This window comes from Phascolarctos cinereus, unplaced genomic scaffold (genome assembly GCF_003287225.1).
Source record: "Phascolarctos cinereus isolate Bilbo 61053 unplaced genomic scaffold, phaCin_HiC Scaffold_9;HRSCAF=440, whole genome shotgun sequence".
In the NCBI taxonomy this organism is placed as follows: domain Eukaryota; kingdom Metazoa; phylum Chordata; class Mammalia; order Diprotodontia; family Phascolarctidae; genus Phascolarctos; species Phascolarctos cinereus.
Window position 1 is genome coordinate 63949824 of NW_027556402.1, and position 72089 is coordinate 64021912.

Below are 72089 nucleotides of genomic sequence, written 5' to 3' on the forward strand. Positions count from 1 at the left end.
GCCAGTAAACTGGGGTGAACAGAACTCCTGGGACCTGGACCATGTGGCCAAGGGAGAATGGGGCCTAGCTGGGATTAAGGGTGGGAAATGGGCAGGGGCCATAGGGAGGTAGGACTGTGGAGGGCTAGGGTATGTGAAGGGTAACAGAGAATTGACAGATTGGGTGTCGCCACAGTGAAAGGCCAGCTGATGGGATTGTAGCCTCAGGCAAATGCCAGAGATTTGGTCCTGCTAGAAAGTCCAGAGTTTTTCCTTTATGCAGTCTAGATCCCATCCTCATCATTCCCCCCTCAAACAAATTCTTTTGGGGTGGGGGCGAAGGTCTCGGCTTCTGAAACTGCTTCCTGCTGGCAAGGGTGTAGAGCTGTCCCTGCCTTGAGGGGGGACCAAAGAGGAAGTTGACTAGAACGGAGCACAGGTTGCAGCCAGGGAATGATGAGGGGGCACTGGCTGATGCCCGCTGTTTCTTACCAACTGTAGGGGAATGGCTGTCGTCCAGAAGACACAACTCTCACAGTAAAGACTGCAGGGCCCAAATGACAGGAGAAGACATCTTTAGACCTGTTTGGATTCTGAGAATTCAGTTTTCCAATCATGATGTATGGAATCCACCTCATAGCCAGACTCAGGAATAGCCAGGTGGGTAACCTTCCCTTTCAAAGGAACAGAATGGGGAAACTGAGCCAGGACAATCCCATCTTAGACTGAGGATAAAATGTCCCCTCAGCTTTTTCCCCCTGCTGACTTCCCACCAGTGTCATATTCTCTCAGAGTAGCTTGTGGCATTTCCCACATGGTGGATTATTGATTTATCCATGGATTATTATGAGCCATTGGACAACTCAAAATAAAATCCTATGAGATTTTTACCTCACACAGCAAGTTTCACTAATCACAGCTTAGGAAAAACCCTTTCCAGCCTTGACATCTCCAACTTCAATTTGTCCTGGTGTAAAAATCCAATCAGAGATTTCTCTACACTTGGAAACTCACAGCAAGCCGTAACTCAAACACCCTTTCTGTCTAGTTTACACATTAAAACAATAACCAGCAATTGTGAAATGATTTTAGTAGTAACCAAATTATGAAAATTACTTGACAGAACTTATACAAAAAGTTCACCAATTTGAAACTTGAAACAAACCCATTACCACTCAGGTGACTTGAATTTTGTTAAATGCATTTCCAAATTGCTTTGTGTGGAGAATCAATATCTCATCATTACCAGTTAAAACAACAACTTTCAAAGAGTAAGCTTACCCATGTTCAGAGGCCAGCTTCATGACCTTGAGGAGGATGTGCTGAACCTGGGTGATGCTTCCAGGTAAGGGTTCCCCTAGGGCCCCAGGCCATTGCCAGGAGGGCCTACTCTGTAGCTGCTGCCCTCCCTCCTCCTTCCTTTCCCAAGTGGGGGAGGACAAAAAACAAAGGTGAGAGGTAAAAGGTGAAACTCTCTCCTCCTATGAGAGGGGTTAACAGATACCCTCTTGACTCAAGGGAAGGAAGTGGGAGAAAGGAGTGACCAGGGTTGTAAGGAAAAGTTTCAACATCCTTAACGATTGATGACAAAACCTCCAGAATCTGCTAAGATGTTTTAGCTGTTCTAACTTCTCCCTGTAACTTCCATGAAGGAGGATTCAGGAGTGTAGAGGGGAGTAAGTAAGCCTCAGGGAAGCACAAAGCAAATGCAGTTTTCCCCAGTTTCCAAACACCAAGAGGACTGAGAAAAATGGGCATACGTTTGCAGGTAGGGAGTCCATCCTTGACCTCTATGCTGTGGAAGATGTATCCAGGTCCATGGCCTCAAACCAAACAAGTGGGCTGAGAGCCTGAGAGTGTCACGCCAAGTGTGGGACAGCCTCGTAACCGTCTGTCCGAGGAGCACCTCCAAGCCTTGCTGCTGGGAGAGTGACCCCAACTGCAGAGCTAGAAATGGGGGGAAGGACGAAGCTTTCATACCTACCAGTGTTGGCGGCAGAAGAACTTGGGCTTACGCAGTTTCCCTGTATAAGCCACCAAAATGTTGTGGTTGAGGGGTTCAGGGGTGCTGGCACCCAAAAATCACAACATGCAGGTCCTGCCCGAAAGCCTTCTTTCAGCCAAGACAAGGTTTCTTAGAACATCCATCCCGTATTGGGCAGACTCTTAAGGAGTCTCCACATTAGTGAAGTATTGGCTAGATTTTAAGAATCTGATCAATGGCTAGATTATAAGAACCTAAGCCTCCAGGAGATCTTTCCCAGTCACTCTAGCTCTTCTTGCCTTCCCCTTTCATATTCCCTGCATATGCTCTGCATACTCTTTTGTATCTACCAGGATATCCATAAGTTGTCTCCCTGATTAGAATGTAAATGTCTTAGGGCAGGGAATATTTTTGCCTTTCTTTCTGTTCCTGGTACTTGGCATAATGCCTGGAGTATAAGAAGCACTTAATGCATGCTTTGTTGACTAACTGACTTATTAAAGGAAATAAATTGATCACTTTTCTGGAGATGGGTTTACTTTATGGCAACAAGACACAGAGACATTAGAATGTCAATGGGGCAGAGGTTGGATAAGGAAAATATGTAGTGTCTTTTTTTTTTTTTAGCTATGACACCATATTTGAAAGCTCATTGAGGGAATGAGCTAAATAATCATCATGGCACCTTCAATTTATTGCTGTTTCTGACTTCTGCTCAGACAGTAAAGGTTAAGGCAGCCAAAAACATCCATTAGGTAGAGCAGTTAAATGGCTCTAGCAGAATGCTTTGTGCTATCCCCTGGTCGTGCGAGCACTTCTCTCAAGTAGAAAGACTTACACTTGATAAATCATAGATTAAATCTTAACCCACTAAAATGATTTTATATTATTTTGATATGAGCTTGACCAGAGTTTTAAAGAATGAGATTAAAAAATAAGAACTGCTCTACACAAAATTTCAACAAGGAAGTTTTCCACTTGGGCCAAATGTACTGTGGAAAGAGAGATAGGAGCTGGGTTTAGATCCTGCCCTTGACACTTATGAACTGTTTAATAAAGGAGAAATAAAGTATCTCTTTGCCTCAGTTTCCTCATGTGTAAAATGAGACTTTCAGAACCAATGGCCTCCATGATTCCCTTCACTTCTTTAATGCTCTGGATTCAAATTCCCTTTCTGATATATACTGACAGTGTGACCTGGGCAAATCACTTAGTCAACCTCTCAGTTCTCTAGGAAAGTCTCTTAGATTATAAATTACAGAGAAGGTGCCAACGTGCATTGGGAGAGGGAGTTTCCTCACCTGGGAATCCCCTATACCAATGTAATCAGAGGTCTAACTCTTATCACTATATATGAAACCAAAGGTTACCATTTTAGCAGTGGGACAACCCTAGAAGCTTTCCTAATAAATATTAGGATAGCCCCCTTTCTCATCTTTAAAACAAAAAAAATCTACACGTTAGCAATAACAAAGAGAGACAGAGACAGAGAGAGAAATGACGAGCACAAGAGAAAGAAGACAAAGTGTGTATACAACTATCTCAGTTTGATGATGACCAGATAGTTTACTAAGAAAATCATATGGGAACCTCAAACAAACTCATTAAGATGACAGTTGGAAAAAAACTGCCATCTCCAACCTCCCATCTGTCACTGTCACCTCTTGCAAATATTAATCAACAACATTTGTAATTGGTCACAGCAAAACACAGGAGGCATTAACAGAAAGGAAAGTTAAATTTAACATAACTACAAAGCATAAGAAATAATTGGAAAGTCAATACTCCTTAAAGAAATAAGGAACTTGTATAACTGGCGGTAGGGAGGGGTAGTCAGAGTTCATGGCCTGGCTATGCTTATATCATGAAAGTGACAATGTTACCAAATCAATTGACAGATGTAGTGCTATAAATAGAAAATTACGAAAGGAATTCATTACAGAGTTAGACAAAATAATTACACAATTCATTTGCCATAGCAAAAGATCTTAGCATATCAAGGGACATAATGAAAAAGCAGGAAAAATGATAAATAACACTTCCAGACCTCAAACTGCATTGTAAAACAGTAATCCTTAACACTGATCGGTATGTTTAAAAAAATGGAGATGAGTGCAGCAGACTAGATATGGAAAAATCAGAAATAATTGAACTAAATAGCCCAGCTTCAATAAAGCTGCAAACAGAAATTACCTAGGAAAGACTCCCTGTTTGATACGAATGGATGGGAAAATTAGAAGAGTCTGGCACAAATTAGGTTAGAATAATAACTTCATATAATATACTGTGATGACTTTAAAATGGATGGGAACCAGATATTAGAGAAAATATCTTAAAAGCTAGGAACGAAGAGAATCAAATAAGAGAATGTATCTAAAGCAAACCACAGCACCTGGTACAAAGCAGGCACTGAATGCATGCTTATTGCCTTCGCTCTTCTCTTTGCCCCCCCCCCCCCCCGCCTGTGCCTCTTCAAGTTATGGCTAGGGAGTGAATTATGAACCAATTGTTGGAAAGAGGCAATTATAAAAAGTATATGAAAAATGTTTTCTGAAAAGGAGAATTGCAAGCTCTTTACAACAAAAGAGTGATTCAAAGCACTAATAAGAAGAGAGAGGCAAATCAAGCCATGTCTGAAGTTTTACCTCCCATTCAGCAAATTCACAAAGATGGCAATAGTCAATGTTGAAAGGACTGGCAAAGACAGGTACACAAATACATTGCTGGGGGAAATGTGAATTGTTCAAATAATTTAGTACTATATGAAAAATGACTCAAGTGGCCATAGCTTTTGACTGAGGGTTGTAGAGCTAGACATAATTTCTGTTGTGCTGGAACCTCCTCAGACCCCTACAGAGGAGTTTCAGTGTGAGCTCAGAAAATCAGCACCTCAGAAATCAGTCAGTACTGCACATAAGGACTTCATTTATCATTTGATCTTTCTGGAATACACACATACATATACACACACACACACACAAATACACAAACACAGTGACTACTGCAAAGTCCATGGAAAGAACAATGGCTAGAAGTTGCAGATGAGTTGCCCACCTGCATGAGGGTGTTTTCAAGTGGGGAGTTTCTACAATGAAGAAATCACTGACTCAATACCATTAGCGATAAATACACACACACACACACACAATGTTTGTGTGTATATATACATATATATGTACATATACCCACCCACATACATACATATGTATACATATGTACAATACACGTATACACATATAATATGTATACATCTCCATGTGTTTATCTATGTATATGCATGTGTGTGTGTGTATGTGTGTGTCATATATATATATGCCTACACTCAGGAGATCTGAAACCATTACAGAGACTTATCTATGCAAAAACCTGAGTTCCCTCAGCAAGTCAAAAGAAGACTTCTTTGGTAAGGTGGAGGGGGAGGAAAACACAAGGTAATTAAGTGTTTTGCTCCAGGATCCAGGGAATATTCTATTTCTTTCTCGGGCAGGGGGAGGGTGTCATTGCCTGTCACCATTAGAAGTTCAGTTCACTAATCGATCTTGGTAATATATTTGTTCGGCTTCACTTTGATGGAAGACTTTCCAGTGCCTCCCCATCCAAAGACAAACTTTCCTCCCCTCAAGAGCCCAATCACTAGTAGGCTTTAGAACACAGCATGATGTACTATGAAAATACCCGATAAGAGAGTCAGATGACCCAGGCTGCATTGTCAGTTCTATAACATTTAGCTATTTGATACTGGACAAGTCACTTCTACACTCAGTTTCTTCATCTTTAAAATTAAAGTAATGCTTTCCCTGTCTCACAGGACAGGGTTGTTGTAAGGATCCAATGAGATAAGGTATATGGCAGTGTTGGTTTTCTTTTAAAGTACTGTGCAAATCCAAAACGTCATTAGAATACCCTATGTATCTCCTGTAGCTCTTTATCTTCTGACTCAGATACAATAACATAGAATAACTGATGTTTTGTCATTTAACCAGCTGACATCCTGGGGTACCCAATGCAATCAGTGACCTCAGAAACATTGAAGGATATCTCAAAATAGTACAGAGCAGCCTGTGTTCAAAGAGTCTTCAGAAAGCAATGCAACATTACTTGCAGCTTGGCTAAATCGGGCCAGTCCATAGCTTTTGGAACTGGCTCAAGGCCCCAAGGAAATGAAAACCTGTCCAGTCTCCTTGAAATTTGTCCTGAAGTGCCTTGAAGACCTTAAAGGAAGCAACAAACCACAGCCACCCAAGGGAGCTCCTTTCATTGAAAATAAGCTTAATCATTAGATTCATGAGATTATTTTTTGCATCCCCTAAATCTCTTGTTCCTCTTCTACCTAGTTCTGCATATGACTGAGTAGCTACTGATACTTTCCTAGTCTCCTCTGCAAGGGAGTGACAATATCTCCATATTCTTTTCTAAGGCAGGCATAGCTCATTTTTCATAATTATTTATATTTTAGGAATAAGAAAGTAATCATATGGGTTGGTAGCTACCAAAAGTCTTCTCTTTGGATTTTTAATGGAAAACAATGCGTTTCTTCATCTTTTCCATTCTTTTGCAATCTTTTCCAATTTGAGTTATTTTGAAAATAAATCTCAGAGTGCCTTTAAATTTGTGTTGTTCCTAACACTCTGGTCTCTCTCTCCCTCTGTATGTATGTATATGTGTGTGTGTGTGTGTGTGTGTGTGTGTATCTGTGTGTGTATTTTTGCTCAAGTCCAGCCTTTCCTTCTTTCTTTACTTGAATGCTACTTCGGCATCGTTTAAAAAAAAAGTGAGTTTAACAAGCTGTCAAAGGTGATTGCCATGTCTAAGCCTACTATGCTATTGTGCCATTTCTATATCCTCGTGCAGTACACGGGGGTGCTGACGCCTCACAATCTAAATGTATGGGATCCACTGTCACTGATAACAAATTGCTAGAGAGATGAAAGTCAGATCCTTTGAACATCTGCTGTCTTCCCAGCTTCCTCCATAAATCACACACTCGAGTGTCACACCAAGCTTTCTGCAGGCTGGTTTCCTCTTTCGCTGCTTTTTACACTCGCAGGAGGCAACATTGCTGGTAGTCTTCCCTCCTATTCCGCCACAATGTTTGACTGACTGAGTTTCTACTCCAAACTAGCGCTGTCTTGGGCTGTCATGTTTCTCTGGCTGGCAAGGAGACCAAGGATTATTTCATGAATGAGGCTCTCTCCTTGAGCTTCCTCGGCTTGGCGTCTGCTTTCCTTCCTTCAGTTTCGAAACAAGTGTCCCTGGGAGGAGGAACCAGCCCCAAGGTGACGCCCTAAAAAGCTGGAGGGCGACCCTTCCCTCCAGGGCAGTGCTGTCCCAGGCGCCGGGGCGGAGCCGCAGCCTCCAGGGCGGAGCCGCAGCCGCGAGGGAGGAGTCGCAGCGCCCGCTGCCTGTGCTCCGCGGGCGTCACGTTGCCGCGGCCTCGGCGCGCCTGGAGGCCTGGAAAGGCTTTCAGTGGGATAGAGAGAGGGGGCGGGCGGCGGGCTGGCTGCGCGTGGACCTGTGGCTTCTCTGGCTGCAGAGGCGCAGCCTCCTGGGCGTGTCCCAGCTCCGGCGCTCTGGCGCTCCCATTCTTGTTTCCTTCCTTCCGTCCGTCCCTCCCTTCCTTCTTCTCTTCCTCCCTTCCTCCCGCCCTTCTCTCTCCCCCTCCTCCCTTCGTCTCTCCCTCCTTCCCTCCTTCCCCGCGCCCTTGGTCGGGGTCGCGGCGGGACGAAGCCGCCTCCAGGATGAAGTTGAAGCCGAACCGGAGGAGGAGGACTGACGTTTGGCCGCGAGCGTGGCTAGAAGCGGGGCTGCCTGGGCTCACTTACTCCGTGGGCTGAGGGGTAGGGGGGAGGGAAGGAGAGGGGATCCGTATCCAGATCAGTGCGTTGTTCCCGGTGGAGGAATGGAGCCCGAGGTAGAGCAAGGCGGAGCTGCGGGAAGACAAGCGCAGGAAAAGGAAAATTAGGCAGACTCCTGGGGATCTGTGAACACAATCAAGACGGCAAGCATCGCACTTAGGGATCTATTGCAACCCTGGGAGGATTCTTTTTTCATAGCAAGGAAGGTTGAAGATGCCATTAAAGTTCTGGAGTGTCATCAACCTGCACAAACCGACTATTTGGAAAAATTCAAGTCGGGCTGCTCACCAACCAATGAAATTCCGTGGTTCCCACCCTTGCAGACAACAATTCTTGGTAAGTAACTTCTGCCCAGACTTAGGGGTTACCATCTTCTGTAAGATCAGTATCTAGGTGAGCATACGGAGGTTCACATGGAGAAGGCTCTTGAGTTTGATATTCACATGTATAAAGTGTCTGAATTATCCTACTATGTATGCAGAGAGTTTTCATATTTTCCACATGCTTTGACATATTTCCTTTTCTCTTTAACAGTGTACACACATTTCGGTAAACCAAAGCCATGTGGATTAAAAAAATTTTTTTTTAAATTTATTTAAGCAATTGGGGTTAAGTGACTTGCCTAGGGGATTTTTTTTTAAAGATGCCTTAACTCTGCCCTCTCCTTTTCCTCAAATACTTGGTTTTCTTTTTTAATTTTTCAGACTGTTCTGTATTCTAGTTTTCACACCAACTTACCTGAAGTGGTTGTCTGGAGTTTTTTTTTTTTTAAAGGAAGTCAGGGGGAGAGATGATTAGGGACTTTCCTAAAGTACTGAGGCATTGAAAGGAATCCTCCTCTAGTGGTTTTGAGTTTTAGAGCTCATTTGAAACGGGGAAGATGTTTATAGTGCCACTTTGTTTCAGATATGTTAGAGCCCTCACGACTTCTTGGAATTTCAGAGAGACTAGATGTGTATTAAACACCATTTCTCTACCCTGAGACGGTATTGTTTTGTATACATGTGGTATCTTTTCCCTCCTTTAGATTGAAAGACAGGAGATTTTCCCAGTGCCGAGTATGGTGACATTTCAGCATGAGATGCCACTATCATAATACCTAGACCCTGGAAATGGACAAAATAGGCTCATGAAAAATAGCATTAAGATTCATCTTCCACCTCCCTCTGATTTATCATCCTTTCATCCTTTTGTGCAGAATGCCCTAGGATAAGCACAAGTTGTTTTTCAGTGGAAAAAACCAAAGAAACCCTATTTTATACAATTAGTCATTTTGATCATAGACCACCTGTTTCAGTGGGTTTGTTTCATTCATCCACTACTACAGCTACCACACTCTCATCAAGCTGATACACATTCTCTTTCAGTGTCTGCCATTCCTTTTGCTCCCTGGGAGCTTCTTCCTTTTCTTTCCTGGCAAACAACAGCCAACAGAGGAGATGATGGGGAGCTTACCTTGTTGGAGAACCTTTTAAATATTCTACAAACAAACCCCTTAAATATCACTCCCAATGAAAACTTCGAAGTGGGACACTTGAATCTCTTCATTTGAGAAAGATTGGGATTGCAGTTTGTAAGTTCTTTTTCCTGTACAAAGTTCTACAACAGCTAAAACCTGACCCTCCCTAATTGGGTCAGAACTGAGGGTTAAGTGTAAAACTCTAGCATTTTGGAGAGATGTGCGGTTAGAAAGCATTCTTTTATCAACATTTGTAAATATTCCAAATGGTAACTAGTGAGTGGAAAGTGGAAAGTCCATGTCATTGAAACACTTTGTTATTCAGTACACAAATTGTTAACCTACGTTGAAAACTTGTTCTGTAAACTGCTGCTATCAATGAAAATTGAGTGCTGTTACACTTTGTAGGAATTTTGGGTGCCACAATTTGAAATGAGATCTTGTGTCCTTCAAACAGCCTGATCTGAAGAACAAATTGTAACTGGCTTGAAAATAGGTTCAGAAAAAAGTATTGCTGCTAACAAAAAAAGTGAAAAGTAGAAAATGGACATTTGGAGAATTTCTGTTCTAAATGATGTAATTTGATTGGGAAATGTCATTTCTCCTTGTACAGGAAGTTGAACATCTTTAAAAAAGGATTATTGGCAAACCCTTTCAATTGCACAAATTAACTTAGAAAAATCTCCTGGGCTACATGTTTCTCAGAGTAACTTAGTCATTGGAGAAGTTTCTTTGAATTACCAACAGCCAAAAGAAACTGGATTTGTGTTTTGTGGACTCAATGTTTGTACCTAAAACTACCCCCACTAACCATTCAAACAATGGGGCTTTTCAAAAAAAGCTTACACTTGATAAATAATGCATGATCTTCTTTTGTAACTCAAACTATGTAGTTGATAAAACTGTCAAATGTACAGTATTGATGTTAACCAGCTCAAGAGTTGTTCACCTATAAATATTTTGTTACATAATATTTCGGTCGGCACATTTGGGCTTCTTAGTGCCACATGAGAATTCCTTAATGCCGTTCAGTGTACAGATCTCCTTAGTGTCTATGCAAACTGGCAAAATCGCCTTAATGAATTTGGATTGCTAATGTTCCTCTATGTATAATTTAAGAGGACAGTTTACAGTTGTCCTATTTCAAAGTAAACAGTGTATCACCACAGGATTGACTCTTGCTTACTAGCTCAGAGCAGTCTAACAGAATCCCATTTTTAAAACCCTAAGGAATGATAGCTTTCTCTCTGTGGAGAGGAGACAAGACACCTTCAGCCCAAATAGATGAGCTACAGTGACTTGGCCAAGTGTTAGCTCATTTCTATGCCCTGAACTCAATCCTGTTTTTCAAACATTGTCATCAGACAGTAGGCTAGTTATTCATTGCCACATTACTTGTGATCCTCTTGCTTCAAGATTCACAATTGATTTCTTGTCTCCTAAGTTATCCTGGAGTGGGCAGGATGCCTACTTATGATCAGAAACAAAGGTACCTTATAGAACAAGACTGTTAGTAATTTTGACTTGTGGCCATTAGGAGAAAGCTGTTTTCTGCCCCTTTTGTAAACCCAAATGAAGTTTCTCAGCTGGTGAAGTGGCATACTTGTTAACATTTAAGAACTTGGAGTACTGGAGACCACTGAGGCAGTTATCTTGGGGTCATCGGTATGGACCAGGACCATTGTTAGCCTAATAATGGGGGATGTGGGAAAAATGCATTGTTGTTACTGGAGTTGTAAACTGACTTAACCATTGTGTAGAGCAATTTGGAGCTATGCCCAAAGGGCTCTCAAACCTTGCATCCCTTAGACCTAGCAATACCACTACTAGGAATGTATCCCCCAAGAGGTCAACAATGGAAAGGGAAAGGACCTCTATGTACAAACATATTTATAGCAGCTCTTTTTGGGGGGGTAAAAATTATAGGTTGAAGGGAAGCCCCTCAATTGGGGAATGACTGAACAAGTTGTGGTATGTGAGTCTGATGGAAGGCTATTGTAGTATAAGAAATGAAGAGCAGGATGCTGTCAGAAAAAACCTGGAAAGATTTGTGTGGGCTGATGCAAAGTCAAATGTAGTAGGTACAAAGTAACAGCAATATTGTAAGATGAGGAGTTGTGAAGAACTTAGCTATTCTGAGCAATACAAGGATCCAAGACAACTCTGAAGGACTTATGATGAAAATGCTGTCTGTCCCCAGAGAAAGAACTGATGGTATCTGAATAGAGATTGAAGCACACTTTCTTTTTTACTTTCCTTTTCTTCTATTCGATTTTGTACTTCCTTCCCCATTTGGCCACTTGTATATTTTAGGGACTTGGTTTCTTCAGCGTACTTTTTTCCTAGTTGGCCAATTGTATTTTTTAAGGACTGTTTTCTACAGTTCATTTTTGCCCCTCCTTTTTCAAGCTATTGACTCTCTTGCATACCTCTCATCTCTTTTCCCATTTTTTCTTCCACCTCTGTCATTTCACTTTGAAAATCCTCTTGAACTCTTCTAAGGTGGCTTTTTGGGCTTCAGACCAGTTCATATTGCCTTTTGATTTCCAAATGTGGGTGTGTTGACAATGCTGTCCTCTTCCAAATTTCTGCCTTGATCTTCACTGTTCCCATAATAAGAATGGATGGAACGTGTTCTTTTTACCCATGGTGTTTGCTTATTTCCTGGCCTTTCAAAAGATTGAGCTCTCCTGCTGGGGAGCAGAGGGCACTGACTCAAGCTTCTTGTGTTGGGAGCCTAGGGCCTGGTCATTGGCTTTGTGTGCTGGGGCCTCCGATGTTAGCAGGTGGAGGCCATTGGGTTCTGGCAGCTTACCGGCCGTTGGGCTGGAATCAGCCACACTGGAAGTCTAGGGGTAGGATTGGGTAGTGTGGCCCCTGGAGATTTCCTGCTGACCTGGGCCTTTCCTTCCTTTTTGGCTTTCTTCAGCTCCTTTCAGATGGATGTTGCAGGATGTTTATCTCCCTGGGGCCCCTTGCAGGGCTGCTTCCCTTAGTTTTGCTGAGGCACCAGAAGACCCGGTTGCTGTAGAATGCCCAGGCACCTGGTGGTTTTCTGAGCTGGTTTCCACAGGTTCCCCTACCCCCACTGAGGCCCTTGGGGCTCCTGGTGTTGGTGTCTGCCTGCTGTACCACCTGGGTTTCAGGATCTCCTCCTTGTCTGCTAAGCTGGGGCTTTCCACTGGCTTGCTGGGACTCCTCTCATTTTGTACTGCTCCCCAGGGCAAGAGGGCCCTTTCCTGTTAATCCCTCAAGTTACCTGGGCTACTGGACTGCTGTGCCCTGTTTTTCTTCTGGTTCAGCTGTTCCATGGTTTTTCCTGGGGTGATATTTTCTGGGCTTTTACTTCCTATTTTAAAGTTTTTGTCTCTGTTTTCTTTACAACCATGAATATCATGGTTATGCTTTGCCTGGTTGCACATGTATAACCTATATATAATGGCTTGCCTTCTCTAAGGGGATGAGGGGGGTGAGGGGGAGGAATGGAGAGAATTTGGAACTCAGAAATTTTAAAAAGAAATGTAAAAAATTGTTTTTACATGTAACTGGTAAAAGATGCAATGTGAATGAAAGCTAAAAAAAAAAAAGAACACTTGGGTACCCCAGAGGGTGAAGACTCCCTTCCAGGTTAACTTTGAACCATTACTGAAAGAGTAGGAATTTGAATTCAGTCATTCAACCAGTTTTGAATCCATTTGATTACGTTATCATCTTGTCCATATTTCTCTATCTTCTCTTCAAGAAGAGTATGGTATCCTTTATCAAAAGCTTTGCTAAGTCCAGGGCAACAGAAATCCTTTGATCTACTAGTTTAGTCCTTTGGTCAGAAAAGGAAATGAGGTTCATCTGGCATGATCTATACTTCAAGCCATATTGGCTCTCTGTAATAATCATGACTTCCTTTTCTCAGTATTTGTCAACCATTTCTTTAGTGAGCAATTAAAACTCTCTGGCGTGTAGTTTGTACATTTTGCTCTTTTTCTGTTTTGAAAATTATGAAATTCATCTTTTTCCAGTTTGGTGGTTCCTCTCTTTCCCTCCATATTTCTTCAGGTGCTACTGGCTCAGCAAATACAACTGTCTGATTTCTTTGTTTGCTTGTTTAGCTGTTGTTGTGTTGTGTTGTTTTGCTTTTTGTATGTGAGTATGTAGTTCATCTGGGCTAGATGTTTTGGATTTGTCAAAGTGAACTGGGTACTGTTGTACTCTATCTCTTTCCACACCTTGGGCATCAACTCCGTATCAGTCATTTTAGTTTTGCCATTTCCAGAGCAAAGGTCATTTTCATTGGCAAATAGGAGCCACATTAGATTTGAGTATCTCTGCCTTTTCTCTGTTGTCACTTCTCATTTCATCCACCCCAATCAAAGGTTCCATCTCTTATTTATCCTCTTTTTCTCCCCATTCCACCTACATTTGGCTGCCTTTACCTTCCTGTACCAGTCTCAGGTCATTATGAACTTGAGCTCTCCTGGCATTGCTTTTTTAGGACTATATGATGCTCTTCTATTCTCCCTCAGTTGCCTGGCCTTGTTACCATCTTCTGAAATTTCTTGAAAGCAAATCTCTATTGGTGGATGAGATTCCAGTGCATCCACATGGGTCTCTTCAAACTAATGCTTTCTTTCCTCACTGGAATAGTTTTCGTTTGTAAGTTCCCTTGTAAGAGTTCTTCCTGGGATGATTTCTGTAGTATGATTTTTAGTCTATAGTATCAGATCTTTTCCTTTCACCACTCCCAAAATCTATTATGTGTCAGGATATTCTAGGATTCTCTCTCCTCTGTCACAGATTCTAGGAGGGAATGGTTATTTCCTTCCAGGGTTTCCATCATGTTCACAGCAGCCACTGGTTCTCTTAGTGAGACAGACAGAGAATAGAATTCCCCCTTGGAGGGTTCCTCTCTCTTTTAAAGGATGAAATTTCTTCATGTACTCCATCTTGTGGCAGAAATTTGTTAACACTATATTCTAAGCCATGGTCCCGAAATACAGATCCTATTCTGAGACACCACCTACGAAGTCACCTGTTCACTACCCACATCACCTTGTGTTTTATTCATCTCTAGCCTCAAGTGGGCTCTATACAGCCAGAAAAAAAAATACATTCTGTGGCCACGTAATTTCCAATTTCTAGCCCAAGAATTCATAATGATTGGAAATTCTGTTTAGATTTCTTCCAGTTAATACCAATTGTGTCCACATGAATCACCAGAAATGAGTAGCTGTCATCTATTTTGATAAGCCTTTGGAAAGGTCTGTGCTATAGCTTAAAAGACAAAAGACCTCTCCATTACTGCTATTAGTTCAAAAATATGTGCCTCAGTACTCCTGTGCAGGAATCAACAACCCCTAGTACTCTTCTCTTCTTCCTTGGGATAAATCTAATAGTTCTACTGTATCAGTTTTTGAAGGAGAAACAGAACAGCTAGTGCTCTCATCTTTGGAAAGAGCCTCAAATCTGTTTGAAATCTCTAAGTATACAGCATTACCCAATATTAGCCAGTAATTAAAGATGTTCAAACTTAGAAAGTGCTCCCTCATGAGGTAGTAAATTTCCCTCAATTACAAGTCTTCAAGTAATGGTCCTATAAGTACTTGTCCAAAAAGTTAGAGAGAAGATTCTCATTCAAGTATGGCTCGGACAAGATGACCTCTGATGTCCCTTCCTATTGTGATATTCTTTGAATGAAAGTGAATGGAACAACGGGACCTAAATGCAAGCCTGGCAGAGCAGTGGTCCAAAGGAAAAAGCAGTTGGGAGGCTCTTTCGAGGTGTGTTAACTGCTGAATGATATCTTCCAAACTGGTCACTCTGTACAGTTCACATATCACTCTGAATTCTAAATCTTGTTTCATGAAGTTCTTCCTAAGTAGCTACTCTGTGCAGAGCACTGTTTTGAGTACTGGGGGGGGGAACAGAAGGCCTCATGGAATGTATAGTCTAGTCCAGAAGTAAGGCACTTAGGCAAGTATAATGCACAACATACCATGAAAAATTGTATTAGAGAGGTCCAAATGAAAGTCATATTAAAGGTGTGTGAGGTCCAATGGAAAGGTTACAACCTACAGGGGACAATGAAGAGGGAAAGCTTCAAGGAAGAGATGTTTGGTGACAGCTTGAAGAGGTCACTGTAGGCAAAGCGATGAGTATTACCAAGACACAGAGGCAATTGAAGGAGGGTTTTTTCAGGAGCATAGAGTAGTCCACTTGGGCTGTTATCGGAGCATGTGGACAAAGGAGCACAAGGTGGCCTCATTTTATGAAGGGTCTTGAATGCCAGGCAGAGGAGACTGAACTTGAACTAGTAGGAAACAGGTTAAGCACTGAACATATTTGAGCAGAAGAGTTATGAGCAGAGCAATAAAGAAGATTGGTTTGACAGAGGGCTTGCAGTGGGGAGTTAGGAGAGGTTGAAAAATCTGTTAGGAGGCTATTTATCATAGTCCACGATGGTGGTGATAAAGGTCTATTGTAGGATGCTGGCAGCGGGAAGAGAGAGAAGGAGACAGATGTGAGGTGTTTCAGAGGTGCAATCTGTAGCACTTAATGACTCGACATGAGAGGTGAAGGAGAGGGAAGAGTCCAGAAACAAAGTTTTGAGCACAGGACACTGGTCTGGATTGTTTAGGGCAAAAGATAATGTTTGGTTTTGTACATGTTGTATTTAATGGGTTCATCAGTAGACAAATGGAGATATCTGGCGGGCAGGTTGGGATGTGGGATCTGGAGGATTCAGAGTAAGGATAGTTCTGGGAAGAGAGAAGATGGGTGATAACACTGACAGGGTTGAGGGCTGAGGGAAGTGGAGCTGGCCTCCACCTCCTGAGCCAGCGCTGGGGAACTTTTCATGTTAAAAGGCCGCAATCAAATAAGGCCACATTCAAGAAACTTCAGATAGATACTTGAAAATGTGGATTAGTTTGTCAAAATGGAAGTCCTATGTACTTCATTTCAAAAAATGAAAAGTATTTGTTAATTTTAAAGCGAACTAACCTTTTAATGAGTTTTTGTTGGAAAGCATTTGCATATTTAGTTGCAGCATGGAGGTCCACAGTTTCAGGTGATGTTCCAAATGGGTATCGGTCATTTGTGACCTTCAGGGCATCTTGATTTGGGTGAGGTAGGAGAATGTACGTTCCCAGCAAGAAGTGGCTGAAAAGCAAGAAAGCATTTTTTGGGCGTGTTGCCAAAGGTGTGGGTATTCTGCTGCATTTTTGCCATATTTCAATTGGATCTTTTTTGCCTCAAAGGATGACTTTAAAATGACATCTACTGAGCGCTCAGTCAATTCCATCTGTAGTCTTTCAGTGCCTTGGTGAGATCAACTAGATGAGGCTGAAATGCTAATTTGAGTGTGATGTCATGATTCTCAAATTCAGTGAACCTTTCATCGTATTTTCCAATTTATAGGTCTGTAACAGCTGCATCTTCTTCAAATGATTTGCATATATCCATTCCCCGGGTTCTGTTGGCAAGAGTGCCCAAAGCAAGTAGCTCTTTGTAGCAGTGAAAATCTTCTGTTGGGAGCCAAATGAAGTATATATAACCTGCACTGAGTCACTAGTATCAGTTGATTGATCCAAAGGGATTGAATAATATACATTTTCTTTTTGAAGTATTGCATGAAGTCGTTCCGTTAAGTTGAAGGCTAATTCATGCTGCTAATCAGTTATGCTTGTCCTTGAAAGAGGCAGGAACGTTATCAGGGCTAAGCATCCTACAACTTCGACAATGTATTCTTTCACAATTTCTACCTTACTGAATGGCTGCCCTTTTTCCCCTGTGTATATAAGCTAACTAATAAGTCGCTTCAGTGGCATGATTTCCAGGTCTTCTTTCCACTTGCAAGAATTGTCTTTGCTTTTGCTTTACATCTTTTAATTTGTGGAAGACAAGCTTTGGTGCCTCTCCCTCTCATTGAAAAGATTTCTGGTTCTTCTGAGTATTATGCTGACGAGCATTGAATTTCTTGAATGTTAATATTGCAGTATCACAAAGTAAGCAAGTCTTATCTTTTAGCAGAAACAAGCTTATATTGCAATTCCCAAAACTCATTAAAAGATACCTTTTTTCTTTTTCCAGCATTCTCTTGGTGTTCTTTGACATGATGGGCTGTTAAGCAGATGGAATTAACAAATACTGTCCAGTTGTGCAACCATTCACACATTCTACTTCAATCAGAAACACAGTGCACCTTTGTCTAAAGCTGATAACAGACTGGCATACTCGACTCCCATAAACTCTCATCAACCAGCCTGATGTGGTAGTAGCGCCAGTTGCGGGGGTAGGGAGGCGGGGAGAGTTGGAACTCAGTAGTGAGTGTAGTAGCCTTCAGTTTAGCCCTTATGGCTTCCTAATGCTCTAATTGGGGCAGTCAACCTGGGAGGATCATTTCATTGAAACTTATTTTGTTCTTTGACATGTTAAATACATTCATTTAAAAAAGAAAAGAAAAATGTAAAAGGTGAATGAAAATGTATTCATAAAAATGCAAGGTTTTGCTCCGTAAAATTTGGATTCAGTCAAAAGGTTGCGCTTACGGACCTAGAGGGCCACCATTTCCCCACCCCATTCCTAAGTAGGAATTATCTAATCTGTGAGCATCAGAATGGGGTTATGGTGGAGCATTTGAGGGTTTGAGCAGTAACTATGGGGAATGAAATAGGGGGTTACTAAAGGAAGAGTTGAACAATCATTAAGCAGCAGTGAAAGCCAGAAGCTAAGTGCCATAAATTGTAAAAGGATAAAATGACCCTAGTGCAAAAATGATATTCTTTGGCTTTATTTACACCACAACTGTTGTGCTGATAAAAAAAAAAAAACCAAAAAACAGTCAATACACGTGAAGGGCATTCTATAAGCTGAAGCTAAAGCAAACAATTGTTCAAGTATTGCCTTTCATTCTCTGTCACAATCGATGTCCTAGAACAAGCAAAAGCAACCCGAAGTTGTCCATGAAAGCACTGGGTAAAATTGTAATGGAGTGGGCCACAACGAAGATGATTTCTTTTCACAGGCTGACTCAACAAATGTATATGGTTGGGATGTAAGCTCTTTGAGCATAACTCAAGGTATTTTAGTTCTGCCATTTTATCCCTAGAACTTAGCATTATTTCTTGGCACATAAGAAACGTTTTGGTTGATAATTTTGAACGACTCCCATCAAAGAAGTCTGTGTGAGGGGACCCAGCCTGAATAGGAAGAATTAAGCCCCAAGGGATTCTTGCTTTTCTAGTTTCTTGTCCCAATCACCACTGGCTTTAGGAAGCAGCAGCCCTTTATTCTGTCATGGTGGGTTCTGTAAGAGGCTGAGATTTAGCACCATTCTCGATTATCAGTCAAATGACCATCTCTAGTTAGCTTTTGTCACTTATCATTCCTCTGCATCAAACACCATTTGCCAACCTTGCAAGGTAGAGGTAGAGCGCACTACATGACTTGTCCAATGTTGCACAGCTAATAATTACGTGAGATCGGATGTGAATTTAGGTTTTTCTGACTCTAAGCCCAGGGCTCTAACCATTCCATCAAGCTGTTTCTCATTATGGGCAGGTTTATGCCCACATTGCAGGAAGCTGAAGGTCTGAAAGATTAGGTCACAGAGTTGGTAAATATAAACATTGGAATTCCATCCTAGGTCTCGTCTCCAAGTTTTTGGACTACTTTTGGCTGCATCATAAGGCATACTTTACCTGCCAGAAGGAAAGGGGATGAGCCAGATGATGTATCGACCTAAAATCTAAATCTTAGGCTGGGGTCACAACGACACACAGGTGTTGCCATCTAAACCTCAACTATGGAGCAGCATAACAGTACGTGCTACAGTTTGAGAGAAGGGTTTTGTGACTGTTGCCAGTGAAGCGTCTACGCGTGGGTTTGTATAAATACAGCCTTACAGGTAAGAAGGGTTGGCACCTCTATCTTTGAACCAGGTTTACAAAGTGCTTGTATTTAGTCCTCTTTCAGAATAAGAAATCATTTTGTCTTTGAATCATAGGATCATCGATTTTGAACTAGAAGGGATGTTAGAGCTCCTTCATTTTACAGAGGAAACTGAGCCTCAGAGGTTAATTTACTTGTGCATGGTGAGAGTGCGTAAACATGAGAGGCACCATTCCAACCCACATCTTCTTAAATCTCACTTTAACACATATATATCCTATATTGATCCCAAAAGAACCAACTCACTTTCTAGATAGCTTTACCTCTTGTAACTGATTAGTTTTATAGAATTATTTTCTCCAAAGAAACATGACAGATGTAGATAGGTACTAGCTCAAACCAGCTTATTTACTTGTCTAGAATGACTTTTCTAATGTATTCCCTTGAGGAAATTCTCCTTACTCATGAATCTGCAGTGGTCTGTGTAAGGTTGAGCCCATCTGAATCTCTGTTTTAGAGCAAAATATCACATATTGCCTCTTCTAGCTGACGGGGTAGCTGGTAATCACAAGTGCTAAGAGGTATTCTTTCATTAGTTACTGAGTGTCGTTCACTTTCCTTCTGCAAGATCATGAAGGAAGGGATATTTCCTCCCTGCTCAAAGAATCCTCTCATTTAGTAAATTAGTTCAGCCTCCCAAAAGCATAACGGGGAAAATGCAAACATTTCTTTGTCTTTGCTAATGCAGCTTTCTTTCTGTCAGTAGTTGGTGCTCAGAAAACCTCTTAAGCTACAAGTTCAGGACAAGTTCTGTAAACTCAGTGAATCCTTCCCAAAAATCTAAGATAAGGAAATTACACAAAAATGTTTGTTACGCTGTTGAAAATTTTGGAATCCAAAATTTCCTGTCTTATGCAAAGGTTATTAGCAGTTCCTTTGGTTATTAAAAAGATTTTTAAAAACAATATCTGTATCTTCCAGTTTAAGGCAGACAGTTTTTCCCTTGAAATTCCAGGCCTCTAGTTTGCTAGCATTTGCACTTTGGATTCTAAAATTTCACATAGATGTTACATAAATATATGTCCATTTGCAGAAACACATATTTTTTGCTGACTTTTATGAAATTTTTAATCCTGTTTGCCACAGAGAATCTCTTTCCGTTTACAGAAACAGGGATATTCAAGCCACAGCAAGTAATCTTACACTTAATTCTTTGCTCTTTCAATATGGCTATATGAATATATAATATAAATCTAATTAGAAACCCATTAATTAGACAACCTCCTTAATGTTACCTAGAGTGACCAGAGATAGTTGTTGTTCTTTTTCAAAACTAAGTTCATATTTGCAGCAGTACTTGAAGTACTTCAGAAAGCTTTTCCTCTTAGAGCAAACTCCTGTGGCTTATCCTACATGTGCAATGTGTTATTACCTTTTGAAACAGAAATCTGTATCTGAAGTCTTTCAGGTTTGCTGGCTGAAGGGCTCAAAAAAATAACGGAAATGACAGGTGTTTAGACTTCCCCATGGTTTTCATGCTGTCCCCAAATCTCACCTGGGAAATCCTCCTTCAGACCTTGAAGTACAGGGCCTACCTGTTAGAGGTGTGTATCTCTTTTTGAGGAGAGGTATCATGCATTCCGGTGGGCCTGCTAGTTGCAAAAATGGGTGTACCAGCAGGTCTTCCGCTGTGGCTCTCTGGGAGGGTTCCCTTATTAACATAGAGTGTAATAACCCTTGAAGCCCTGATGAAACCTGTAATATCACACAGGCATCACAAATAAGAAAATATAAATCATCACACCCCAACAACACTTGACTTTCACAAAGTCCTTTTTGGGTAAGAAAAATCCATTGCCTATATTATTGAATGGGATTCAGACTACTACCTCGTGAGACAGGTAATCAATTGATTCTTATCACCATTTTGTGTAGAAAGAAACAGGCTGAGGGGGACAAGTCAGCAGACCAAGATCTCTAGTAATTTCCAGAGCTGGGATTCTACCCTCGGACTTTCTTCTGTCTCTAATAGTAGAATTTCTTTCCCTTCTGTTATACTGGTTTTTCATAGATAATTGTCAGAGTTTTGTCGATTGGTTTCTCAAATATGTCATCAGAAAGCTCACTTAGTCTAAACAGTTAATTCTGAGAAATAACCCTGATGGGAACATGGAAGTCAAAAGAGCAATGCTTTCCATTACTAGAAATAATTTATCCTGGAACCATCAATTCAGACAGAAAAAAAGAGGTTATAATAGTAACACACGCCAAAAAAAAGGAACTTAAGGGAGTATTCATACTTCGGGTAGAGCTACAGAATCTCTAAGGCCCCTCCTAAGATTCCAGGATTCTCTCCTAATCAATAGATCCATTTCAAGTTGAAATTAATGGTATAGTGGATAACTGCTTCCATGCAATATCCCTGGTCCCAGAATGCCAACATCACATGTTAATTAAGAATTGTTTGATATTGAATAAGACACATCATCACCTTGTGTAGGGCCTTTGGTCTTGGAGGCAAGCCGTCATAAATTTTGTGCATTGCCTCGTATGGGTTCTGGGTAAAATATGGAGGTCTTCCATCGATCATCTCAATTACCGCTATTCCCATGGACCAGATATCCACCTGTTTTATCAAGTTGAGAGATTACTATTGAGGGAGAAATGGTCATTCTGAAGTACTTATTTTGCCTACAGAAATCAAGTAATTCACAAATGATTCATCAGTAATACATTGAGGGAGATTTTTGAGAGCATATATTTCTAGACAGAGGTTTCATTTAAGTATCAGTTGATCCTAAAGAAAACAATCTAATTTCTCATGAAGGTTTCTGGTTGCCCTTGTAAGGAAGTAGAGCTCATCAATAATATTCTACCAAAGCAAATGTACACATTATCATTCCAAAGTTTGTTGCTTTCGCTTGAACCTTTTCTACCCCCTGCAGCTGGCTGAGAATAAGTCTTCAACAAATTAAAAGAGATTGTCAAAATAACAGAACACTTCCAACTCTCTACTTAAGAAAAATAGTATTTAAAATGCTTTATGTGAAGATGAAACAATAGGATACTTATATTTCTGTTACTCTTAGTAGACTGAGAGTCAAGTTGAAGTAGTGTCACATTCTAAAGAACCCATTTCTGATACTTTTTTTCCCCTTAGGTTTAGATGGATGATGGTCAAAGGATACGAAAAGATAATATTCAAAAGATGACATCCAAAATTGGGAATTATTCCTTGGGAAATCTTAGTCTTGCTATCGAAGAGATGTACATTACAAGGAACTTTGAGGTACCACCTCGTAATCACCAGCTAAGCAAAAATAATTCAGAACATCAAAACTCAGGGATGTGGATTGATGTCGCAGAATCATTTTGGACAGCAACATGGCAGTGCACATTAACCATTAAAAAAGTCATCCTAGCCTTTGAACTCATAACGCCATTGTTAGGAATAGAATCTGAAAGTATCAGCAAAAACCAAAATGAAAAAAGCCATCTGTTGGAGGATTTCCACGTCAGCATTATGTGTGATTACCAAGACTGAAAAACAACTTAAATGCTGAGAAACAGGGGAAATTGTAGTCCGTGAAGGTAATAGGAGAGGCAACATGGCATGTTGTAGTGGAGAGAGAACTTCCTTCAGACTAAGGAAATCCTGGGGATCATCTCTTACATATGCTAGCTTTGTGACTCTGGGCAATTCACTTAATGTCTCAGTGCCTCAGGGAACTATGGAAAAGTACACAGCACTCACAGGTGTGTATCAGTAGAGAGAATTTCCTCATTGGAAGGCCCCTAAACCTATCAAACCAAAAGGACAGACCATTGCCCCCACTACCTGCTGCCAAGATATACACAAAATTTACTTGGCTGAACTTTTAAAAATAAAAGTTTCCAGTACAAATTGTTCAGAATAAATAAGGAAGTTAAAAAGAAAAAAACCAGAAGTTCAACTGTTTTGGCAAAACTTTCTCTTTTAGGAAGCTTTCAGTTGTATGTTGTCTTTGAAAATTCGAACGTACAGCATTGGCTTTCTAAATCCAGTGTCAGGGTACAGGGAGGAGAACAGGCAGATGACACCCAATGATTTCTGGTTAAAGAACAGGAAGTCTGAACAATGGGAATGAAATAACCACAGTATCAATTTCCACTTACTGCCACATCTTATCCACTGGATAGATTCCTATTATACCCTATTCAATGGCCTGTATTTACAGTTAGTATCTCAGGGCCAAGATGAAAACAGTGGAATTGAGTACATCATCTAAGGTTACACAAGCTGCACTGTACACACACATCCTCAGGTTTTGTTCAGGCAATTTGCTCATTTCAGTAATTCTCACTACATCTTTACTTCTAGTCTGCACTCTGCAATGAGGCTGATTCCTCAATATGGAAAAATATTGGATTTTATACGTGACAGTGGTTGCTAATTCATTCAGAGTAGACTCCTCAGGAAACTGGACACCTGTTTAAACAAAACTTAAGGACTGAGATACAAATTTTTTTGTCTTTGGAGAGTAGATTCAAGTTTTAGAAGAAAGCTAAACATAATTCAGATTCAATTATGACCCTGGGATCCGAGATTTAAACGTGTTTGGAATGTTAGAGGCTAATGCTCTGTCTCTCCTAACACATCCTCCCCTCCATTTTCAAAAAGAGGAAATTGAAGTACAGAGAGATCAAGGGTGACGTGAATTACCCAGGGTCATACAACTAGCAAGAGTTTGAGGAAGGATTTCAATCCATTTCCCCCTGACTACAATTCTAGTGCTCTGTCAGTCATGCTATGTTGCCTTTCTAATCAAGTAAATGATATGACTGGGTAGTAATGCCATTTTTTCTTAAATCTGGAAGGAAAAGTATAAGACATATAATTGTAAACTAATGGAACCAGGGAGAAAAGGTTTCCTTCTGTGGCTCTGAAGACATCATCATGTATGTGTATGTGTATGTTCATGTGTATGTATATAGATAGATAGAGATAGGTATAGTCATATAAATATTCACATACATTTACCTGTACAATGTACATAAACACATGTACATATAAATGTACATATTCTCTACATCTATTGATGTATGTTTTGTGTGTATGGCTATGTAGGTATGTATAGAAATATATTGAGATCTCACCCTCTTCCTGGCCTTATGCTATGTACAGTTTCATGTATTTCATGATTGCAGAAAAGATGGATTTTTCTTTTCCTTACCTCCTTTCCATATGGTTGTCTTCCTATCACCTCTGGTGCCATCCAGTACGGAGTCCCAATGAATGATGTCCTCTTTGGGACTTGTGCCGTAAGTTGAGCGCAAAAGCCAAAATCGGCTAACTTTATCTGGAAAACAATAGATGCAACAACAGGACCCCTTGACCATGTTTCCTGCCATTCCATATAGACATGAATGAAGTAAGATACAAAATTAAAAATTAAATGAGTTGTCATATTCTGGCCAATTAGCAGATAATATATGCAGTATTTTAGCAGATATTTTCATCTCCCCTATGATGCCTAGAACAGTATATATCAATATGTATCTGATTTTCTTTTGAAATGATGTGTCGCTCATGAGGCAGCTAGGTGTCCCAATGCTTGGAGCACTAGCCTTGACTGCCTCATATACTTGCTAGCTGTGTCATTTGCTGAGCAAGTCATTTACTAGATACCTTTCCACTTCAGTTTCCTCACCAGTCAAGTCAATACTCATTGGTTAAGCATGCGTCAAGCACTGGGATAAGCTCTGGAGACACACAGAAAGGCAAAACATAGTTCCTGTTCTCAGCTCACAGTCTAATTGGGGAGAGGACCTGCAAACAATTATGTCCAAACAAGATCTATACAGGCTTCACTTGGGGGAAGTCTCAGAAGAAGGGCACTCAGAAAGAGTAAGGAGGATTAGGAAAAGCTTCTTGTAGAAGGTAGGCCTTGAGTTGAAACTTGAGGGAGGTCAGGGAAGGCAGGAGCTGCAGATAAGGAAGGGCAGCATTCCAGGCTTAGAGGACCGCCAGTGAAAATGGCCAGAGTCAAGAAGAGATGGACCATTTTATGCAAGGAACAGAAAAGAGGCCAGAGTATGTAGCAGGGAGTAAGGTTCAAGAATACTGAAAAACATGAAACAGAATGGCATCTACCTCACAGGGTTGTTGAAGGGCATCATATGAGTTAACACAGGAAAAGTGCTTTGTAAACCAAATGCTCTCTAAACTCTGTTGTTATGATTGATGTTTTTGTCACCTAGGTAGTGGATGGCTAAAGAATTCTGAGTACTTCAGATCACACCTTGCATTCTTTCCACTGATGAAATGTGTACTTCTTGAAAACAGAACATATTAAATGTTTGTCTCTATCTCCTGTGGCCAGCACTGTGCTTGACACCTCGTAGGCACTCAATACATAGATGCTTGTTGATTAATCATACCGTGATGGCTTCTTCCCCAATAAGTAACTGGTGTATTTGTTCCAGATTTCTCAGAGCAGAGCCGTAAATGTGTGAGGTGTTAAAGAAGAGGGAAAGAAGTTGCAATGCAGTGGTATAATAAGATTTAGAGCCAGAAGCCACCTTGGAGATGACATCTAGGACAAGTCGAATGTTTTACGGATGAGCAAACTGAGGCGTGATGATAGAAATGAGTTACCTAAGGTTGCAAAATGAGTAAGTAACAGCCAGGATTGGAACTTCAGCTACATGGCTACAGATGCAATGATTTCTCCTACACTAGGACAGAAGAAAAGAGAGCTTTGCAAATGAGATGTGTAGCTGGGGCAGTAAACCAGCTTTTTTTGGCCAAAGGAGTAGGAATGGTGAGGAATCATCCAGGTGTGAGAGGTCCCAACTGTTTTTCAGTACTGCATGATTTTGGCAAGTTTCTAGGAATCTGCTTTGTATAATGTAAAATGGGCAGGGTGTATAAAGAGGGGAAGAAGGACTGGGCTGGGCTAGAGTATCTTTGGAGTTTCTCCTAGCTCTTGGATGATTCTATGAGATTTATTCTATGTCCTCCTCTCACTACAGCTCACCATGAATGAATGGGGATAGTGGATTGTTACATGGTCTCTTATTTGTGTATGCGTTGGACTAGATGTTATGGGAGATGTCTTTCGAATTTGAGAGTCTGCGACTCTAAAACCCTTCCTGGTAGTCACTAAAAATAGCTGTCTTGGGCTTCAGACTTCCTTAGAGTATGGTAGATATGGAAAATAGGTATGTAGAAAAGAAAGCAATGATCTCACATGGTCAACATGGCTTCATGTTGATCAGCTTATGCTCACAGTCATGAGAGATGAACATCATTTTTAAGCCTGATATGCTTGCTTAGGAGACTGTAGATTAGAGGAATCCAGTGGGCCTCAATTTTAATGACACTTTTGACAAATGATCTCGACATCCTCATAGAAAAGATGGACTCATACAGGCTAGATCAAATTATGTTTAGTTGGATTTACAAGTTTTTGAATGATTAACTTTGAATTTTGTACTTTTCAAGGGAAGAAAAAGAAATAAAAGAAATGAAAAGACATTCAGTCCCCAGGTACCTTACAAGTCTACTGAACTAGAATATCTTTGCTAAAACTGAGACAATGGCACCTATGATGTGAACAGCTTCAATAAAACCATAGTCGTCCCAATCACCCTATTTTACTTCCTTAATTTCATCCTTTTCTTTGGAGCTATAATCTGTCTTCTTATTATATGGAAAAGTAGCCATACAATCAGTAAGCATTGATCAAGCAGCTATTGTGGGACAGCCACTACGTGCACAGGTAGGGATACAAAGAAAGAGAAAAGTCTGTTCTCTTCAGTAGCTCACAGTCTGCTGGTGGAGACAATTATGGACAAAAAAAAATACATCTGTACATCCATAGACATAAATGATAATACATTTTTATCTATCTCTCTCTGTATACATATCTGTACATATATATGTATAAGTTGGAGAAACTAACAGGGAAGGCAGTGGCGTTAAGGAGGACTGGGAACAACTTCTTATAGGAGGTGGAGTTTTAGCTGGCAATTGAAGGAAGCCAAGGAAGCCAGGAGGTAGAGATGAGGAGGGGAAGAATTCCAGCCAGCAACAATTCCAGACTCCTAAGATGGAGTGTCTTGTGGCAGGAACAGCAAGGAGGCCAGGGTTACTGGATGGCAGAGAACATAGTTAGGGAAGTAAAATGTCAGAAAACTGGAGTTGGCCATATCACCAACTTTCCTTTTATATGAAATGGGGATAAGAAAAGCTGGGCCCACTCCATCTCTTTCACAGGGTTTTGAAAAGTAGAAAGCATGGCATCAAGAAAACATATAAAATATTAAGAACATTTTTTTGCAGTAAATTTATATAAACAGCTGGGAGTTATGAAAAAATAAAAAACATTAGTGGAAAAATGCAAGAAAAAAATATTACTTCAGATAAATCTTTTTTTTTTCTTTTTTCCCTTTTTGACTAAGCAAGACCTGGCTGGAAAGGCATCCTAAGGCCACTCAATGAACACAGTGTTACTTGGTCTCTAGATTCACCTGGACTCTCTGAATCATTTCTGAAAGAAGTCTGATCCAATGCCAAGATGCCCGGACAATTGTGACTATGCTCCCTTTGCAGGAAAAAAAGAAAGTAATGTCTAAGAGAGATTTTTTTTCCCATTTATCATTGTTGTCATGGCCCTCACTGGCAGGGAGACAGGTCATTTTACATTTGTTCTGCTAATCCGAATTTCTTTTGAGGGTTCAACTTTTGTTCCTTCACTGCTCTGTAGTAATCTTGTAAAGTGTAAAGCAGCTGATGCATTGAAGGAATATATGAAATGGCTGCCTTGACTACTTGTCCAAGCAGGTAGCCTCTGTGCAAATGTCAAGAATAGCTGGGTTTCAATCCATTGGAGAGCCCAGCCAGATGATGGCTCAAATAGGGGATACCTTCAATTCACTTTGGAATGGAAGCACAAGAGATATTTTAATTCATAAGTGTAGAGGATAGCTAATTGTCATGAGAGTTAAAGCAGTAAGAGGAAAATGAAGTTTCTGCACTCCCTGAGTTTCTGTAGTCACTGTTCAAGCAAAGAAATGCAATTGAAATTTCAGCTCAAGCTTAAGGTGTGATGGATTGGATGACGTTTTCAGTATCATGATCATAGCTCATGATGTCCTTCTTCCTAATGCATGTGCCAAGGGGAGGCTGCAGAGACACCAAGTTGAGAAGTTCAGAGAGTAGAGGAAGCAGTATCTCCAGGAAAGCTGTCCTCAGAGGCTGATGTCCACAGCTGGTGATCAGATTTTATTGTGGGCTTTCACCAATGGCAAGGAAAATCTTAATATCTTACCCTGCCATCACTTGTGAGGAGGATGGAGTCACTCTTGACATCTCTGTGGACAATCCCTTGCTGGTGTAAATAACACAGAGCCCTCAGGACGGATAAGCACACCATGCCCTATTTGTTCTTCATTCATTCTGAAAAAAGAAATTGTGTTTAAAAAGCAACTTGAAAGGATTACGGAGAAGTTTCAAGTCAAATCAAATGGACAGGTTTAGAGTGTGGTTAGACTATGTCCCTTCTTATATAAGATTACATAGGCACTTAATTAGGCTCATTCAAAAGATAGTAGAGACTTTCTTGGATAAAGCAAATGATATACAGTGGAGTTAGGGATAGGAAGGGAAGGGAAGGGACGGCAAAAGAAGGGGGAATGGAAGCGGAATGGACCAAAGTCTCCCTCATGTTGAACATATGAACACGTTGGTGACTTCGTCTGACCTAGCAATGTCTAATTGCCAGTGTTGACATCTAACAAAGGCACACAAAGCTGTGATTTCTTTCCCTAGTTATGGTAATTACCCAGAAGTTTTGGAAAAGCCACTTTTTCTTTTGGAATTCGTTTATGTTGACATGAGCGAAATGTGTCTGAAATGATTAGAGTCCAAAGTATCCTCATTTTCCTTCTATTGCATTTTTCTCCACCATAAGGGATTGTATTTTGTTCCAAGCAGACAATCAAAGTCTGCAGGGGTCCATAATAATAACTGGCTACATTACATTGTTCCTCACCCTTTGAGAAGTCATCTCTCCGCAATTCAGGCTTCATCTGCTAAAACCTGGTAAGACTGCTTTCTAACTCAATGCATTTGAACTATTCAGAGCTAGCTGAAGTTGACAGTATTCTTATGATTGATTTCTAGAAAGCTCTGTATGCTAAGCCAGATTGAATTCCGAGGAATGAGAATGAAATTTATTTCATCTAACCAAACAGTTTATCGGCATTGATCAAAATTCTAAAGGTAGAAACTTCCCAAATGTGCATAGTTATGGTTTAAGATTTGGCATATTCCAGACACAGCCTGACAATTTCTCAACTGCTTCCTCTTCAATCCTGGTGCCCCATGGGGTCCCACTTCTCTGTAGTGCTAAAAGGAAAATCAGAAGAAGATCCAAAGATAGGTCCACTCTGTTCTGAAAGGAGGAGGAAGAGAGAGCTGAGCAGCCAATTAGGATCCTTTCCCTGATTTCCTCCTGAAAATTGAAAACTTTTTAAGGGAGCAAAAAGTTTCCTTTGGAAAGAAAGTTGGAGAGCTTTTCCCCACAAATTCCCCTTTGGACTATCATCTTTAGAATCTGGACAAGTCTAGGATTTGCAGGTTTCTCTGTTCTCAGGAAGCAAGAGACTTGCTTGTATGTACCAAGTGCTGTGCCAGGGCTCCCGTGGAGATAATATCCTACCAGCTGAACCTGCAGAAGAAATTGGTGGAGATCTTCATTCCCTCCCCAGCCCCCTTCAGTGGCCACCCTTTTGTGGCTGGAAGCTACCAAGTGGAAAAACTACAGAGCAACATGGGGTCAGTCCATCCTTTTGTGCTTCATCAGTCATCTACCAACATAATTGTACTTTCACAAAGCTTCCCTGTCTTCTCCTCACTGAGGCTTACTCTCCCAGCTCCACTTTCATTTATGGAACTCGTAGGGAGGCAAAAGGCAGAAGCAACTGGATGCAAGTTACTGCTTTCTCTTTCAAGACTGTTTTCAAACATGGCAGATGTATATTTCTCTCTTCTTACATGGAACAAAACGCTATTCTGTGGTTGGTCTTATAACTGCTATTTTTCATTAGAAATAAATTTGAAAATATCTCTTGTCTTGCCCCTCTCTTCAATTTCTTGTAGCATACAGTATTAATACACTCCTTCCATGCTTGGAATACTTCTCCTTCTGACTTCTGCCTCCTAGTTCTTCTGGCTTCTTAGAGAAGAAGCTACTCTTGGTCGCCAAGCTTCCAGAGCCTTCCCCTCCAAGTATCTGCCAGCTACTCTGCATGTATCTTTCATGGAGCTAGGTATTTCTATGTTGTTTCCCTGATTGAAGTGACATCTCCTCGAGGGTAGGGACTGTTTTTGTCTCTCTTGATATCCCAGCCACTTAGGGAAGTCTATAGCACAGAGAAAGCATGTAATAAGTGAATAGATGTGGGGTGATTGATTAAAAAGCGAAGAGTATAATTCATTCTTATAGGATTTATCACGGAGCATTTCTCATGTGCAAGGGCATGTGAACTTCAATACAGTAGATATTTGAATGCTGCCTTATTCCCTGTCTATTGTATGGGGAGTATTCTGTGATGGAAAGATGCAATGCCTCCCTATGAATTTCTTAGACTTCAATGGAGATCTCAACAAGGTTGATCTAGTGATCACATGGGTCACTGGGTTACCACCTGTGAGGGAAAGTCAAGTGTATAAAAAAAAATACTCTCCCAGGGATCCCTAGTTACTAAATAAACTTACCTCATGTGAGTTACAATTTCCGTTAAGGCCCCACCTTCTAAGAGCTCCATCAAAACCCACAGCTCGTCTCCAACCAGGTAGGGAGGGTTGTACATCACAACTATATTTTCATGCTCGTAATTCCCCATCGCAACCTATACAAAAGAAAAGGAAATGACCTGGCTGGTAGTTAGTAAAGAGGGGGTCTGGAATGACAAATCTGGTTCTGGATCCATGGCCAGGAAGATCCGGGTTAACAGCCTGTCTCTCACATCTACTAGCTGTGTCCCCTTGGGCAAGTGACAAAACCTCTGTGTGTATCAGGAGATTCTCCAGGACTTCTCCATTCCGTCATAAATGGGAGCCCCTGGAGTCACATACTAAGAAAATCACAAATTCTTCACATACTTGTTTGCATGAGAAGGTGAAATTCTATGTTTTTCCTCTGGAGACAGTTCTTCTCACTATTAGACTTTTAAAACTTACAAGGGTGTAAGAGTGGGATTCTATTCTCCTCACCCTAATCAAACAATTAACACGATAAACTCGGTAAGAAGGAATTTCTTTTTGGGAAAAAAAAATCCTTATAATAGCTGGACAAGTCTTTAGTCCGTTTGAAAGCAGCATGGATTTGGGGCCATTGGATAAAAGGCAGAAGAAGATGTGACCCAGCAAATGTCTTGGGATGGTTCATAAGATAAAAGTCAGACCACCACACTTCTTGCAGTATTTATAAAAGTATATTTGGGCTACGTATAAAAATAGCAATTCAGTTGAGCAATACATGAGGCAAGTGGTGCACCTGATCCTTCCTCAGAGAAACTAGGTGGCAATGCTACACGGAAAGCATTCTTAAAGAATCCAATCAGTTTCCATCGATTTGTTTGAAAGTGAAAAGTTACATATTTAGCTTCATGGCTGTCTATAATTTGATAGCTTCTGGTTCTTGATCCATGAATGTGCAAGAAATATTTGAGAAAAAAAGAGAAGGGTAAACAGGTCACTCCCTTCTGGGAGTTGGGTAATGTAGATTTTAGGAATGTCACTATTGCCATTAAGACTTCAGCTACTACTTTCAATGATAATAACATGTCTCTAGATGGGGCATTGGTAAACATGGCCTAATGTTAACATATCGATTGTCAAGATACTGTATCTGATGGGAAAAAGAGAAGTTAATTAACCGGGCTCTTTGAATGACCTCTAAACAGCCAACAAGTTTACTTAGCAGGAGTGTATCTGTCAAAGAGCTCCCTTCCAGAAGCTGCTCACCTACCCAGCGCTCAACATCATCAGTTTCCCATTAGAGTGGACGAGTGATTTGACTGCTAAGGAATCTCCATTTTCTCAGTGATAAAGAAGAGTATTCTTTCATACAGTTATAAGGTTAAGAGATACAAGAGACTTTAGAGCATATCTAGTGTGGCCCCTTCATTCTGTTGATTAGAAAATGAAGACCCAGAAAGGAAAAAGTAAATGCCTCACAGTCACTCAGGTATTAAAAGCAAAGCAGGCATTTGGTATAGTGGATAGATAGCTGTATTTGGAATCAGGCAATCTTAGTTTGAATCCTGACCCCACTACTTTACTACCTTGGTGATCTGGGGCAAAGCCCTAAACCTCTCTGGGCTTCACTTTCCTCCTCTTTCAAACAAGGGGACTGGATCAGTTGCTCTGAGGCCTCTTCTAGATCAGAATCTATGACCTGGTGACCCATGTCCTGAGCAACCCAATCCAGTGCTCCCACGCCTAATACACCTGTTCTCTCAACTCCTACCCTGAGACTCCACCGTCAGATAGCAAGAGGTTTCATTAGACAATGTGCATAAATTTTTTGTGTTCCCCAGACATTGGTGCCTAAAGAAGACTAAGAATATTGATTCTCCCCTCCCCTTTTCTGGCTACATTGAACACAGCTTCTAAAATCGGTCAACCCGAACATCAGAATAATGACAGCGCTCTTACCACGAAACCAATCTCTTGAAAAACATCTTCCAGGGCCACTCCCCCTTTCATCAAGCAATAGGAAAGTGCTCAGGGCACATGATTTACCTCATTCAAAAGTAGCTCAGGCCTCTTTTGTTGGGTTATGGCCATTCTTTTGATGGCCACTCTTTTTTCTGTGTCCGTGACTGTGGCTCGTTCCACTATGGCTGTTGCCCCTTCTCCCAGCCGCACAAAATCTGTCAGGAATTCCCGAGGGTCACCGAGGCTGCAGACAAGCTGCAGAGCAGCCCTGGTGTCTTCACAGGATGCCCTACATGGCTGGTATAAAAAGAATAACAAGACATTGAGGATTTTATAGGAAATCATCCAAGCCAAGAGCCACAAATAAAGCTCATGGTTTCAGATGTCTGGACACAAATGAACACACTGTGGGTGACAATGAATATGAACTGGAGAGTGCACCATAAAGAGGCAAATTGGACCTCCTAGGGTTATTTGAGACTTGGTAAGATTAGACCCAAGAGGGCAAAGTAGCTAGCTTCATAAGGGTATATCTTCTTTAAAAGAAATATGACAGATAAAGATGGAGGGAGAGAACAAATACCACTGTATAGGAAGAATATATATCAGTATCAGGATATCTGTAAATGGAGTGAGACATATGAGAAGCATGGTGGAGAGCAGCTGGAGAACTTTACTGGCCTGAGAAACAGATGTGATATTGGCATTGGAATTCTTTCCAGACCACTTGGACCACCCTCAGGTCCTAGAACCAGAGGGCAAAATAGCCATAGCTTGATCACCTCCTGAAAGAGATCTCAAATTGAAAACGCCAAGGAATATAGCAGCCAAATCCCACAACTATCAGGTCAGAGAGAAAATACTGCAAGCAGCCAGAAAGAAACAATTGAAATATCATGGAACCACAGTCACGATTACTTAGGACCTTGCAGCTTCTACATGAAAAGACCATAGGGCATGGAACATGATATTCCATAAGGCAAAGGAGCTAGGCTAACAACCAAGGACCGAACTACCCTGCGAAAATGAGCATGATCTTTCAGGGGAGGAGATGGTTATGCATGGAAATAGGGCACTTCCAAACCTTCCTCATTAAAAGACCAGAGCTCAACGGAAAATGTGATCTTCAAATACAAGACTCAAGAGAGACATAAAAAGGTAAATGGGACAGAAAGATACAATATGTTGTTAATAAGGGCAAACTGTTGACATCCCTACAAGGGCAGATGACACTTGGAACTCTTGAGAACTGTATTGTTATTCCACCATGTCAAAGGGGTATAGGTAAAGGGGGTGCATATAAGTTGACTTTGATGTAATGATAAAATAAAATGTAATCAAGTCGGTTAAATGGATCCAAGTAAGTGGATTAATCTGATCTAAGCAAATGTATGGAGAGAAAAGGAAAGGAGGCAGCAGACAAGGGTAAATTACATTGTAAGACACAAAAACCAATGAAAGCAGAGGGAAAGAAGGGAGGGAGATGAGCAGTGTTTGAACTTCACTCTCCTCAGACTGGGCTCAAGAAGGGAATAACATAATTCGTTAAGTATAGAAATCTAACTTGCCCTATAAGCAGTAGGAGGGAAAAGGGCAACGAAAAGGGAGGGGCGATAGAAGGGAGGGAAGAAGTAGTAAGGGTAAGAGAAGAAAAGGGAAGGGGCTAATAGAAGGGAGGAAGGACGGAGGCAGTCAGTGGTCCAAAGCAAAACACTAGTGAGGAGGGAAAAGGAGAAACGGGGGGGGGGAAGGATGGAGAGAAAGACAAAGATAGTGGTCATAACTGTGAATGTGAATGGGATGAAGTTTCTCATCAAACAGAAGCAGACAGCAGAATGGATTCAAAACCATCATCCTACAGTCTGTTGTTTACAGGAAACACATTTGAAAAAGAGCGCCACACACAGGGCAAAGGAAAAAGGCTGGAGCAGACTATATTATGCTTCAGCTGAAGGGGAAAAAAGCAGAGGTAGCAATCCTGATCTCAGACAAAGCACAAACAAAAATAGATCTTATCAAAAGAGTTAAGGAAGGGAACTACATCCTGCTAACAACTACCACAGATAATGAAGTAATATCATTACTAAACATATATGCACCAAATGCTGTAGCATCCACATTCTTAGAGGAGAAGTTCAGGGAGTTACAGGAAGAAATAGACAGCAAAACTACACTAGTGGGGGACCTCAACCTGCCCCTCTCTGAACTAGATAAATCTAACCACAAAAGAAACAAGAAAGAAGTTAAGGAGGTGAAGAGAATATTTCAAAAGGTAGGTATGTTAGGCCTCGGGAGAAATTTGAATGGGGATAGAAAGGAATATGCTTTTTGCTCGGCGGTACACGGCACATGCACAAAAATTAACCGTGTACTGGGGCATACTGACCTCACAATCTAATGCAGAAAGGCAGGAATATTAAATGCATCCTTTTCAGATCACGATGCAATAAAAATGATATGTAATAAAGGGCCGCGGAAAGATAGACTAAAACGTAATTGGAAACTAAATCATCTAATCCTAAAACATGAGTGGGTCAAACAACAAATCATAGAAACAATCCATAAATTCATTCAAGAAAATGACAATAATGAGACAACATACCAAAACTCATGGGATGCAGCGAAAGTAGTCCCTAGGGGAAGTTTTCTATCTCTAAATGCTTACATACATGAAATAGAAAAAGAGCAGATCAATGCATTAGGCGTACAACTAAAAAAACTACAAAAAGAAGCAATTAAAAATCCTCAGTTAGACACCAAACTAGAAATAACTGAAAACCAAAGGAAAAATCAATAAAACTGAAATTCAGGAAACTGTTGAACTAATACATAAAACTAAAAGCTGGTTTTATGAAAAAACCAGTAAAATAGATACACCTTTGGTTAATTTCATTTACCAAAAGAAAGAAGAAAACCAAATTACCAGATGAATGAATGAATGAAAAGGGTGAATCCACCATCAAGGAAGAGGAAATGAAAACAATAATTAGGCACTATTTTGCCCAGCTGTATGCCAATAAATTTGACCATCTTAGTAAAATGGATACATATTTACAAAAATATAAATTACCCAGATTAACAGAAGAGGAAGTAAAATACTTACATAACCCCATCTCAGAAAAAGAAATTGAACAAACCATTGATGAACTCCCTAGGAAACAAATGTCCAGGGCCTGATGGATTTACAAGTGAATTCTATCAAACATTTAAAGAACAATTAATTCCAATACTACGTAGACTACTTGGGAAAGCAGGTGAAGGAGGAGTGTTACCAATTTCTTTTTATGATACAAGAGTGAAAACAGAGAAAGAAAATGATAGACCAATTTCTCTAATGAATGTAGAGGTAAAAAAATTCAATAAACATTAGGAAATAGATTACAGCCACTTATTACAAGAATAATACACTATGACCAGGGAGGAGTTCTACCAGGAATGCAGGGCTGGTTCCATATTAGCATAACTGGTCATCTCAACACCAAAACTAACAGAAACCACATGATCATCTCAATAGATGCAGAAATAGCTTTTGGCAGAATACAACACCCATTCCTATTCAAAACACTAGAGAGCATAGGAATAAATGGAGTCTTCCTTCAAATAATCAATAGCATCTATCTAAAACCTTCAGCACGCATCATATGTAATGGGGACAAGCTAGAAGCATTTCCAGTGAGACTGGGGGTGAAACAAGGATGTCATTATCACCACTGTTGTTCAGTATCATAATGGAAACATTAGCTTTAGCAATAAGAGAAGGAAAAGAAATTGAAGGTATTAGAATAGGCAAGGAAGAAACAAAGCTATCACTCTTTGCACATGATATGATGATATACATACAGAACCCTAGAGAAGCAAGTGAAAAACTCCTTGAAATAAGAAACAACTTTAGCAAAGTTGCAGGCTATAAAGGAATCCCACATAAATCACCGGCATTTCTATCTATTACCAACAAAGCCCAACAGCAAGAGATAGAAAGAGAAATTCCATTTAAACTTACTGTAGACATTAGAAAACATTTAGGACTCTACCTCCCCAAAACCCCCCAGGAACTCTATGAACACCATTACAAAACACTTTTCACACAAATAAAGTCAGGTCTAAATCACTGGAAAAACATCAGTTGCTCATGGGTAGGCCGAGCTAATCTAATAGAAATGGCAATTCTACCTAAGCTAATTTACTTATTCAGTGCCATACCAATCAAACAACCAGAAAATTCTTTGATTGAATAAAAAAAAAACAATCACAAGATTCACTTGGAAGAACAAAAGGTCCAGAATATCAAGGCAACTAATGAAAAGAAATGCAGGGGAAAGTGGCCTAGCCATTCCAGATCTTCAATTGTATCATAAAGCAGCAATCATCCAAAGTGCTTGGTACTGGCTAAGAAACACAGTGGTGGATCAGGGGAATAGGTTAAGTAGGCAAGACACAGAAGTCAATGACTATAATAATCAGTTATTTCATAAACCCAAAGACCCCAGCTTCTGGGATAAGAACTCACTGTTTGACCAAAACTGCTGGGGAAACTGGAAAAGAGTATGGCAGGAGCTAGGCATAGCTCAAAATCTCACACCCTATACCAAAATAAAGTCAAAATGGGTTCCTGATTTAGAGAGAAAGGCTGATCCTGTAAGCAAACTGGGAGAGCAAGGAATGGTTTACCTATCAGATTTATGGAGAACAGAAGAATTCATGACCAAACAGGACATAGAGAACATTACAAACAGCAAAATGGATAACTTTGATGACATTCAATTGAAAAGTTTGTGCACAAACAAAGCCAATGCAACCAAGATTAGAAGGAAAGTAGAAAGTTGTGAGTTAGAGTTTTGGAAAACCAGATTGCAGAGCACTCAGAGAAAGACAGGTGGGATCTCCTGCACCAAATTTCTACAGAAGTCAGCCCAGGAGAGATGGGAAACACTTAAGAATGACTTTTGGAAAACAAAAAGAAAAATAGAATTCTGAGAAGAAGAGGAAGAAAAGAGCCCAACAAAGATTGACAGGAACGTATTAACCAACTGAGATTCTGAAGGCATGTTTAGAAGGTGTACATAAGAGTGTCACTTAGTACTTTGGGGAGCCAAGGCAGACAGCTGGAGGAACTAAGAACCCTATCCAGGAAAACCAAAGAGAGATGAGGAAGAGAGATTTAACGTCTATTTGACTTTTATGTTCCTGTCCAAAGAATCACGGTCAATAGTCAGTAGGTATTTCATAAACACCTGGCAGCCAGGCACTGTTTTAGATGCTGAGGATAAAACTACAAAAATAAAGAGGGTACCTGATGGCCCTCAAGGAGCTTACAATCTAATGGGAGAAGACAATATAGAAAAGGAAGCTAGAAAAGAAAGGAGAGGATGGTTGGGGTGGGGCAGAAGGCAAAGAAGTCAAAGAAGTGCCAAATGAGTGCAGCTCAGGGGGAGACAAGATTTCTGAGATGTCTCTCTGAGGTATCCTTTCCTTAAATGGAGGTTGTCTCTTGGCATCCTTGGTAAGACTAGCTCAGATACCACCTTCTGAAGAGGCCTTTACTCATGCCCCCTCCCAAACTTTCCCCTCTAAGGTTACCCTCTTCCTACTCTGTATGTATTTTCTATGTATCTCTTTATTTACATGTTGTCTACCCCATGAACAGGGAGTAAGCTCCTGAAAGGCAGGAGTTGTTTTTGAAGGTTCCATTCTCTTTGCACCTTCAGTGCTAAGGCACATAGGAGAGTTTAAGAAATTCCTGATTCACTCATGGACCAAACACAAAAAGGCCTAAAAGGGAATAGGTTGGTTTTACCCAGATCAGTGATTTCATTGTTGTGGGGGGCTTTGAGGGTGAAAAATCCCTTTAGCCATGTCAACTGGCAACTCTTCCATATATAGCGTACCAATCAATCAATCAGCAAGCGTCTATTACCTATTTTATCTTTCAGATGTTTCTGCGGAACATATAGCTTAATGGACTTGTGCCAGGTCACACAGCCAATAGGTAATAGAGAGTAGTACTTGACCCTAGGCCCTCCTGACTCTGAAGCCTATCCTCTATCCACTATGCCATGCCACCTCTCTGGAATCGATAACCAAGCTTCAAAGTAAAGATATATTAAGATATGACCTAGTAGTAGTCCTTGAAAAGTTCAGGTCAGCTGGCTCAGATGTACTATATTGTATGCACTGAAACAACTGGCAGATGTGATTGCTTGTTGAGGCACCATCAGGTGTTTGGGAAAGATTGTGGACAATAGAACATGTCCTATTGAAGAGGGTAAAATGTCATGATTTTTTCAAAAGAAGAAACATGGAGTCTGCAAAATAGGACAAAGTAAATGTGACGGTGATTCCTTGTAAGGATTTTTTAAGGGATTGAATCTCAAAGTTTTGCAAGAAATCATTGTTTGAATCCTTGCTGTTAACAAAGGAAATTTCAGCAAAGCTAAGAGGGAAATTGCATCTAACAGCATATACAGCATTCTCTGTGTACAGATACCTCCTTCTTTCCTGAAAGCAGAATGCCATGGTTGATTACTAGTTCTCCTGGCCTAGGACTGCTAGTGTAACTTCTCTGAATTCAAATGCCATTGACTGTTCTGATTACATCAAACTTCAGACTGGCATAGGATCTTCTTCAATGTGCCCCAAAGTCTGGTTAGCAGTCTGCACATGACAAACCAAGTGGATGAAGAAAGTGTATTGCTCAGATGACGACATGCAATTGGACTGGTAGACGACTGGGTTTGTCCAGCAGTTTACATAAATAGGCCATGCACTGCAGAGAGCCTGAAAGTTGACTAGGAAGTGGAAAATAATAATCTGGTTGCATTTAGGAAATTGTGCAATGCTTTCTGTGATTTGCAGCTGCTCCCACACAATGGTTCATTCCTTCAACATCAACAATCTCCTGGCGCAGTTATGAAGGCATGAAAGAAATACATTCCAAATTGTCGATGAACGAAAAGGCAATGGAAAGACATGGATAGAGGATAGAAATATACCAATGATAACCTGAATGAAAATCATTATCAAGGACTTCTACGAGAGGAAAAGGAGGTCATGTAATCATAGAGTGAAAGTGAAAGTAGTTAGACAACTTAAGCATTCTAGGCATCCACAAAATATTAAATGAACCAGGAGTAGGCTGTTTCTATGATGCCTTTTTAAGAAGACATGAACCAGAATCAGACAGGCTTGACCAAATATGGATAATTTGTCATCTCAACCATCATAGGTGCAACAAGACAATTCCACTGATTACTATGGCTTCTTTTGTCTACAGGAAGAAAGCTTATGACAACTACAAAACAGGCTTCCTTTCTGGGAAAGGTCACTGTCTACACATTCCGATCTATGCTATGATCCTGGCTTCAGAACTTCAATATTTCAAAGGGTCTATGATTTCGTCATTTTGGTTATCCCCTCCTCCATGGACACAGATTGCATAAATCTCCTTTATGATGGAAAGTTGCTGTGACCTAAAATTTCACATTCTACCAAGAAGATGATGAGCAACGCAGAATTCCTCTTGGCTGGTCCTTGGACAACTTGTATGTAAACAATTGTCAGTGAGTCCATTCTCTAAGACTTTTTGGCTCGATAGAAAATGGTGGCTTAGCCTTGAAGTTCAAGGCTTCACGGAAACTACACTTTCACCAAACAAACTGGCACAGACATGAATGCTCTCGGGCTCAGCGTATTCTGAAGAAAGGCTCTCAAGGTTGGAGGCCAAGCATCTTCTATCTACCCCAAAGCGGTCACTTTCATCTCTACCAGCACAAGGCATCTTCCACCTCCTGCTGCCAATTGGTTGCCAATTGGAGACCCTCCAGTGCAAAGAAGAGCCACCTTCCCTTCAACTTCAGGCCTCCCATTTCCTGCTACAACACCTGTCTCTTTAGGGTAGAGGATGATGCGCTCTACTTAACGATGAACATTCTCACACGTGGTCATACCCTTCATTTCCCAGTGACTCTGAACTCGCATAGATCATCACCCAAATCCTATTCCATACGCCCCACCACTTGATTCCTCTTTCCCATCCCCTTCAACCCTCTTACTCCAAAGTTTCGTTCCAACTCCACTCAGCTCTTCTGCTGTGCCCTGTGGAATTCCTGTTCCACAAGCAACAAGCTTGCCTTCATCTTAAATCTATTCCTCTCCCACTTCTTCCACTTACTAGGTAGTATTGAAACCTAGATTTCCCCTAATGACATAGTCTCCCTGGCCACCCCTTCCAGTACTGGCTGCACTCATTCTCCTTGGCTAACTGCTTGAGGCAGGGAAATTGGAATACTCCTTGCACCCCATTGCCACTTGCAAGTTCTCCTCCTTCTATCACTCAGTAACATCTACGTGGCAAGCATGTGAGAAAGGATTTGAACTCAGGTGGTTCCAAATTCCAGGTCCAGCACCCTGCCTACCACAACACTTAGTTCCCAGCATTTCTATACTCCACACAGGGGTGTAACTTCTGGCAATTAGGCTGCATTTTTTTTCCAGTAGAGCGTTTCCGGGGATCTGCTTCTCAAATGACTGATATAGGTTTATTTACTCAAAATAATTCAGTCTGTGCGTAACAGACCTAGGATGCCAGTTGAAAACAGCTAGAATATCATATACACCAACAAGCTTGTACCCTTCTCTTTTCTGAGATAACCACTTTGTGGATAGGGGAGGGAAAACATGTTCATTCTGTACAAGATTCTTAACCAGATGAACATCTGGGATGGGTAGAAACTGTCCTAAAGGATGCAATCAGGAGAAAAAAGGGAAATCTCCCTGGCTAAAGTACAGTTAGACCAGGACTAGAAACATGCAAAATGTCTTTTTGAAAAGCCAGAAACTTATTGAACATGCTTGTATACTAGCCTTTGTCAAACATACTAAATCACTGTGTCGTTGGCTGCCAATCAAAATAGCCAATATGGGAAAGAAATTCTTCAAACCACATACTTGGACAGAACAGGGAGAGGAGGCCATAAGAAGCATTACTCCATCTCCTCAACCTTAAGAAACTATAAAGAACTAAACAGGAGGAGCAAGCATAAACTCATAACCTCACATAGTATGAGATTATAATTACAGAAATGTTCAGGTATATAACATAAACACATGCATATACACAGTATACTATGACTACATAAATGTATACATGCATGAGTACACACATAGGCACACACAGAAAACATGTATACTTACATGCATGCGTACACACATACATATATATATGTATGTGTGTGTGTGTGTGTGTGTATATATATATAATATATATGTGTGGAGAGAAAGAGAGAGATGTATATTCACGTGCATGTATTCATTTCCTATTGGTTGTAGAGCAATTTCTTAGAACAAAGATTAGATGTGGCAAGGAACTTGCCCTCGAGGAGCTTACCATGTGGTATCAAAATAAGAACTGATCATGTATGCGAATGTGGTCAAGTACTTCTGTGCAAATCCGATTTCATATGTTTAAGAGTCCAAAATAGATTAGGCACAGTGAAGAATAGATCCCCTTGATCCCTACCCAGAGTGAGTTTCCTGCCCTGCCCCCCTCTTCTCGAAGGCAGTGTCCTCTGCACACATATGTAAGGAGTCAAAGATGGTCATTTCTGGACATTAGCCCAACTGTGCTCTAGGGTGATGTGAGGAAATAGGGAAGGACACAGCTGTGTTGCAACCCAGTGCTAAAAGTGTGATTCTTCTACATCTGATTTATTTCCTGTAGGCTCAAAAAGCAAATCTACAAAGCATGTCAGTGCACTGTGGTATACATCTTCAGCCAAATATTCTCCCTCTTTTGGCCACCTTTCTATGACTCATGCTTACCTCTGATGATGTGTTTTGCTTTTGTTTGTTTGTTTGTTTCAGGCCTTCTGTGGGGAAACCAGCTGAGTAAAATGACTCACTTATTTATTTGTAGGGGCAAGAGGGTATGGGAACTGCAGAGAAGAATAAATGGTGGAGACTTCAGGATCAGCTTGCCTGACTTGTCCTACAAATCTTCCATTGCATGAGGGTTAACTAATTCTACCAGCCCCCAAAGAGAAAACTGATGGATATTGTTGGCTTCGTTTTGAATCCAAGTTCTACCACATATTTCCTCTGTGATCTTGGGATAAATGCTCCTATGAAGATGGGTAGTGGGACTAAATGATTAAGCAGGGATGGGGAACCTGTGGCCTTCTAGGTCTTTCAGTGCAGCCATTTGACTAGATCCAAATTTATAGAAGAAATCCTTCTGTCCTATAAAATCTGGATACAGGCAGAAGGTCTCCCTGAAGGACCTAGAAGGCCACATGGGGCCTTAGAGTATCAGGTTCCCTGCCCTTGGATTAGAGAATCCAATGTTTCTTCTGTCTGTGGTTTTATGTCAAAGTGTTTTGGTATGTAGCAACTTTTTGGCTGAGTTTGTTGCCTTATCTATTCTATTTTTTTTTTCAGGGGAAATTTTATCCACTCCTATCTATACATTTAGTAATTAGCTTTGTGTTTTCTTCCACTAATTTCTTTTGCATCCATCCCCTGTACTTCTTTTCAACCAGCATGTTGTCCCTATTATTAGTTTGGTTTCCAAAAACTGCATCACAGTCTTTAAAAACATTTCCCTTTTGAACATTTGAAAAGGTATAGAGGAGATTGTCTATGAAACTGAACTTCTATCACACACATGTTTTCAAACTCTGAGTGTTAAGTAGTAATAAAAAGGTCCTCCCTTTGTGTGTCCACTTATGGGCTATAGTATAATTTCCTCTATGTATTTTGAAATATTTCACTAACTCATTATTTTCCTCTTTTCTTCCTTGTAGTACTAGTCTTTTCCTAAGTTTCACTTCTCCTGTTTCACTTGCTCTATCCCAGTTTCCTTGAGTATACTCACCAAGATGGAGGAGTAAGCAGTAAATCATTCTCACACTCTCTCTTCTTGACCTCTAAAACTCCAGAAACTATCACTCCAGAAAAAATCCAATTGTCCCTAAATATGGGTGCTAAAATTAAATACAAGCAGACAAATGAAATCCTAAGTGAACAGAGGACCACCACTATCACAGTACCTTCAAGGCAGCAAGTTGTGAGGTTGTGCTGGATGGTGGGTCTGCTTTGGCCTGCTTTGCTATCTCTGCCTCTAAGCTGCGCCACTGCAGCGGCAGTCCTGTATAGATATGATGTTCAGGATCAAACTCCATGTGCACGCTGTGCTGGAAATTGCAGGGTTTAGAAATCTCCAGCCTCATCTTCTTTGTGCTGCCATGGGTGATGCAACACCCTAGAAAAATTGGGTAGAGGAGAAGCCATTGTTTCTCACTATCATACACCAGAGTAAAGGCCACTTGTTAACTGTGAACAAACGTGTATATACCCTAGATAGGTTATATGTCGATTATATAGTATAACATATAATACATTATGTCCAGCCAGCAAATCCTGCAATGGGTGTACATCCAAGGACATGTGCAGGCTACAAAATACAAAAAGGTTACTCTCTGGGCCCTTCTTTCAATTTATCTTTGTAGTTGTATAGCCCTCACCTATCTGCTCCCCACCTCTCCATTCTCCCCTAAGCTTCTCACAGCCACTTAAGAACAGTGTTCCCCTTAAGCCTGCATTCTATGTGTAGCATCCTGGATCTTCCTTACCTGTCCTTCTATCTTGGTACTTCTGTGATAACTTAATTTCTACGGAGGTATTCATGTCAGATGGGTCGGAATTGCTCCTTCTTCCTGACGACACACTGGGGATAGCACAAAAGGCTTTCCAATGTTCCTTAACTTCAAGGTATGGATCATTTGGTGAAATTCAGACAGTATACCAACCTGGGAAGCTGGGGACTTTGGGGCAAAGGGCATTTTGTTACCTCTCCAAGACTAGCAAGTTGGCTGCTTACCAGGAGACATGTGGTATTCAATTAATCTAAACTCATTCAATTCAGCCAACATTTTCAAAATCACTAGGTAGATCAGGGGAATTACCTGGAGAGTGTTTACCTCGATGTTAGCACATTGAAAAAATCTCTAGTGCTATACCCGCGGAGAATACTGAGAGATATAGGCTAGAGTAGAGGATACTTACAAGGCCTGAGAAGGGGTGTGACAGATGAAGGATCTGCTCTGTCTGGTTCTTCTTTCACTGGCTGTTCCATGAAGGGGCTCCACTGCACAGGTAGTCCCACAAATTTACCATCTCCTTCAAGGAATACTGTGTGGACTCGATGTTGAAAATTGAACGGAGCAGAAATGTCAAGCCTTCTGTTCTTACGTTTGAAAAGGCCGCAACACCCTAGAAGAACTGAGCAGAGGAGAGGCCATTGTTTCTCATCAACACACAGCACAGCAAAGGCCACTTATTAATGTGAAAGAACATTTCTATGCCCCAGATAGGTTCTATGTTATAACAAAGAGTATATTGTATTTTGGCCAGTTTGTGTATCTTGCAAAGGCTGTACTCCTAAAACATCCATCTATCATACACATATATGAATCTATATATGTCTATGTGTGTGCATTTCTATGGATGTGTATAGATGTGTATGGGTGTTTGTGAATGTGAAATTTAAAAAAAAAGTTATCGCAACACAAATTTGAAAAACCCTACCTATTTTGCTAGACTAACCATATTTCCTTGAATTATGCAACTGCTAGATCAAGGGAATTATGTGGAAAGGGTTTCCCTAGATTTTAGCACAGCATTGAAGAAGCCTCTAGTGCTATACTCATGGAGAATATTAAGAGTTACAGGCTATAGTACAATTGTATAATTACAGGGATTCAGAGCAGATGGAATTGTTTTGACTCTTGTCACTAACATTCCAAAGGCAACTTGGCAGCAAGTCTCACGTGGAGTTGCGCACAGATCTGTGCTTTGTCCTATGTGATTTAACATTTTTCTCAAAGTTAACACGCTGTATTGCAGAGAGAGTATTCAGAGAACATGCAGACTAAGATAGGGGGCTAAATCAAGTCAGATAAACTTAGTAGGGAAAAGCATAAAGCTTGACATTTGGGTTTTTAAAAAAGCAACTTCACAAATGGCCGATGTGGGAAGCATGGCTGCACAGCACTTTGTCTGACAAAGATCTAAGGAGCTAAGTGGACTTCAGGCTTAACATGAGTTCACAGTGGGATGCAGTAGCCAAGAAACCTTAAGGTCCACTAAGAGAGGCAGTGAATTATCCTCCTATGCCCTACTCAGCCCTTTTCTGTCTTTTCTTCCCACCTCCTGTGTCTTCCTTGTCATGCTCACTCCTGCTTGTCTAGGCTTTCGATACCTGGGTTCCTTCCATTGTGTTCTCCACACACCAGCTTGTGTTGCTGAGACTTGGTGACAGATCCCTTAGACTCAGGCATCATCTCTCAGTTTGGCCCTCCATTCATTCTTTGGCTGCCTCTGCCTGTGCTGCTCCTAAACCTTTCTACCCCATGTGTGCACTAAGTGCTTCTTTTCCTAGTCACCTCACCTTATCTGCACTGTTTGCTTTATAATTACGGAATGGAATGCAGCTTTACCTGAGCCCATGGTACCTACAGAAGTGAGGCTGGCTTCTGGATTCCTAAACTCTTCATACTTACTAGATCCAGCCATGATCATTCAACTCTAGGTCCTGGAATTCATTCCTTGACTACTTCATCCTGTTACTGTCCTAGCCCCAATGCTGACAGATGACAAAACATATTTGTCTCTTTTTGGGGTCATCTTTTTGATTGTACTATGCTCTAGAAATGCTTGTTTTCTACCACAAATTAAAAAAATAAAATAAAATAAGGTTATGAAGTCTAGGACCCTCAAATGCAGAAAAAGTTTGGGATTGGACCTACGAACCCTACGTACACCACCAAATTTCATCAGTGAAATAAATGGAGGTTACCGTAGTACCTTGCACGGAAGTAATATTAAGTAATATGATGTCTACGCAAAACCACGTATAACCTATTCAATACTATGGAAATGTTAAGGTCTCTTAAGTTTTATTTCTTATTCTTATTCTTACTATGACTATTCTATGATGGAGAGGCAGTGTGACAAAATGCTTATAATCCTGGGCTAGGAATCAGGAAGAAGTGAGTTCTAATCTAGCCTCTGACACTACGAGCATTGTGACAATGGACAGATCCCCTCACTTCTAAGCCTCTGGAATCTATCTCTAAGATGGTGTCCAATTCAAATAGAAATAGGGGCCACTAAACAGTACATAAGGATCCCTGTGTCAGCACAATGACTTAGAAAACTCCATATTAACTACCATCTATGTTTTCTTCAATTTTTATGTATTTTGTGAAATATTTCCCAATGACATTTTAACCTGGTTCCTACCCACCCTGATGATCTAAGACATCACTTTTAAGCTAGTCATCTGGGTTTGTTTTTCATACTGACAAAATCACAGATCCATACCATATTGACCTATTCTCAGACAATATGATCATCCTATGTCGACTGAGTACTTCAAGAACATTCTCCTAGTTAGAATACAAGGGCCTGTTTCCTTGGAATGCAGCTCATTGTAGTACTTTGGGTGTCCATAACAGACCATTTCCACAAAGAATCTGAGAGTTGGGGAGGGATTCCCCTCGGATGAGATCCTTTCCGCCACATTCAGCTAAGTGGCACAGGGGATGGAATACTGGGCCTGCAATGAGGAAGAGCAGAGCCCAAATACGGCCTTAGACACTGCCTAGCTGTGTGATCCTGGCCAAGTCATTCAACCCGTTTGCCTCCCTTTCCTCAATTTTCAAATGAGGGTATCTTGCAGGGTTGGGGTGAGGATCAAGTGAAGTCATCTTTGGAAAGCTCTCAGACAGCTGTCTCACACGGAAATGCTTGTGTTCTGCCTTCCCTCATCTTAGAATTTCAGTCTGTGTCTTACTCAGGGTTAGTTACACATCTATCATTACAGAAGCAGCTGCCTAGACAGTGTCATTTGAGGGGTGTTCAAAGAGGCTTCCTGAGCAAAAAATATACTGAACTGAAGTTTTGTGGCTATGATTGCATTGGGATAAGTCAGAGGTGGAGACAAGGAGAAAAAAGAGCAACTGCTATCTTGGGAATAGAGAGAGCTCTATTTCCAGCAGTGGCTACCACCATCATCACCACATCGACAGCCAAGCCTTTTCAAGTCAATGAGTGATCCTTAGTAAGTCTAATAGTTTCCATGAGATTTTGGCTCAAAATCATGGTGTTCCAAGGAAAATGAATTGAAAGTAAGTCACTTCTAGGGTTGGGATGTTATTGGGATATTGTGTGGAGATTCAAATAAGGATAAAAATGGCAACTAAAAACTGACAATAACAAATAATAACTAACGACCAAGAATGATGATATGAAGCAGTGATATAACTCTATTGTGATATAACTTAAATGGAGCAACAAAGAAACATGGTAACGAATGACTAATAATAACAAATAGTAACTAACAACTAACAATGATACAACTCAGTGATATAATTCTATTGTGGTATAGTTCAAATTCTGAAAGAAGGAAAACATGGCAACTAGTAACCAACAATAACTAATACTGATGAAATTATTCTGTACTTTATTAAACTCAGAGTAGAAGGAGGGAGAAAAATCACAGTCTAAGTAAAGCTTCTATCTCTGTTAGGAATAGCATATATATATATATATATACACATATATATATATGTATATGAAAAACTGAAATTTGATGACTACAGTTGCATTGTGATGTAACTCAGTGGCATAACTCCGTTGTGGTGTAACTGAGAGGTAGAGACAAGGAGAAAAGATGGCAGCTAATAACTTGGGAATAAGAGACAGCTCTGTTTCCAGCAATGGTTACCACCACTATCACCACATCTACACACAAGCCTGTGCAAGTCACTGATGTTATACTTACCGCGTCTAATTGTTTTCATGAGATTGCGGTTCGAAAACATGGTGTTCCACAGGAAAGGAACTAAAATTCAATCACTTCGAAGATTGGGATATTTTGGATATTGTTTGGAGGTTCAAGTAACATCAAAATATGTTAACTACTAATTATAATAACAAAACAATACTAAAAACTACTAATGATGATATAAATCAGTGATAGAATTCTCATGGGATATAGCTCAAATGGTAAAACAAGGAAAAATGGCAACTACTGACTACTAATAACAAATAATAATGAACAACTCATAATAATGATATAACTCAGTAATACAGTTCTATTGTGATGTAGCCCAAATGCCAAAACAAGGAAACAATGGTAACTAATAACTGATAATAATGAATACCTAACAACAAATAATGACAGAACTCAAATGCTAAACCTAAGAAAAAATATCAACTAATAACTAATCCTAATTAATACTAATGCAACTATCCTGTACTTTCTTAAACTCACACTAAAGATATGGAGAAAAATAACAGTACAACACTTCTAAGTCCATTAGGAACAGCGTGTATAAGTGAAGTTTGATCACTATGCTATGCTCTTGTTCTGTTCTAAGTCCATGGAGATATAACCCAGCATTCTAGAAGGGACTCTGCAGGTCACCTGATCCAATTCCTTGCCTGATGGATGAATCTATTATTCAACATCATGAGGACAAGTAGGCATCCAGTTTCAGCTTACCTACCTGTAACTGGGGAGAAAACACTTTCTCACAGAATAAACCATGCCCCTTTTGTGCATGTGTAACTGGTAAATAGTTAGGTGGGTTTCTCCCTGAGTTGAAATCTGTACCACACTTATTCCTGCCCACTGAAGCCAAGTAATACCACGGTATTATTCTCTCTCTCGCTTGCGACCATCTTGCAAAGATTTGAAGGCCACTTTCATGTCTCCCTCTGACTGGTTGCATTCTTGAGGATAAGCAACAGGAACTCCTTCAATCCCCATGTGGCATGGTTTCAAACCCCCTGTGTAACAGGAACCTGATGTTACATTGCAGTCATTAACCTAGGTTATGCTTGTTGAAATGATTGAAATGATAAAGGTACATGAGTTTCTCCTATGAAATCCTGAATTTTAGAAATTCTCTCCCCCTCTGAAATGAATATTTTAATTAGAGAAGTTCCTTTGCTAATACATACTCCTTCTAATTGTGTTCATAAGATGTCTGGTGGAAATCATGCTGTTCCAAAGTAAATGAAGTAAAATAAATTCGTTCTAGAACTGGGATATTAACAATAAAGCACGCATTGCATTAAGGTTCAAATGAGATGTGCAGAGATAAGCTCAAAGTGGGCAACTCTTAACTAATAATAACAGATAATTACAAATAAGAGCTAATGAGAATGGCAGTATTCTGTTGCTTCATGAACTGAGTGGAAAGTAGGGAGAAAAATCACAGGTTAAGTAAAGCTTCTTTCTCTTTTAGTAATAGCACACATATATCTGAAATTCTATGGTTATTACGGTGTTGTGATATACCTCAGTGACACAAGTCCATTGTGATATAACTCAGAAGTAGAGACAAGGAGAAAAGGTGGCAGCTAATAATCTGGGAATAGAGACAGCTCTGTTTCAAGCAATGGTTACCACTACTATGACCACATGTACACTCAAGCCTGTGCAAGTCAATGATGTAATACTTACCACGCCGAATTGTTTTCATGAGGTTTCGCTTCGAAAACATGGTGTTCCACAGGAAAGGAATTAAAATTCAATCACTTCTGAGATTGGGATATTGTGTGGAGGTTCAAATACAGAACAAAAATGGCAACTACTAGCAATAAAAAAAAACCCTAACAGCTAATAATGATGATATAACTCAGTGATATAACTCTATTGTGATATAGCTCAAATGGCAAAACAAGGAAAAATGGCAACTACTAACTAATAACAAATAATAACTAACAACTAATAATAATGATATAACAAATAACTAATAACTGATAGTAACAAATAACAGATAACTGATAATAACAAATAACAAATACCTAATAACTGATAATAGCAAAGAACAAATAACTGATAACTGATAACAAATAACTAATAATGATAAAACTCAAATGCTAAAACGAAGAAAAAATATCAACTAATAACTAATCCTAACTAATCCTAATGTAACTATTCTATACTTTCTTAAACTCAGACTAAAGGTAGGGAGAAAAATAACAGTTAAAGCTTCTATTAGGAACAGCACGTATAGGTGAAGTTTGATCGCTATGCTCTTGTTGTGTTATAACTCCATGGAGATATAACCCAGCATTCTAGAATCAGAAGGGACTCTGCAGGTCACCTGATCCAATTCCTTGCCTGATGGATAAATCCATTATTCAACATCATGAGGACAAGTAGGCATCCAGCTTGAGCTTGCCCACCTCTCATTAGGGAGAAAACACTTTCTCACAGAATAAACCATGCCACTTTTGTGCACGTGTAACTGGTAAATGGTTAGGAAGGTTTCTCCCTGAGTTGAAATCTTTACCACACTTATTCCTGCCCGCTGAAGCCAAGTCATACAACCGAATTCTCTCTAGTTTGGATCCATCTTTCAAATATCTGATGGCTATTATCATGTCTCCCTCTAATTGTTTACATTCTTGAGGCTCATTAGGCAGTAGTAACTCCTTGAATCCCCATGTGGCAAGGTTTCAAATCCCTTCTGTAAAATAGAGCTGATGTTTCCTTTTAGTCATTTACCTAGGTTATGCTTCCTTCAATGGGTTACTCCTATGAAATCCAGAACTTTAAATTTCTCTCCACCTGCTCAATGTGTGATTTAACACTAGTTTTCTAAATACTTACCACATCTAATTGTGTTTGTGACAAGTCAGGTGGAAATCATGGTATTCCAATGAAAATTAACTAAAATAAATCACTTCTAGAATTGAGATATTAGGAGACAGCTATCTACTTGGGCCAAATGTACTGTGGAAAGAGAGATAGGCTTTGGAGCTATGTTCAAGTTCTGCCCTTGACACTTATTAGCTGTTTCATCCAGGGCAAATAACTTATCTCTTGCCTCAGTTTCCTCATCTGTAAAATGAGAATTTTAGAACCAATAGCCTCCATGATTCCCTTCAGTTCTTTAATGCTCTGGATTCAAATTCCCTTTCTGATATATACTGACAGTGTGATCTGGGCAAATCACTTAGCCAACCTCTCAGTACTCTAGGAAAGTCTCTTAGATTATAAATTACAGAGAAGGTGCCATCGTGCATTGGGAGAGGGAGTTTCCTCATCTGGAAATCTCCTATACCAGTGTAATCAGAGGTCTAATTCTTATCACTATATATGAAACCAAAAGTTACCATTTTAGCAGTGGGGCAACCCTTGAAGCTTTCCTAGTAAATATTAGGATAGCCCCCTTTCTCATCTTTAAAACAAAAAATTCTACACATGTTAGCAATAACAAAGAGAGACAGAGACAGAGAGAGAAATAAGAGCACGAGAGAAAGAAGACAAGGCGGATATAGAACTATCTCAGTTTGATGATGACATGATAGTTTCCTTAGAAAATCATATGGGAACCTCATCGTTAAGATGATAGTTTGAAAAAATTTGCCATCTCTAACCTCCCATCTGTCAGTGTTGCAAGTGTTCATCAGCACCATTTGTAATTGGTCACAGCAAAACACAGGAGGCATTAACAGGAAGGAAGGTTAAATTTAAAATAACTACAAAGCATAAGAAATACCTAGAAAATTAATACTCCATTCCTGGGAATCTGACTGCTGGGAGAGGAAGTGTCTCTAATTCTCATCCTTGAGGAGCAAAGGGAAAACAAAAATTCTATTCTGTGAGCAATGCCCAGAAGAACCTATTTCCATTCTTAAGAGGAGGCACAGAGTAACTCAGGCTCCTGTGAAGCCGTACTAGAAATAATTCAAGGGACAAAAAACGATAATCTCTCATGGAGTCTGAAAGAGCTTGTTCTGTGAAATTTAAATTCTTTCCCGCATTTAAGACAATACATTAATCCATTTTAGCAGGTTTATGCACACTTTGTAGCATAACTGTATCTCTATTAAGATAATCACCTTGGGCTTCATTGCCAGATTTCACATCCTTAACAACTTTTTGTCAAAAAACAGAGGATGACAGAGGGTATCATATCATATAGCAGGGATTCTCTGCATCTGATTTCCCACCAGCAGGGTCTCTGACAAGGACAGATATTTTACTTTTAATCATTTTATGTTTAAAATATACAAACTTTCAGGTATTATTAAAGAGGCAAAGGAAGCTATTAACCAGACTGCCCAAGCTCCACAGGATGAACCTCCATAGCATGTAGTCAGATCTCTTAGTAGTAGATGACTTTTTAAATGGTCCTTTCTTTTATACTGTCAAAAAGATTACCCAGCTAAGCAAGGTCTCATGTAAATGCACATATTTGAATATGCTAACATATGTAAGTAAGTACATCTCTTCTACTGCCTGTAATAATAATAGTTGAATTTTATAGGATTTAAGTCTTACAAAGCACTCTATAAATGAGATAATAACAGTTTTAATAGCTTAAAACTGAATTAAGACTTTTCGAACACCCCATATAAAGCACTGTATAAATTTGTAAACTATTCTTGTTCATATGATTACTATTTATATTGATTCGATCATTTGATCCTTAAAGTAATCCTGTGAGGTAGGTAGTACAAATAGTGTTACTGCTGTTTAACAGATGAGAAAACTGAGGCTCAGAGGGTTGAAAAGACTTACTCAAGGTTACACATTTGGCAAATAGAAGGATACAGGCCTTCTGGCTTCAAAGTGCAGCAATCTATATAAATAAAAAGTTCAAGGGTCTCACTGTTCTAATGAGTTGACTATATACAATGATGGAAATGGGATGGATGGAGAAGCTCTTGGCTTAAGAAGCAGGGAAAAGAAAGAGGAAAGATAAGAAGAGGATAGAGAAAGAGAAGGAGCATTCACCTTGGGATAATACTGAATCTTGAAAAATCCACAAATCACTTAGTCAGTAAGTATTTATTGAGTGCATAGTATATGCCAGACAAACACTGTGCTAAGTGTTGAAGATAGCAAAAGAGTCCAAAAAAAGCCCGTATCCTCAGAGTTTACATTCTAATGGGAGAGATAACACATAAAAAATATGAGGTAAATACAAGATACAGAGTAGATAGAAGGCAGTCTGGGGGGGGGGGAGGCATTATTAGCATCTGGAAGGATGGGAAAGGCCTTTTGAAAATTCATTTATTTTTAAAATATTTAGGCAATTGGAGTTAAGCAACTTGCCCAGGGTCACACAGCTGGTAAGTGTCAAGACTTTCATCTGAGGCCAGCTTTGAACTCAGGTCCTTCTGACTTCAGGGTCAGTGCTCTATCCACTGCACCGCTTAGCTGCCCCAGAAAGGCCTTTTGTAGAAGGTGATATTTGAGAGGAGTCGAAGGAAGCCAGGGAAAATAAGAGACAAAGCCTTCAAGGAATGAGGCACACAGAACCTCCTCAAATTCCCTATTTTTGCCCTTCTCCCCTCCACTTCTCTCCCTCTCTTCCCCTTTTCCACTCCTCTAGAAGAGCTCTTCAGAGAAACTGCCTAGATTAATGGACAAATATACTCAATTTAGAGTCAGAAAGAATTGGATTCAAGTCTTTCCTCTGACCTCACTAGATGTGTGACAGTGGACAAGTCACCAATCTCTTAAAGTCTCAGTTTCCTCTTATGAAAAAATGGATATGATAATACCTTTTTGTAACAGCTTCACAGGACTATGGTGATGTTCAAATGAGAAAAAGTATGTTCAGGGCATGTGCTCCCCATGTAAGATGTGTATGTCCACATGGGTTGCCTAAACACAGCTCACAAAAAGACCTAGGCAGACAACTCTGGACCATTGCCAACCCCTCTCCATTTTTGCCTGTACAAGAGCAGGAGAAGAGGCCATGGCATTGGCCTTCTCTGAGAAGAGAGTACCAGACTACAATTATATCTATCTGCCTTCCTAAATGTTGTTGGGTGTAGGGGCACAATTTTTAGGTTCAAGACATTTCCCTGGCTTTTCTCTTTTGCAGGGGAAAGTACCCCAAGCTCACAGCTACAAACGTGAACCCTTCCCACCAAAATATAATTACAACATGACAAATAGTGATTAGAAAGCAAACCCATTTGTCAAAGCCCATAGTACACAAGTCGGAGAAGTTTTATAGAATATCAGAAAATACATGAGTATATGAGCTTTTCAGATGGGAGTGAGCTGAGATCTCACTTGACCAAGAGTGAGGCCCCAGTCTCACTCAACGGGAAATTCCCTGATGTTTTTAGGGAGATGAGCTGGAAATCAGGGACATGTTGAAGTGCTGGCTCCTCTATATGCCTGCTGCTTCCCAAAATCTTTTATCTCCCCCAAAAAGATGTTGAAACACAAGTGTCCTCTCTTAAAGCAGAAAGGAAGAATGTCTCTTCTCCTCAACACTCAAGAATCAACTTCACCCCTCACATAGTGAAGTAGGATCACATCAACATTCTCTGCACAGATTAAGAGTCTTAACAAAATACCTTAGACATGAAACCCAAGTTAGATATCTAAAGTTAATGGAGTTCTGCTATTTCATCTCTAATCCTCCTTTTCTGTTCTGGTATGTGTATCAAAATACCCGTTTTATTTGGTATTTGTTAAATTAAGAATACAAAGGTTTTTTAGATGTATGTGAAGTGTTCTGCAAACATAAAGGCATGGTATAATACTAGTAGTTTTGATTATTGTATTTTAAAATTAGTAGGTTTTTGTCCTGGAACATCTTGTACGTTTTAATATACCACACCCATCCCAGAAACATGCTATTTTGTCCTTCAGCAGCTTCTCTCATGCCAGGAATCTTTCTCAGACTTGGCCCTTACCCTTAGGAAAACTCTCCCAAACCCATAATTTGTCTCTGACTCCAGAACAATGAACAATTATTTTATTGACCCTGCAGCTGTCTTTTCTTCCCTGTTAGAGCAAAGTCAGGCCAAACCCTGGTAAGCACCAAGAAGTTGATGGCACAAGGCTGCCAAAAAGCAGCAGGCAGAGCCAGACCAACAGTCATTTGTAGTCAGTCTCTGGCCACATCCCATCCACATCCCTTTGCTCTAGCTTACTAGGCATACAGCCCTAACCACAAACAACAACAAAAACCTTTCCTCTTCCACCTCAACTCTGATCTTTTGCTTAATTTGCAGAACTTAGAACCCCGTGCATCCCTCCCCAAGGCTTAACTTCCTACACTCCTGAGGAATAGCTCTCCACTCCTCCCCCTTCCCATAAAGAAGTTGAAACATTCTGTTCTCTTATAAGCCAACTCCTGAAATCCATAATGTAGGTAACCCTTTCTAATGATCCCTTATCTTCCAGGAAAGGCTCTTTACACACCCTTCTCTACTCATTCTGCTTTTAATTTAAAATGGAATGATGCTTCCTCCTGAATGTACAAGCCCACCATTATTGGTTCATAATTAGCCCTATCACTGAATGTAGGATCACAGCATTATAGATTGAGAATTGGACTGAACCTCAGAGGTCATCTAGTCCAACCCCTTCATTTTACAGATAGGGAAACTGAGGCTCAGAAAAGTGAAGTTATCTGCTCATGGTCATGCAGTGGCAGATCTGGATATCAAACCCATATCCTCTCCCTATAAATCAAGTGCTTTTTTTTCCCCTAGTAAACCACATAGATGCTCTTTTCCTCCTTTATATTCACTTATTTCTCAGGCCTTTATAATCGTACCTAGGTGGAACAGTGGACAAGGGTGCTGTATCTATGGTCAGAAAGATCTTCGGTTCTAATTCAGGCTCAGAAATTAACTAGCTGGGTAAATCTCACTCTGTCTCACCCTCTGGAAAATAAAGATAATAATACCACTTACCTCCCAGGGTTGTTGTGAGGATCAGAGGAGAAACTTTGTAAAACACTGCAAACCTTAGAGCATTATGTCAGTGCTAGCTTTTATTATTATTATTATTATTATTATTATTATTATTATTATTATTATCTTCTGTTCCCCACCACCATTTAGAAAATGCTTTCTCAGGTTACCAGCCCCCTTTTCTCTTCTCCCCTACCCCTAATAGCAAAGCCAGTAGATTCTCCAAAGAAATTATCCTTCTTGATGCCCAAAGAGATCAAGAAAGAGGAAAAGTACCCATATGTACAAAAATAGTCATAATAGCTCTTTTTGTAGTGGCAAAGAACAGGAAACTAAAAAGGCGCCTATCAATTGGAAATGGCTGTACATACATTATGGTAAATGGACATAGGAGAATATGATTGTTGCAAGAAATGATGATAGGGATGGTTTTGAAGAAACCTGGAAAGACTTTTATGAACTAATTTATTTGATTGTGAGTTACTTAAGAGCAGGGACTGTATTTTACCTTATTTTGTAGTTGCAGCATTTGATAAGAGTGCCTGGCACATAGTAGCTGCTTAATAAATGTTTATTGACTGACTAGCTGATACTAAGTGAGGATAACCAGTAGAAAAATGTAGACAATAACAACAACACTATAAAGACTAACAACTTTGAAAGACTTAGGAACTACAATCAAAACAATAACCAATCTCAATTCCTGGGGACCGATAATGAAGCTTGCTACCTTCTTCCTGACAGAGAAAGACTCAAGGTGCAGGACAAACTTTTGGCCAAGGTCAGCATGGGGATTGGTTCTGCTTGACTATGCTTACTTCTTACAACGGTTTAGTTTTTCTTTTTCCCAATGGTGAGGAATGGGGTGGGGGTTGAAAAGAGAGAAAAATAAATGCCTATTAATTGGAGATAGGGAAAGAATAGAAATACCCCCATTTTCCTGGGTTTGGGTGTTATTCTGCCAATTGCCTACAGTGCCAGGGGTGGTGGACCTGCGGCCTTTTGACTGAGTCCAAGTTTTACAGAACAAATCCTTTTATTAAAGAGATTTGTTCTGTGAAGTTTGGATTCAGGCAAAGTGCTGCACTTGAGGACCTAGAGGGCCACATGTGGCCTCGAGGCCACAGATTCCCCACCCCTGGGCCCTACACCTTCTCTTCCACTGAAGTATCTTGAAATCAGCATGAATCTAATCAGGTTATTATTTATTACTTATTTATTTTATTATTTATTTTTATTTGTTTTATTATTTATTCATTATATTATTTATTATTTTATTTATTTATTATTTTCTGTATGCTGCAGTGAAAAGAATACTGAATCAAGGATGGTAGAAAGGGTACTGGTTGAGAGGAGGTGTTAGGGGTGACCAGGCATACCCTCAAATCTTAAAAAAAACTATATTCTGGTATTTTGTGTTTGAGCTATTCTGAATTTTAGATGAATGAGTAAAAACTAACCTAACCCACTATATCTAGCTTGCCTCCGACGATGCTTCATATGCTCTCCACCATCCACCAGGTAATCAAAAATTATCCAGCACAAACATAGTTCAATTTAGGTAGCCATCTACGCCACCACCCCATCCCTAGCTATCCTCTCTCTCCCTCTTCCTTTGTGTATCTCCCATTCTGGTCCATAGCTCCCTGCTGGAGAATTCTTCCTAGAAACCCCATTCTGAGGAAGTGCCCAAGCTAGCCATGTTCACACCTCTCCTCAATCCACTCCTGACTCTTTAGACTTTTCCACTATGTCCCAACTGCCTTCTTACCCTGGAAGATTCCTCCATCCCTGAAGCCCCTTCCTCTGATTGGTGACCTCCTTCATTTTAAGGAAGTGCTCAAGTCAGCCACATTCACTCCTTCCTTTCTCACCTGCTTTCACTCCTGATTCTCCAGACTTCTCACCCTGCCCTTGGGTGAGTGCCTTCTTTTTCAAGCTTTTCATTTCCCTTTGATAGGTTGTCTTCCCTACATTAGAATGTAAGATTCCTGAGGGCAAGGACTTTCTTTTTTCCTTGTATTTGTATTCCTACCACTTAGCACACTGTCTGATGCCTAGTAAGGGCTTCATAAATCCCAACTGATTTGACTTAGTGGAAAGAGTGTGGGATGTAGAGTCATGAAAGACCCATGTCAAATCCTGCCAAGTGTCTACCTCCCAAGGTTTCTGTGATAGTCAGGTGAGAGAAAAAGCTACTGAAACCCCGGTGTCTAGCTTATACCACTCAGACATGAATGGCAGAGAGTAGCATCCACAGCTGCCTTAATGTATTTGGACTTCTCCACTTGTGCTCAAGCCCAGCATGAAAGTATGTGGGAGACAAAATTGCTAATTTACTTTGTGGAGATGTCTCTACCCGTGCCCACTCCCTGCATGTACTCAGAGACATCAACTAGTAATGTTCGCACATAAAAGAAATGCCAAGAAATGCCAAGAAATGGCAGTTGCAGGAGAAGACTGGGGAGAAATTGTCCTGGGGTATGGCTGATTGGGGAAAAGTACCATGGGCCATTGTGAGACCTCAGCTAAGAGAGCAATGCCAGGCTAGGAAGGGGGTCACCTGAGTTGTGGCTGCTAGGGCAAGGAACTAGCTAATCTATCTAAGCAGACAGTAAGCTCAGTTGCTTCTGTGCTCTTCAAGGACTTTAAGTGGTAATAAGCTACTCTAAACGTCTGTACCCTGATACAAAGCCCCAGTCTCCTTTCCCTCATTACACTTGTGCCTCCAGCACTCAAGGAGTCAGTGCCAGGATCAGAGAGTAGGTCAGCTGACATATGACTGGTATTTCTACAAATACCGTACAGTAGCAACTTTGAAAATTGTTCAATGAAAGCTGATTTATTGGTAGACCCAAGCCACGGAGATGAATCCACTCCCAAACAGAGCATTAGCCTACTGTAAATAATTACAGCTCCCAAAGTCCACCATGGGGCATGATTTCCTCAGTTTGATTGGCTACATTGATTAAACCAACTCATTGATAGACAGGCCTTCCTTTTGCTTGCACCATGCTGACCCAGTGTAGGTCTGGGTGCCTTCAGAATTGTTTCCTTATTTGCTGACATTTGGACCAAATGCCTTCATAGGATTTCTCTTTCTCCTTATCCTTTGTAATTAATGTTGGTACATTAGCTACAATCCAATAGAATTTACATTCTCCTTGATGGGGCTCTGGAAAATGAGTCAGTCATGCCTGTGCAATTAGAGTGTCTATCCATGTAGGGAATTATACCCTGGAACGTGAAAATTACAAGCAAGCTGTAAATTAACTAGGAACACTAACAGGCTGCTGCTACAAGTGATTGTGGTCTGCAGAGTCAGAACAAGGTGGTTGTTTGGGAGATGTTGAGCAGTAGAAGCAGAAAGATTGGACTTGGCAAGAAGATGCAGCTCACAGGGTGTCAGGCTTACTGTCCCTTTGTTTGCACCAATGAGTTTTTGTAATACTTTGTGATTCAGGGTGGTAGCACTATTAATAATAATAATGATAATAATATCATTTATGTAATGCTTTAAAGTTTATAAATCATATACATGAGATCATATATGTATATGTACATATACCTATCTAGATATATGTACATGTGTGTGCATACATACATATGTATATGTGTGTGTGTGTGTGTATATATATATACATACATATATATATACATACATATATATATACTATATATATATGTATGTATGTATGTATGTATAATTTGATCCTCCCAACAACCTTGTGGGGAAAGTGCTGTTATTATCCCCATTTTACAGATGAGGAAACTGAGGCAAATCACTTTGAGTGACTTGCTTGGGATATATGAGTCAGGATTTGAACTCAGGTCTTCCTCAGTCTGTTAATAAATCTTTATTAAGTACCTATTATGTACTAGGCACTGTGTGAAGCAAAAAGGATACAAAGAAAGGAAAAAGACAAAGCTCTGCTCTCAAGGAGCTCACAACCTAATGTGGGAGACCCCATGCTAAGAACTGGATGCCAAGTCCAGTACTGTATTCCCTGGGCCACCTGGCTTTCCCAGAGGAGCAGTCAACACCACAGCCAATAGATACAGAGAATACCGAGAGTAGCTGGCTGATTTAGCGTTTCATTAAGGCAATGAAAATAAGTGGGGGCTGGCATAGCCCGCCTGCATTGAGCTATCATTATGGGGCCGGGGCAGTGATACTAAGGACAATTTAGGAGACTGGTGAACTAGGTGAGCCTCCTGACGTGGAAAGAGAACTCTCATTTTGTCATCATTTTCTGAAATTAAATTTCCTTAATCTGAGTATGCTTCTTCATCTTTTCATGGCTGCTAATAACAAGTAGAGAAGCAGTTAACAAAAAATGGGCCAGAGAAGGGGAGTGGGAGTTGTAAGAGAGCAGAGTGGAGAGATGGGATTGGGTAGCTCTCTCTCTCTCTCTCTCTCTCTCTCTCTCTCTCTCTCTCTCTCTCTCTCTCTCTCTCTCACTATCTGTGTCTCTCTCTATCTCTCTCTCAATCACTCATATATAGTGTATTGTGGCAGTGCTTGGTTAAGTCTCCATGTATCAAGGGCTAGGTCCTTCATGAGAAGGTGTTTCAGAGACAATATTGACCATACTTCTAACATAGATTGGGACTCTACCTACTTTTCTGAAAGGTTGTGTTTTGAAACCTCATACATAACATTAGTCAATGAGGATGAATCCCTTACATGTGTCCCTCAGAGAAGTATAAAAATGGAAATAACACTGAAAAATGTGAGTTGCCTGGTTTGTCTGAAATTAGAGTAGTCATTCAACAGCCAATTAATAAATAAACACTTATTAAGTGCCTACTACATGCCAGGAAGTTCCTAAGGGGAAGCAAAAGATAGTTCCTGCCTTCAAGGAGCTTAAAATCTAATGGGGGAGACAACATGCAAACAAATACAAAGAAATGATAGATGGATAGAGAGATAGAGAATAGATAGATAGATAGATAGATAGATAGATAGATAGATAGATAGATAGATATACACATATACATATATATGATAAAGAAATAATTAACAGAAGAAAGTCACTAAAATTAAGGGGGTTAGGGAAGACTTTCAACAACAGACTTGGGTTTTAGTTAGGACTTAAAGGAAGCTGGAGTGGAGGAGGGGGGGCCTTCCAGCTTGGAGGATAGCCAAAGAAAACATCCAGAGCTGAGAGACAGAGTATTCAACATAGAACAGCCAGAAAGCCAGTGTCACAATCAATAGTCAAAAATTATGTAGTACTTCCTATGTGTCGGGCACTGTGTTAAATGTTGAAGGGTAGACAAGCAGGAGTATTCCTTGCCCACTCTGCAACCATGCCCATATACCAGGCCTCCCATATTATTGCAATGCATACATATGTATAGAATAAACACTTGCTCACTGGGAATCACTTCCTCTTTAAATACCAAGAATATCCATTCAAGCTGTCAACAAACTCTTCTTGAGTTCAAATTTGGCATCAGACACTTACAAGCTGTGGGATCCTGGACTTGCTGGGGATACAAAGAAAGGCAAAAAAACTGTCCCTGCCCTCAAGTAGCTTGCCTTCTAGTGGGAGACAATATGTACATATAAATAGGCAATACAAGATACATGCTTAGTGGAGGGAAAATCACCTTAGATGGGAAAGTTCTAGAGCTGGACTGGGGCTTGGTGGGCTGAATATCCCAGGGAGTAGGCAAGGCAGGGTGGGGTGAAGTAGAATGAAAAACTGAGAAATCTTAGCTATTCTACACTTGTGTCCTGATACAGCTCATTCTCTCATACCTCTTCCGCCTAACCCTGCTCTCTTCTCTGACCAGCTCAGAATTAAACATACTTGGTCATGATTTTCACCATTACTCCAGTACAGGGATCACGGTTGCAAAGAGGCTAGGTCATTTTCCAGGCAACTAGGGGTCCAACTGGTTGTGTTTCTAAGGTCCCTCCAAGCCCTAAATCGATGATTCCAGGATCCTTCCAGAACCTTCCCTGGGAGGTTTTGAACCAAAGAAGAGGATCAAGCTGATGAGGTCATCTCTTAATCCCTTGTTTGTCTAGCAGAAAATTCCTCATGTATTATCCTGAATAAATTCTACACAATGCTTTCAATTATTTATCCCAGTGTAATCTTTGAAAATGACAGTTTAATCTCATTTGAAAATAATTTCTAAGTGAGTTTAAATTCCTTCCTTGGGAGAAGAATTCACAGTGTAACTTCATCACTGGCAAATCCTTGCCCTGCTAGAAAACCATCAGGCTTTGGGAAAGCTTCTTTCTTTTCTTTGCCACTGAAGCAGACTTAACTAGCCAGCATTCTCTTCAACCCAATTCACTGCATCATGTGCCAGATGAAATCCCAACCTTGCTGCAAAAACCCATTGCTGATATAGGCCATCTTCTGATGTTGAAATTATGTGTGAAAAACTGAATAAGGGACTTGCTAAAAAAAAAAAGAAAAGAAAAGAAACCACTGGTTGGAGGTGATAGCAGACATTAGGGGATGATCTAATCTTTGAACTTCAAATGGAGAAGACATTTGTAAGACTAATACCAAGAGATGACACTCAAAAATGTTAAGGTCAGAGACCCACAGGACCCAAGGGGCTGGGGCCACCCTTTCTTATTAAGGAGCTGCAGCTCTGGACCCATGCAGAAGAGGTTCAGTCCTGGGGGAGTCTTACTCCCAAAGAGGAGGTTCAAGCCATTCTCACATTCTCTGGCTCATTATGTCTCAATGGAGTTCTGGGGATAATCACATAAAGAAAGCTTAGGTGTGATTCTGTTTAGAGTCTCCACAAAAGTAATTAAAAGAATTCTGAATAGAAAATACACAGCAGATCAAGTACAGGGCAACTATTTACTTCCTCTAGCACATAAGAGAGCAGCTAGTGGATACAGTACCAGCCTAGAGTCAGGAAGTCCAAGGGAGAGTTGTCAGTGCCCTCAAGACACATTTTTTGAAGAGAGCAAAAAAAGAGTAAGAATTAAAGTTATTTTTTTCCTTCAACATCCCCTGAGTGGGCAATTCCTTGCTGCTCAGCAGCTCATCTTTGATAGGGTTTGGGGAAAAGGTAGAATGTGGAAACAAATCAAAAACCTCAGACTCAACATACCCTTTTATCTTGGAAGAGGGGAGTGAAGGGTTTAAGAAGACTAGAAAGATGTTGGGGAGGAGGTGTTATGCAGGTTATAAAGAGTTTTTAATCTTAAAAAAATCTTGCTGATAAAAGATATTGCTCTTTTTTGTATGTAGACATTTCATTTACCCAGAAAAGATCAGAAAAGGACGTCTGTGTGAGGAACACAGATAAGTCACCAGAGGAGAAACCCAGCCCCTCAAATACAATTGATGGAGAAGGAACAAAGACTCAAGAACCTGAGTCAAAGCATGATCCTCAAAGACACAAGTGTTGATTGGAGGTTGATGACTGCATAGCATTATTGTCCATCAGGTCATTTACATATGATGGTTTTCATAGTGTTGAAGGTTAATAGCAACATTTCTGTTGTTGCTTGGCCTTTGTTCTTGAAGAAGACCATGACATCAAGAAGGTGACGCCATGACTTGAAAGTGAATTGGATTTAAGTGAGGGAGGGCTGTGCAAAGTCACCAGCCCCACTGTCTCCTCTGCAGCCATCTGGATCCTGTGGTGAGATATAGATCAGGATGACCGGAGATGGCTCGGGATGCCTTTTTAAGCTAAGGTCTTTTTCAGGTCTTAGTTTGACTGAGGCAACACCCATTCATGATTAAGGCTAGGTAAAAAATGAGGCAAAGAATGGCCTCTTTTACCTAATCCAAAAAAATGATTGTTTTCATAGTTTTGAAAGTTAATAGCTGATAACTCATAGATCAAAGAACAAGGAGGGGAGGGGAACTTGTGTAGTAACTGCTTATTCTTGATAGAAATGTCTATTCTGGTTTTCTCAATCTAAGCTGAGTCCTAACCTGAGGCATTAGATACCGAGGTCATAGAGAGAAAGAGAGATCAGGCAAATAAGAAGGCACAGCAACTGTTTAAAAAGAAATATTGATAACAGTGACAGAAGCTAGGGGCTTCTGGGAGTTAATTGGAGGAGAGCTTTATACATGATTAGAGGAAACAGAATCCTCTCCTATGTGAATAACTGGCTATGCTTGTCTGTGTTTTTAGTATTGTCTATCTAGTGCTTGAGAAATGACTGAAGAGAAACTTTCCTCCAAAGCTGATCTGGGAGTTGATTTACTTGGATGAGAGCTGTGTCACTGCTGCAAGCTCACTGGAGGAGACATCTGCCAATGCCTCCTCCGAGCTACACCCTCCGAGATAATTTATGGAGACTATGTTTAATCTGTTCAACTTTGATGACATTGAAAGAAGTATAGGATTATGGATCAATCTTCTCTTTAACTTTTACTGTTTAAGAGGAATGTACAAGACCACAATATGTTGAAGAATTATTTCTCTGTCATTCTGATGTAATTTTGCCTAAAAGTTTTGTCAGAATACTAATGATTGTTCAGGTTTTATCTGAGGTCTCAACTATACTTGAGCATAATAATAAAATCTAGTTCTTACCTCTAGTATTTCTACACTGTGGTACATACATATTTGGATGCAGTTACCTACCATATGAACTCAGAGATGAGATATTTCTCCCATCACAGGTCCTTGATGTTTCTAGAACAAAACACTCTATCCTTTGGGTCTCAGCATTTTCACTGGCCTTGTATCCCCCATAGCTGGAATTCATCCTATTTGCATTTCCCTGACTTCCTTCAAGTTCCAGCTAAAATCCCATTTTCTACCAAAAACTCTTCCTGATTCCCCCTTAAATCTAGTGCCTCCCCTATTGATTATTTCCAGTTTATCACGTGTGTGTGGTGTGTGTATATATATATATGTATATATATATATATACATATATATATACATATACATATATATACATATATATGTATATTTTGTACGTAGTTGTTTACATGTGGTGTCTCCCATTAGACTGCCAACTTTTTTGAGAATAGGGATGATCTTTTTTCTTTATTTCCCCAGCACTCAGAACAGTGTCTACCACTGACTGCATGTTTATTGATTATTAATTAGGCCTTTGATTTTTATCATTGTAGGGAGCTCCTGGGGAAGAACTTCCCCTATCAGTGCAGATGGTACCTGCTATGCAACTATAGTCTCAAAGAATTGCCTCATGGGCACTGAAAGGCCAACTGATTTGCCCAAAGTCGTATAGCCAGGATGTGGTAGTAGTAGGCCTTGAAGGCAGATCTTTTGAAGTCAGCTCTTAATCTACTGGGCCATCATGCCAATGATAGCATATAGGATTGAAATCCAGTACTGGCATAGATCCTGCTAAACCCAAGTTGATACAAGAAGTGAATGGCTACCAAGTAGATTCAAATCTATTCTAAAGTTGCATTGTTTCTTCTTAGGGAATAATACTTGAATGTTTTACATGTGGTTCAATGTGGGTGTTGTTCTACTCTTCACTTTAAAGTATATTTCAAAAATAATCATTGTAGACTTTCAGTAGAGGCTTAAACAGCAACATTCTTAAAGAATTCATTAAATCTCAACATTGGATTGACCTTTAGCAAAGTCCCAATGCATTAAAATAAACCTAATATTTCAATTCACTATTTTTCTCCCATTTCTCTTACTTTATACTTTCTATACAATAGCCTCCAAACTCAGGCATGCTTATTTCAGGAAGTAGAGCCCTGTATAATTTTCTCTAATAGATGAATGTTGCCTTGGCATATCTCTCCCTAGAAAGAGGACATCTATTGAAAGGCTCTAGTTGGCTGTCTATTTGCTAACAATATTAAAAGTAATACTTTCAGTTTCAATAGATGGGCAAGAAAAGAAGCTTTAAAGGGGAAGGGGAAGGGGGAGGGGTGATTCCTTTGGAGAAAGGGCAAGTCCCTTCCTACTCTCAAATTCTGTGATTCATATTAAGCTACTTCTCTCCAAGTAGAAAGAGAGTCTTGCCAAACAAGCTCATCATGTGAAATCTTGATGTTAATATCGCCTTTCTTCATAATCCATAGGAAATAACTATTTGAAAGAAGTGAATTATCTCTTAAAATGTACCTCTTGATTTGGTGAGTAGGAGAGGAGAGATCAGATCACCAGGTGCATTGCATTCATATGAGCTCGTTTGAATACTCCTATCACTCTTCAGGGATGGGGGAATATTGGCCACTCTGGGAGCTTTATAGATTCAATGCAATTCAAGAAATATTTAGAGTTCTGCATACAGAATGCTATGCTAGTCACAGCTGTGCTGGGGTGGATGGTAATACATAATAGAGATGAAGGTGGTTTATCTTTTGTTGTAGGGTTGATGAAGAGCAGAAGGAAAACGACCACCACCAAGACTATTACAGCTTAGGCACCATTTCAGAAGATGAAGATGGAGATAAGTATCACAAAGAATTTGACATGATCCTTCAAATGAAGTTAGTGTTTACTTTGATAACCAGTGACTGCAGTGCAACACAGGTGAAGATTCTATCAGAAAATAAGATTCAGGATCAAGAAATGAAACAGAGTAGGAGTCTAAGGCACTCAGAAGCCTGACACTTATGTTATATTTGTAGGTGTGGGTGTTGCTGTGGTGTGTTGTGGGTGTCACCTTACTCTTGCCTCTTGCACATTTACCTCTAGAAATTTAATTAGTACAATCTGTTACAACAATTAGCTTTTTTTTTAGCCTAGGGACAACAAAATGACCCCTCAGGTCTAAATCCTCATGTCTCCTGCTCTACTGTTTTATGGAATTTATATTAGATGAAAATTTGAGTATAATCCTAATTGCTCAGAGCCTTCAGTTAGGAAAATTCCTTACATTTAGGCAGAAATTTGGCACTGGCATTAATTCAAATTTTTCTCTACCTGTCCCTGGTCTCTTTATAATTAAGGCAAAATTCAGGTTACCAGAAGCACTTGGGTAAAGAAGCAGTCAGAGTGTGTTATTGTATCTGTTAATAACAGTAAAAAGAGGGGAAGTTGGGAAAAGAGAAGACATTTTCTTGACATTTTCTCAGTCCCTGGGTACAACCTGTGGCTTCAATCTGAATTTACTGTTCTGAGAGACTAGTAGGGCTGATGATACCCCTTTTCAATCTCTCCCTGCTCTGCTACAACTCAATCTTATATTTCCCCCTCCTCTTTTGGCCCATTCCTTTGCCATCGACTCTGGCTCAGCTCCTGGTCTCCTCAATTCTCCCTTTCCATCTATCTCTTTCTCTCCAACTCTGTTCTCCACAGAAAGATTTTTAAACTCTTGCTGTGGTGGAGGGAAAAACAAAACTTCTACCCTCCAGTTCCAGTTTGCGATAGCTTCTTTTCTGTGGGAAAGAAGGAAGAAATTTCGTGAAAAAAATCTGCACACCCAGGATTTTTAACCACTTAGGTCCCCCTTACCATGTAGCCAGTTCACATCTTGCTGTGCAAGACTATTACACCTGTAAATAGTGTTTTCTTTAAGAATTCAGCTAGAAGCCACCTCTTTGGCAGAAACTGATCAGTACCCCACCCCACCCCCATCCTCTCCTCTCCCCTTCTCTCTGACTCACCATTTGGGAATTGTTAGCATGGAGTATGTTCAATTTAATTCTAACATATTTATTTAAACCTTTATCTACTTATTTACTTGTTTCTGGGTGCAGGCAACAGAGTAGATACAAAGTATAAGTGAGACCAGCTTGCCTTGTGCTCAATATGACTGTACAAGCAAATAGACTGCCATGAAAACATTTGTAGCAGGCACTGGTGTCCATTTCAGTGGGTGACAAATTAGAGGAACCTTATAAGGAACTTCACAACATCTTAAGTCCACGTTTACTCTGGCATTCATTACCTCCAATCCAGCACAGGTGAGAACTGTGTTAGGAAAATAAGGTCTTGGATCAAGGAATGAAAGAGTTTTAAGGTTTTAGCTATTCAGAGGCTTCATTCCAGTGTGTCAGGAATATTTTCTTCAAGAATATAGTTGGAAAACATTTTGGTAGCAAGCTTTGAACGTCCCATACACTCATACATACACACACACGTACACAAATAAAATTGACTACAAATTAACAGACAGGAACAAATTGGCTACAGATGTTAGCAGTCATTTCAGAATTAGCTGTCTGTGGGAAGTGAGACCATCTGCTAGCTGGAGCAAAGGATAAGTAAACAGGAATTTGTAAGGACAAAAACTGAGAAAGACTCTGTGTCACGGCAGCTCCAACATGGCATGTGTAAATGAGCTGGGAGGTAAATAAAAGCAAAGACACAGCCTCTATTCCAATTTCTAGATAAAATTAATTGTTATAGAACAGCCTTGGAAGTGAAGAGGCCAAAAGATCTGGGCAAACAATTCACATCCTTGCCAACCAGAGAGACATGGAAGCTAGGGACATTGGCAGTGTAGAGTACAAGCTTGTTTCCAAAACACAGTGGAAAAAGATGACAGAAGATTATGAACAGTAATGTCTCACCGACCAGTAAGAAGCAGTCATGTAGAAAACAAGCCTGCAAGAGAGCTTTTATCCAGGAGAATTTGGAGATGAAACTGGAAAGAGGAAAATCAACACACTAGAATGGAATCCACCTGCTACTGTTTTTATGGTGACTTATTCTCAGCAGCCACAAGAATGGAACCATCACATATGGATTCTATATATCCATATGTATGCTGTGATCTAAGAGGAAATGGAGTCAAGAAAAAGGGCTGGAACTAACCAACTGAGTACATGTAGAAGAAATCCACACTAGTAGTGGCACACTTTTAAAGGTACTGAAGAATCAGTCATAAAAAATATGGTGTAGTCTAAGTCTCCCTGGAAGCTATCCAAGGTTCAAAGCCCATTTGAGGTTATTTTCTATGAAAAAATCATGACTTATAAGCCCCCACCAATAAACTCACCAAAGCATGTTAGATCATAGCAAAAGATTTTTAATTAAACAACAATGCAGAATGAATTTTAGGTAAATCCCCTCCCCCCCACTCACCCCCCCCACACCCACATTCTCCTCTGCCACACACACACACACACACACACACACACGCATACACATGGGTACACTCTGCCATAGATCACCACATGGGAAAAGCAACACATGTGGAAAAGTCACATATATTCTTAGTAATATTGGCCCAGGGCATGCTTTACTGGAACAATCCAAATTCCTACTGTGGTACTTCCATTGAACCACCTCTCTGCATCCCAATGTCACTATCTCCTCCCCATGCCCTACCTGCACAGATACCTGCTGTCACTATTTGCTTTGGCAATGACCTCAAATTGTGATCAGCTGTATTGTATCTCTGTGTTGTCCTCCACGGCACTGTGTCCACTGAGTTGTTCTTTGCTGGCATTTGCTGATCTTCAACAGAGTTGCAAACTACTATCCAGCCTCTTTCCTACAGGAAAGAGCCTTAGATCTCCATCCCCCCTCTCCATAGCCTCTGGCCGTGAGGTTAGCTCTACTGCATCTAGCCATCCCCAGGAGACTTTGAGTTAATATTGTCATGTTTTTTACTCCTTTGATTCTGCTTCACCTGACACTTCCCTATCCTGAGCTATTATTTGACATAGGAGGAGAAAATTCCATTCAATTCCTTTAGCCTCCATCAAGGACTCATAGTTCATCAAAGTCACCTAAGAAGCTTACTTTAAAGATATAGGAAGGGGTTGGGTGTCCTTTTCTCCAACGAAACTGTTGTCCTCCCTAAAATCTCAAGGAAGATACAAGGGAAAGATTTAGAGTACAAGCTCTGGAGCCAGAGGACCTGAGTTCAAATCTAATATCTGCTACTTACTATTTAACAAATCCCTTAATCTCCTTAAGCCTCAGTTTCCTCATCTATAAAATTAGGGGCTTGGACTAAATGGTTTCATAGGTTCTTTCCAGCAGCAGTCTACGATCCTATGCAATACCCACAGGCTTGTACCTCATAGTAAGTCAGAGTACAGTGGGAAGAATCTTTGAATTTAGGGTAAGAGGAGCCAAGTTTGAACCCCAGCTCTGCCATTTAACTATCTTCATGGCCTTGGGCAAGTCATTTAATCTCTCTTGCCCTCGGTTTTCTCATCTGTAAAATGAGGGGGTTGTATTGGTTGTCCTTTAAGGTACTTTTCAGCCTTAAATCTACAATTCTATGAAAACTCATCCCCAAGATAAAAGGAAGCAGATTTCACCAGACACGTTAGTCATTTTGATCTTCCTCTGGTTCCAGTTTCAGCCTCTTTGACACGATTTTCCCAAGGTACTCTGGTGTGTGAGCCACAGACCACATCCTTTTTTTCCAGGGAGGAGGGTTTCAAATAGAACAAGAGATTACCCCAGTAATCACTCGGGTATTGATGCCTTGTGAGATGACTCCAATGCTGTAGTGATCATTGGAGTGTGTGTGTCAAGGTCATCACCATGAACAAGCATTTATTCAGTGTCTACTAGATGACAGGCACTGTGCTAAACACTGGGGATACAAGAAAAAGCAAACAACGTCAACAACAATCAAAACACAACATGGTCCCTCATTTTAGTGAGGAAAGAAAAAGTGCAAGCAACTATATATTGGCAAGATATATACTGGGTAAAGGGGAGGCAATCTCAGAGGGAAGGCACAAGCAGTGGAGGGAACTGAGAAAGACCACCTGCAGAAGGTGGGATTTAAGTTAATTTTTTTTTATTTTTTATTTTTTTAGGCAGTTGGGGTTAAGTGACTTGCCCAGGGTCACATAGCTAATAAGTGTCAAGTGTTTGGTCTGAGGCTGGATTTGAACTCAGGTCCTCCTGACTTCAGGAACAATGCTCTATCCGCTATGCCACCTAGCTGCCCCTTAAGTTAATTCTTGAAGGAAACCTGGGAATGCAGGAAGTTGAAGTGAAGAAGGAGGCTGATTACATTACAAAATGGATTTATCACCATTCAGGAAGCAAACTTCTGGCTTAGGGAACATTGAAAGCCAGCTTCCTTGCTGTTTTTGGAACTGCTGTGAAGACTCTTTCACTGAATTAATAGTACATCTCCCCATTTCCTACAAGGAAAGTCATTCTGAAGCTTTCATTCTGGTGAATTTCCCATGTCCCAGGTCAGTAACACTTTTATTGATCCCAGTGGCCTGCTGGTTTATCCTCTACCTCACAGAAATTAGATTCCAAATGGATCATATGGAAAGGTTCCTTTAAAATCGCAAAGTGAGGTGTTTTAGGTTGTGTTTGCTTGTTCATTTTGCAATCTATATATTTTCAACAGATCAACAAAAGAAAAAGAAAGAATTTTTTTAAAAGTATACTTCAATCTGAATTCAGACTCCATCAGTTCTTTCTTTTGAGGTTGATGGCATTTTTCATCTTAATTTTTTTGGAATTATCTTGGGTCATATGATCTTATATGAATCACATGTATTGCTCAGAATAACTAAGTCATTCATAGTTGATCAATGTACGATGTCACTGTTACTGCATACAGTGTTCTGGTTCAGCTCACTTCAC

The 72089-nt window shown here is 40.3% G+C and overlaps 1 protein-coding gene and 1 long non-coding RNA gene across 2 annotated transcripts; one reads left to right on the top strand and one right to left on the bottom strand.

The window, feature by feature from the left end:
* Positions 1–7344: 7344 nt before the first annotated feature.
* Positions 7345–30275, top strand: LOC110195671 (uncharacterized). The gene is made up of 3 exons (XR_002320961.2): positions 7345–8154; positions 18918–19178; positions 22323–30275. It is a non-coding gene; the product is annotated as an uncharacterized LOC110195671 (long non-coding RNA).
* Positions 30276–30922: 647 nt separating this feature from the next.
* LOC110195669 (serine/threonine-protein kinase pak-2-like) lies at positions 30923–46204 on the bottom strand. Its single transcript, XM_078148843.1, has 5 exons — positions 46126–46204; positions 44931–45200; positions 43916–44127; positions 32958–33170; positions 30923–31060 (listed from the first exon to the last, which is right to left on the bottom strand). The coding sequence occupies exons 1-5, from the start codon at positions 46202–46204 to the stop codon at positions 30923–30925; spliced, it is 912 nt and encodes a 303-aa protein (XP_078004969.1).
* Between the last annotated feature and the right edge of the window lie 25885 nt (positions 46205–72089).

Excerpts from the sequence above, each read along its gene's own strand:
- LOC110195669 (XM_078148843.1), bottom strand. The coding sequence starts at position 46,204 with ATGCCTGAGTCTAAGGGATCTGTCACCAAGTCTCAGCAACACAAGCTG. Across the intron at positions 45,201-46,125 it reads ACACAATGGAAGGAACCCAG|TGGCCTTTGCTGTGCTGTGT; the intron begins GTATCGAAAGCC and ends CACATTAATAAG. Across the intron at positions 44,128-44,930 it reads CACACCCCTTCTCAGGCCTT|GGTGTTGCATCACCCATGGC; the intron begins GTAAGTATCCTC and ends CAATTTTTCTAG.